This window comes from Stomoxys calcitrans, chromosome 1 (assembly GCF_963082655.1).
Source record: "Stomoxys calcitrans chromosome 1, idStoCalc2.1, whole genome shotgun sequence".
Lineage (NCBI taxonomy): Eukaryota > Metazoa > Arthropoda > Insecta > Diptera > Muscidae > Stomoxys > Stomoxys calcitrans.
This window is the reverse complement of record NC_081552.1, coordinates 110,739,820-110,811,908: the sequence shown is the minus strand read 5'-3', so window position 1 is coordinate 110,811,908 and position 72,089 is coordinate 110,739,820. Positions and strand designations below refer to the sequence as shown.

Sequence of the window (72,089 nt, the reverse complement as noted above, 5' to 3'; positions counted from 1 at the left end):
ACATGACGATCAAGAATATATATACTTCATGGGGTCTTAGACGCATATTTCGAGGTGTTACAATCAGAATGACGAAATCAGTATACCCCATCCTATGGTGGAGGGTATAACAAGTAAAAGCATTCTTAGTTCAGACGAGCCGAATCTTATATACCCTCCATAATAAATCGCATTTGTCGAGTTCTTTTCCCGACGTCTCTTCTTAGGCAAACAAAGGAAAGGATAAAAGAAAATAATTGCAACGATATTGGAGCAATATCAAGTTATGGTCCGATTAGAACCATAATGGAATGAATGTTTGGAGACCACAGTAGAAGCCATTGTGTAAAACTTCAGTCAAATCGAATAAGCCCATTAGGGGCTCAAAAAGTAAAATAGGGAGATCGTTTTATAGAGGAGCCAGACAATATTTAACACGTATGTTGAAGGTCGTTGGAGAAGCCGTTGTACAAAATTTCACCCAAATCAGATAATAATTGCGCCCTATAGAGGCTTAAGAAGTCAAGATCCCAGGTTATGGACCGATTTGAACCATACTTTGCACAGATGTTGAAAGTCATAACGAAACACGTCGTACAAAATTTCAGCCAAATCGGATAATAATTGCGCCCTGTAGTGGCACAAGAGTTCCAGATCCAAGATCGGGTTATGTGGCAGCTATATTAAAACATGGACCGATATGGACCATTTACAATCCCAATCGACCTACACCTATAAGAAGAAGACATTTCAAGCGGCTAGCTTTACTCCTTCGATAGTTAGCGTGCTTTCGACAGACAGACGGACGGACAGACCGATTGTAACACTTCAAAATATTGATCTGCGACCCCATAATGTATTGTATATATTGTATTATATATGTATATATATGTATTATATATATTCTGGATCGTTTCGACATTCTGATTCGATCTAGCCATGTCCGCCGCTGTTAGCCGCTTGAAATTTTGCACAGATACTTAATATCAATGTATGTTGTTGGGGATCAGAAACGGGCCATATCGGTTCAGATTTCGATATAGCTCCCATATAAAACGATCTCCCGATTTGACTTCTTGAGCCGCTAGAAGCCGCAATTTTTGTCCGATATAGCTTAAATGATGTATGTGGTGTTCTATTTTGACCCTCAACAACTGTGATAAGTATAGTCCGAATCGGTCTATAACCTTATATAGCTTCCATATAAACAGATCTCCTGATTTGACTTTTTGAACTACTGGAGGCCACAATTTTTGTCCGATTTGGCTGAAATTTTGCACATGATGTTTTCTGATGATGACCGACCATGGCAGAATGGATCTTAAATGAAAGGACTTTGGGAGTAGAGCACGAAATTGAATTTCACTTTGGGACCAAGTCTCTGGGGCTCCACCACATCCCCTAACAGGATTTTTACAGCATTTTTTCTGGTATAAATAAGAGGTATTTGAGAGTAAAAAAAGTAAGAGCGTGCTAAGTTCGGTCGGGCCGAATCTTATATACCCTCCACCATGGATGATCGCATTTGTCGAGCTCTTGCCACGGTATCTCTTTTTAGGCAAACAAAGGATAAAAGAAAAGAATTGCTATGTTATTGGAACTATATCAAGTTATAGTTCATTTCGGACCATAATTGACCTGAATATTAGAGTCCGTAGTAGAAGTCATTGTGTAAAATTTCAGCCAAATCTTGTAAGAATTGCGCACTTTAGGGGCTGAAGAAGTAAACTAAGGAGATTGGTTTATAAGGGAACTGTATTAGGCTATAAGCAGATTCATGCCAAGGTCATGAGAGAAGCCGTTGTACAAAATTTCAGCCAAATCGGATAATTCTTGCGCTTTTTAGAGGTTCAAGAAATCTAGTTCCAAAATCGGTTTATATGGCAGCTATATCTAAACGTGGACAGATATAGCCCATTTACAATCCCAACCGACCTACACTAACAACAAGTATTTGTGCAAAATTTCAGGTGGCTAGCTTTACTCCTTCGAGAGTTAGCATGCATTCGACAGACAGACGGACGGACAGACGGACGGATATGGCTAGTTCGACTTAAAATTTCATTACGATCAAGAATACATATACTTTATGGGGTCTTAGACGAATATTTCGAGGAGTTACAAACAGAATGACGAAATTAGTATAGCCCCATCCTATGGTGGAGGGTATAAAAATCCACAGGGAAATTGGAATACATTTTCAACCGAAATTAGGCAGAAAATTCCAAATTTAGATTAATTTGTCCAACATGATATTATCTTTGTTGTTTATTTGCTTGTGGGTTTGCAAAGTTGTTTGTTCCGTACCCTACGGCAAATGCGAAAGGTCCCAAACATGTCACGGGATAGGTTCTATGGCGATAGGGACCGGTCCAGTTCTCGTCACCTTTCATGGAAAAAACCTATCAACATTAAAATGGTTTGTAAATCGAGGTGACAAATTGTCACCATTCTAGCACAGTAGGATAGGACCTGGAATAGTTCGAAAGATTATATTTGTATTTTGTATTTGTATTTGTATTTTTATTATGATAAAACCCATACAAAAGACAGTGTCTTATATAAAGCATGGGTTAGTAAATTGATAAATACAATGAGTTCAACAAGTTTTCATTTAAATAGAACAATAATTGGTACAAAATATTTAACAATTTAAGCAAAGTTACTGATACAATATTTAAGTTAAAAAAAGGTTTAAACAAAACAAAACAAGTAAAAGCGTGCTAAGTTCGGCCGGGCCGAATCTTATATACCCTCCACCATGGATCGCATTTGTCGAGTTCTTTTCCCGGCATCTCTTCTTAGGCAAAAAAGGATATAAGAAAAGAGTTGCTCTGCTATTAAAACGATATCAAGATATGGTCCGGTTCGGACCACAATTAAATTATATGTTGGAGACCTGTTTAAAATTTCAGCCAATTCGTATAAGAATTGCGCCCATTGGGGCTCACGAAGTAAAATAGAGAGAACGATTTATATGGGATCTGTATCGGGCTATAGAACGATTCAGACCATTATAAACACGTTTGTTGATGGTCATGAGAGGATCCATCGTACAAAATTTCAGGCATATCGGATAATAATTGCGACATCTAGGGGTCAAGAAGTCAAGTTCCAGATCGGTTTATATGGCAGCTATATCAGGTTATGAACCGATTTGAACCTTATTTGACACAGTTGTTGAAAGTAACAAGTAAAAGCGTGCTAAGTTCGGCCGGGCCGAATCTTATATACCCTCCACCATGGATCGCATTTGTCGAGTTCTTTTCCCGGCATCTCTTCTTAGGCAAAAAAGGATATAAGAAAAGAGTTGCTCTGCTATTAAAACGATATCAAGATATGGTCCGGTTCGGACCACAATTAAATTATATGTTGGAGACCTGTGTAAAATTTCAGCCAATTCGTATAAGAATTGCGCCCATTGGGGCTCACGAAGTAAAATAGAGAGAACGATTTACATGGGATCTGTATCGGGCTATAGACCGATTCAGACCATAATAAACACGTTTGTTGATGGTCATGAGAGGATCCATCGTATAAAATTTCAGGCATATCGGATAATAATTGCGACCTCTAGGGGTCAAGAAGTCAAGATCCCAGATCGGTTTATATGGTAGCTATATCAGGTTATGAACCGATTTGAACCTGTTTTGACATAGTTGTTGAAAGTAAAAATAAAATACGTCATGCAAAATTTTAGCCAAATCGGATAGGAATTGCGCCCTCTAGAAGCTCAAGAAGTCAAATCCCCAGATCTGTTTATATGACAGCAATATCAGGTTATGGACCGATTTCAACCATACTTGGCACAGTTGTTGGATATCATAACGAGATACTTCGTGCAAAAATTCATTCAAATCGGATAAGAATTGCGCACTCTAGAGGCTCAAGAAGTCAAGACCCGAGATCGGTTTATATGGCAGCTATATCAGGTTATGGACCGATTTGAACCATACTTGGCACAGTTGTTGGATATCATAACAAAACACGTCGTGCAAAAACTCATTCTGATCGGGAAAGAATTGCGCACGCTAGAGGCTCAAGAAGTCAAGACCCAAGATCGGTTTATATGGCAGCTATATCAGGTTAAAGACCGATTTGAACTATACTTGGCACAGTTGTTGGATATTATAACAAAACACGTCGTGCAAAATTTCATTCCAATCGGATAAGAATTGCGCTCTCTAGAGGCTCAAGAAGTCAAGACCCAAGATCGGTTTATATGGCAGCTATATCAGGTTAAAGACCGATTTGAACCATACTTGGCATAGTTGTTGGATATCATAACAAAACACGTCGTGCAAAATTTCATTCCAATCGGATAAGAATTGCGGTCTCTAGAGGCTCAAGAAGTCAAGACCCAAGATCGGTTTATATGGCAGCTATATCGAAACATGGACCGATATGGCCCATTTACAATACCAACTGACCTACACTAATAAGAAGTATTTGTGCAAAATTTCAAGCGCCTACCTTTACTCCTTCGGAAGTTAGCGTGCTTTCGACAGACGGACGGACGGACGGACGGACAGACGGACGGACATGGCTAGATCGACATAAAATTTCACGACGATCAAGAATATATATACTTTATGGGGTCTCAGACGAATATTTCGAGTAGTTACAAACAGAATGACGAAATTAGTATACCCCCCATCTTATGGTGGAGGGTATAAAAAAAAAGAAAAAGAAACTTTAAAGAAAATTTAACAATTTAATCAAAGTTACTAATAAACTAAATTAAAACAAGTAAAAGCGTGCTAAGTTCGGCCGGGCCGAATCTTATATACCCTCCACCATGGATCGCATTTGTCGAGTTCTTTTCCCGGCATCTCTTCTTAGGCAAAAACGGATATAAGAAAAGAGTTGCTCTGCTATTAAAACGATATCAAGATATGGTCCGGTTCGGACCACAATTAAATTATATGTTGGAGACCTGTGTAAAATTTCAGCCAATTCGTATAAGAATTGCGCCCATTGGGGCTCACGAAGTAAAATAGAGAGAACGATTTATATGGGATCTGTATCGGGCTATAGACCGATTCAGACCATAATAAACACGTTTGTTGATGGTCATGAGAGGATCCGTCGTACAAAATTTCAGGCATATCGGATAATAATTGAGACTTCTAGGGGTCAAGATGTCAAGATCCCAGATCGGTTTATATGGCAGCTATATCAGGTTATGAACCGATTTGAACCTTATTTGACACAGTTGTTAAAAGTAAAAATAAAATACGTCGTACAAAATTTCAGCCAAATCGGATAGAAATTGCGCCCTCTAGAAGCTCAAGAAGTCAAATCCCCAGATCTGTTTATATGACAGCTATATCAGGTTATGGACCGATTTCAACCATACTTGGCACAGTTGTTGGATATCATAACAAAACACGTCGTGCGAAATTCCATTCCATTCGGATCAGAATTGCGCCCTCTAGAGGCTCAAGAAGTCAAAACCCAAGATCGGTTTATATGGCAGCTATATCAGGTTATGGACCGATTTGAACCATACTTGGCACAGTTGCTGGATATCATAACAAAACACGTCGTGCAAAATTTCATTCTGATCGGATACGAATTGCGCACGCTAGAGGCTCAAGAAGTCAAGACCCAAGATCGGTTTATATGGCACCTATATCAGGTTATGGACCGATTTGAACTATACTTGGCACAGTTGTTGGATATCATAGCAAAACACGTCGTGCAAAATTTCATTCCAATCCGATAAGAATTGCGCACTCTAGAGGCTCAAGAAGTCAAGACCCAAGATCGGTTTATATGACAGCTATATCAAAACATGGACCGATATGGCCCATTTACAATACCAACCGACCTACACTAATAAGAAGTATTTGTGCAAAATTTCAAGCGGCTAGCTTTACTCCTTCGGAAGTTAGCGTGCTTTCGACAGACAGACGGACGGACGGACGGACGGACGGACGGACAGACGGACGGACATGGCTAGATCGACATAAAATGTCACGACGATCAAGAATATATATACTTTATGGGGTCTCAGACGAATAATTCGAGTAGTTACAAACAGAATGACGAAATTAGTATACCCCCCATCTTATGGTGGAGGGTATAAAAATAGTTATAAAAAAAAAAAAAAAACAAAACAAATAATTAATTAAAATGATTATAAATCAAAGATTTGAACTGTCGTTCATTACTTATAATTTGAATACTATTGGGAAGATTATTCCAGAGACGTATAGCATTAACAAAGAACTGTTGTTCAGATACACGATATTGATGACGTATTTGTATTACTTGTTTACCTCTTGTAGAGTTAGCAAAACGCAAAACAGAAGCCAGATATGACGGTTCATTGGTATAAATTATCTTGTGGATCATTTGCAACAAGCGTATCTTAAGGAACGAGTTAAAAGAGACACCATATACTTGTCTGGCAAAGTCAGATACCCGGTCTCTTCTACGCAAACCAAAAATGTATCTAACGACATCGTTAAAGGCCACGTGCAATTTATTCCTATGAGTTACATCACTACCGTAAAAATATTAGTTAGCAAATATATATAATGGATAAGCAATTTTTAAAAATTATTAAGCGACATTTGAAACAAGTAAAAGCGTGCTAAGTTCGGCCGGGCCGAATCTTATATACCCTCCACCATGGATCGCATTTGTCGAGTCCTTTTTCCGGCATCTCTTTTTAGGCAAAAAAGGATATAAGAAAAGAGTTGCTCTGCTATTAAAACGATATCAAGATATGGTCCGGTTATCAGGTTATGAACCGATTTGAACCATACTTATCACAGTTGTTGGATGTCATAACAAAACACGTCGTTCAAAATTTCATCCCAATCGGATAAGAATTGCGCACTCTAGAGGCTCAAGAAGTCAAGACCCAAGATCGGTTTATATGGCAGCTATATCAAAACATGGACCGATATGGCCCATTTACAATACCAACTGACCTACACTAATAAGAAGTATTTGTGCAAAATTTCAAGCGGCTAGCTTTACTCCTTCGGAAGTTAGCGTGCTTTCGACAGACAGACGGACGGACGGACGGACAGACGGACGGACATGGCTAGATCGACATAAAATTTCACGACGATCAAGAATATATATACTTTATGGGGTCTCAGACGAATATTTCGGGTAGTTACAAACAGAATGACGAAATTAGTATACCCCCCATCTTATGGTGGAGGGTATAAAAATGATTAAAATTCATAAGTTATGACAATTGAAAACTTTCATTCCCTCTAGGACATGTCCTGAGACAGGTAACTAATTCTCCAGTTTAGGACCGATATCTTTGACCAATTGACTAGACATTTCCCGTAAAGTATAGACTCAAAAATAGCCAAACCGATTTCTATGAAATTTTCACAGATTGTGGAGAGTGGTCTGGAAGGAGCAATAGGCTATATATAATTTATTGATATCGCAAGGGGGCGGACCCTCCCCCTCTCACCAAAAGTACAACCCAAAAACAAAAGTGGACCGATCGGGACAATATAGGACTCAAATGAAAGCTATTCAACAGTAGACCACGAATTTTATACTAAACAAGTAAGAGCGTGCTAAGTTCGGCCGGGCCGAATCTTAAATATACCTTCCCCATGGATCGCATCTGTCGAGTTCTTTGCGCAGTATTTCTTTTTAGGCAAACAAAGAATAATGAAAAGGACGGAGGAGGAGGTGGAGCTATATCAAGTTATAGTCCGATTCGGGGCTCAAGAAGCAAAATCGGGTAATCGGTTTATATGAGAGCTGTGTCAAGCTATAGATCGATTCAGACCATATTGAACACGTATGAGAAGCCGTGGTACAAAATCTGTGCCAAATCGGATCAGAATTGCGCTCTCTAGAGGCTCAAGAACTCAAGATCCCAGATCGGTTTATATGGCAGCTATATCAGGTTATGAACCGATTTGAACCATACTTCGCATAAATGTTGGAAGTGATACCAAAACACAACGTGCAAAATTACAGCCAATAGGACAGCCAAATTCCGGATAGGAATTGCGCCTTCTAAAAGCTCAAGAAATCAAGACCCAAGATCGGTTTATATAGCAGCTATATCAGATTATGGATCGATTTAAACCATACTTCGCACAGTTGTTGGAAGTGATATCAAAACAATATGTGCAAAATTTCAGTCAAATTGGATGCAAATTGCGCCCTCTAGATGCTCAAGAAGTCAAGACCCAAGATCGGTTTATGTCAGCTATATCAAAACATGGACCGATTTGACCCATTTACAATCCCAACCGACTATCACCAATAAGGAGTATTTATGCAAAATTTCAAGCGGCTAGCTCTACTCCTTCAAACGTTAGCGTGTTTTCGACAGACAGACGGACGGACAGACGGATATGGCTAGTTCGACTTAAAATGTCACGACGATCAGGAATATTTATACTTTATGGGGTCTTAGACGCATATTTAGAGGTGTTACAAACAGAATAACGAAACGAAACGAAAAAGTATACCCCCATCCTATGATGGAGGGTATAAAAATGGGTCCAAGGGACTGGGGCCGCTCCGACCCCAAAATATGTTCAGTGGACGATAATGACTTAATGGGGCTTGAGTGAAAGGTGTTCGGGAGTAGATTACGAGTAGACTACGAATATGACTTAAAATATTAGGTCCAAGTAATTGATGGTCGCCCATCCTCGAAAGCCCCCTAAATGGGAATATTACACGATCATAAGACTGAAACGAAAGGTATTTGGGAGCAGATTACGCATATGACAATAAACTTTGTGAAGAAGAATCCAGGTGGTGCTTTACCTCCTATAATCGTCTCCAATAGGTTATTTGAGCCATTAAAACAATGGGAATTCAAGTGATAGATTTTTTTGATTAGAACCCTCATATAGACCCCCTCCACCACACGGCTGTTTACACCAGTCATGCAATATGGTGTTAAATTAATTGTATAAGGTTGTGGACTGCGAATCTGATATTTTTATTCTGCTCATATGTCTAGCGGACCACCTCACCGCAAAACCGTCGATAACAGAACACTGTGTGATTAAATTAATGTGTTGGGACACAAATAAATACAGGCCGCCATACCCCCAACATTATGACGTTCAGCGTGACAGCACTAATTGCATACCTTAACGTTCAGGTTGCAACCATTTTTAGCTCATCGATAGACTAGTCCAAACGACGTGCTCCTAGGCAACACTTTTTTGTTCAAAAGTTTTACATGGTTTAATAGTAAGAACTATCGGCCCAGCAGCAAATATATAGACTGACAAATAAGTTCTTTACTACAGAAAATCGTTTAATATGGCAATTTGATTTGATTTTAAAAATACTTTATAATGACCATTTAACAGGTAGTCATTAATAGACAACTATCATATGATGATCAATGGAATATGCATTAAGCCACTCCAAGCGAGCAGCACTAACATTGTTTTAAATTGGATTTAGTTGATACAATCAACATCAGCCAGTAGATGGCGCTAATTCGGAGAAGCCAACATAAACGCGGAGAGGGCAGAGCGGTCAAAATTGTTCATACAGCACTTATCTTTGTTACGACAACATACCGGTTGTTTGCGGTATCATTTGTAAACTTTCCAGACGGGCCTTAACAATAGGTGTTTAAGGTAATTTAAGTGTCAATCTTTGCCATAGACATTTTTATCATAATGTAAATTCAACAAATGTCTATAGAAAAAAGAATTTTGGAGAAAAATCTTATTAGGTGAAATGTAGTTCAAATTTTTGAGTAAGAATAAGAAACATAATTTTCGCGTGGTGTAAATGAAGGCGCAGCGAAGCAGACCGGACACAGCTCCCCCTCAACCTAGTTTTCAAAAACACCAGATCGCCGAGATGAGTAGAGCATTAACACTTACAGTAACCTAAAAACAAAAATTTGCCTAGGAGAGCCGCCCACCCCCAAAACCCGCCAAAAGGTTTTATAGACCAATCATTACTATATGGGTATAATATTAAAGGTATTCGAATCTGATATCCTATTGTGGAACTAAGTGTTTCGTGGGTCACCACACACAAAAAAACCCCTCAAATCAAACATTTTTACCGACCCCCATAATATGTATCTTAAAAGAAAGGTTTTCGAGAGTAGAGCACGAAATTGGCTTTCACTTTTGGACCCAAGTTTCTGTGTGGATTAAATATGAGGAAATATCCACATGAAAATTGGAATAGATTTTCAACTGAAATCAGGCAGATATTTCCAAATTGAAAGTACTCCTCTCCAACAAAACATTATCGGGTGCAGCAGAGTGGGTCAGGCTCAGCTAGACTATATATAAATGAATTTGTGTTTGTTTGGTTGCTTGTTTGTTTGTTAATTTGTGGGAATGTAAATTTGTGTGTTCCTTATAGACCTAAAAACGGCTGAACCGATTTTCTTGTAATTTTAACAGATTGGGAGAGTGGTCTGGAAAGAATAATAGGCTTATAATTTTTTGACCCAAAAATAAAAGTGGACCAGTCCGGACAATATGGGACTTAAATGAAAGGTATTCGGGAGTAGAGTATGAATTTCATATTAAAATTTGCGTCAAAGTAACTGGGGGTCCGCCCCGATCCCAAACCCCTCTAAAATAGGCTTATTGGACGATCATGACAATATGGGACTCGAATGAAAGGTATACGGGAGTAGATTACGAATGTAGTCAGGAAGGAGGAATAGGCGTTATAATTTGCCAACATTAGAAGTGGGCGGACCCTCCCCCGTTGCCACAAAAACACCACTTAAAATCAAAAGTGAACTGATATAGACAATATGAGTATAAAATGGAAGGTATTATAGAGTATAATACGAATATGGTATCAAAAATTGGGATCAAGTATCCAAGGGGTCGCCCAATCCCAAAAATTTCCCCAAACATACATATTGGACGTACAAATCAATATGGGATTCAAATGACATAAAAAATGAGGTCCAAGTAATTGGGGGTCGCACTACCCTTAAGAGTCCCCCAAGTGGGCATATTAGCCTATCTTGTCTATGGTGGATGCAAATAAAAGGTATTTGGGAGTAGATTACAAGTATGCCATGAAAATTAGTGTCAAAGTATCCAGGTAGCGCCTTATTTTCTAAAAGCGTTTCCATAGATTAATATTTAGACAAAGGGAGACCAAGCGAAAGATATTTTTGAGTGGAGTGCGATATTCTAATTCAGAAGTGGTTTTTTTATGAACACAACAAAACACAGTATCGTTTTCCACACATTGGACTATCATGTTTTTGATGTAGAATGTCCTTAGAATTTATACAGTTTCGATTTTCACTTCTTTCGGGTATTGGAACATGTTTTTATGCTCTCAATTTGTATTAAAACATTTTATTTATTTCCGTATCCCGGCCGATACGGGATGAGCTCCGACTTGTGTGGTGCCCATCGTTATCACGGGAAGCTTAGCTGAAAGCTAACGGGCGCGTCCACAGGTTGCGGATGGTGGAAAGCTCCGTTTTTATTCGGAGTAGCTGCAAATGCGGCCGCGGGCAGTCAGCGATTTTCGAGAGGAGAGTCTCAGTGAAGAGTCAGGTGGCACTGGCTCTTAATTAAATACTGAGTGCCAATGATACTCGAGATGACAAGGCGAGTTATTGGCGCCTTCAAATAACTAATGGCCAACATCAGCGTCTGTTCTCAGGTTAGGGGCGGCGAGCGTAGGATCTTGGAGCAAGCGGCTCGCCAAAACGAGGGATACGTGTGCAATCCCACAAAACCCATGCGGTTGGGGCGCTGGGCCAGTATCCCGCCCCCGGAAAACTAAGAACTACTATGAGAAACAAAGGAATAGTAACAAGTAAAAAGGCGTTAAGTTCGACCGGGCCGAACTTTGGATACCCACCACCTCGGATATATATGTGAACCACCTTTCCTCAAAATCCGCTGCAAAATTCATACCTTATGCCCCATAGCAGCTATATCAACATATGTTCCGATTTGGATCAGATACTAATAAGTAAAAGTTATTGTTCAATTGTATATAACAAAATATTGGTCTTTTTAGTAGTTATATCTAAAAATAAACCGATCTGAATTATATACGACACGGATGTCGAAAAGCATAACATAAGTCAGTGTGTCAAATTTCAGTGCAATCGGATTAAAAATGCGCTTTTTATGGGGCCAAGACTTTAAATCGAGAGATCGGTTTTTATGGCAGCTATATGCAAATCTTGATCGATCTAGACCACATTGCAGAAATATGTGGAGGGGCTTAACCTAACTCTTTGTCCCAAATTTCGGCAACATCGGACAATAAATGCGCTTTTTATGCCACCAAAACCTAAACCGAGAGATCGGTCTATATGGCAGCTATATCCAAATGTGGACCGATCTGAGCCAAATTGACGAAGGATGTTGAAGGGCCTAATACAACTCACTGTCCTAAAATTTTCGCAAAATCGGATAATAAATAAATGTGGCTTTTATGGGCCTAAGACCCTGAATTGGAGAATCGGTCTATATGGCAGCTACATTCAAATGTGGACCGATCTGGGCCAAATTGACGGAAGATGTCGAAGGTCCTAAGACAGCTCACTGTCCCGAATTTCAGCAAAATCGGATAATAAATGTGGCTTTTATGGGCCTAAGACCCTAAATCGGAGGATCGGTCTATATGGCAGCTATATTCAAATATGGACCGATCTGGGCCAAATTGACGGAGGATGTCGAAGGTCCTAACACAACTTACTGTCCTGAAGTTTAGCAAAATCGGATAATAAATGTGGCTTTTATTGGCCTAAGACCCTAAATCGGAGGATCGGTCTATATGGGGGCTATATCAAGATATAGTCCGATATAGCCCATCTTCGAACTTAACCTGCTTATGGACAAAAAAAGAATCTGTGCAAAATTTCAGCTCAATATCTCTATTTTTGAAGACTGTAGCGTGATTTCAACAGACAGACGAACAGACGTACGGACATGTCTAGATCGTCTTAGATTTTTACGCTGATCAAGAATATATATACTTTATAGGGTCGGAAATGGATATTTCGATGTGTTGCAAACGGAATGACAAAATGAATATACCCCCATCCGTCGGTGGTGGGTATAAAAACGGACCCCCCAACGTTGACGACCCACGCAAATGAAAAAAGGACCATGATTTGCGGATCTGCACCTGGAATGTTCGCACTCTTTAAAGAGAAGGTGCAGTATACGCGCTGGCGGATGTATTAGAGAAGTACATGGCAGATATTAGACAAAGACGAGCAGACCAAGGATATTTTCTACAGGGAAGGAAGACATCTTTGGTGCAACAGTCGGAAAATTTAGCCTCCACGAGATAACGTCCAGTAATGGGTTGAGGCTGATAGATTTCGCCGCGGCAAAAAACATGGCAGATAGTAGCACCAGATTTCAACATAAAAATATTCATAAAGCTACATGGCTGTCACCCGATCAAAACACGAGAAACCAAATTGATCACGTTGTGATAGATGGAAGGCATTCATCCAGCTAGATTCGGATCATTACCTCGTTGCAGCAAAGGTTCGCACCCATTTGAACATGGCGAGGAAAGTACGATCTGACACTGCACGGAAGCTGGACATTGAAAAGCTGCAAACACAACAAATGACAGCGGCATACTCCACTCGACTGACCCAACTGCTTCATGAAAGCACTCCTTGTTCCGATGATATAATATCGCAGTGGCAAACTATTGCCCACTCCATGGAAAATGCCGCGAAATGCGTACTTGGGTACCGGAAGCCTCCTCCAAGAAACATATAGAGCAACACTGCAAACAGTAGCAACGCGCCAGATGAAGGAGAGGTATCGGGAGAAAAGTAGAGAGGAGAAACGTCTATTCCGCAGAAAGAAAAAGGAAATGGAAAGACGTGAGTGCGAGATAATTGAGATGTACAGGAGTCAGAATGAAGTCCGGAAATTCTACCAAAGAATTAAACATCAAACCGATGGCTTTGGTTCAGGCAAATCCTCCTGCAGAGACAAAGAAGGAAATCTAGTAACTGACACAGATAACATGCTGAGGATACGGAAAGAACATTTTACCCAACTGCTAGTGTCCGATGTTGGCGGCGAAGAAAATACCGCAGAACTAATCCCTGATGATGGTACAGAATGTTTACCTCCTAGTCAGAATGAGGTCCAAGTAGCAGTGACCCGACTAAAGAACAACAAAGCAGCAGAAGCCGACGGGTTACCCGCTGAACTATTTAAGACCGGAGGCGCCACGCTGATAAGGCGTATGCATCAGCTTATCTGCGCAATCCGGCTAGAAGAAAGCATTCCCGATGATTGGAACCTCAGCATACTATGTCCCGTACACAAGAAAGGAGACAAGACGGAATGTGCCAACTACAGAGGAATAAGTCTCCTCTCCATCGCATACAAGATACTCTCGAGCGTACTGTGTGACAGATTGAAACCTAAAGTCAGTGAGGTAATTGGGCTCTATCAATGCGGCTTTAGACTTGGTAAATCCGCCCTAGACCAGATATTCACACTGCGCCAAATCCTGGAAAAGACCCGAGAAGAACAAGAGAATGGAGAATATAGGCGACGTATGAACCACGAGCTGTATGATAGCATAGTTACACGCATCAAAACACAACGGCTGCGTTGGCTAGGTCATGTCAGGTCATTGTCAGAATGGATGAAAAAGCTCCAGCAAATAAGTCTTTTGAAGGCAAACACTGTGGTACACGCAAACCGGGAAGACCAAAAGCCCGATGGAAAGATCAAGTTGTGGGAGACACCTCGAAACTTGGTGTCAGAGATTTTAGAATGAGCGCAGAAGATCGAGGTGCTTGGAACGCTATTGTACGTTCGGCTAGTGGAACAAATATTCTATCGTAGCCAAATAAAGAAAGGTAAGTATTAGTTTATTTATTAAGTTCTGCACAACAAGACAAATTTCTTTAAAAATTATATAAAACTAATAAAAATGCACATTAAAAAAGTAAATTTGACAACATGTTAAAATAATTTTTTTTTAAGAATCAGTTACATATTATTTATATATATATATATATATATATATATATATATATATATATATATATATATATATATATATAAAGGGTGATTTTTTTGAGGTTAGGATTTTCATGCATTAGTATTTGACAGATCACGTGGGATTTCAGACATGGTGTCAAAGAGAAAGATGCTCAGTATGCTTTGACATTTCATCATGAATAGACTTACTAACGAGCAACGCTTGCAAATCATTGAATTTTATTACCAAAATCAGTGTTCGGTTCGAAATGTGTTCAAATTTTGACAAATTTTGTTCAGCGATGAGGCTCATTTCTGGTTGAATGGCTACGTAAATAAGCAAAATTGCCGCATTTGGAGTGAAGAGCAACCAGAAGCCGTTCAAGAACTGCCCATGCATCCCGAAAAATGCACTGTTTGGTGTGGTTTGTACGCTGGTGGAATCATTGGACCGTATTTTTTCAAAGATGCTGTTGGACGCAACGTTACGGTGAATGAACACATTTCGAACCGAACACTGATTTTGGTAATAAAATTCAATGATTTGCAAGCGTTGCTCGTTAGTAAGTCTATTCATGATGAAATGTCAAAGCATACTGAGCATCTTTCTCTTTGACACCATGTCTGAAATCCCACGTGATCTGTCAAATACTAATGCATGAAAATCCTAACCTCAAAAAAATCACCCGCTGCGCCTTCTTTAACTCTCTAATATCTTTTAAGGGTGGTAAGGGTGGTGACACTTCGCGCTGAATGCGGATATCGAATTCATGCCATTGTAGCCTATGATACTGAACGTGTTCCAATCACATTCGCGAGGTACAATGCCATGCATGGTGTCGCACTGCCGGACGCCGTTGGGATTCGGCTATAAAAAAAGGTCCCTTACCATTGAGTTTTAACTTCAATCCGAAAGCAATTGATGTGTGAGAATTTGCCCCTTCTCGGTTCCTGATGGTAATGTTCTTCCTTAGGGTAATGTTATGATTAGGGGAGGGATGTTCACCTCAGACATTTCGACTCAAATATGGATATCAAATTCGTGCTGCACTTCCAAATCCCTTTAATTTGAGCCCATATATGAACCGTTTGGAGGGTGTTTTGAGGCTGGGGCGGCCACCGGCACTTTTTACTGAGAATAGATATCAAATTCGTTCTTTATTCGGAAATGAAGTTCAGTTTAGGGGGTGCTTTAGGGCGTACCCCAAAACACTTGGCTCCAAAATTGGATATCAAAGTCGTTTTCTCTCTCAAATACTGCCTATTTGAGAAGAAAAGCACCACCTAGACTTGAACGCAAACTTTAATGTCATATTCGTAATCTACTCCCTAATACCTTTCATTTGAGTCCCATATAACCATGGTCGGGTAATATGCCTATTTGGGGGTATTTATGGGTAGGTCACCTCCCATTTCTTGGACTTAATGTTTTATGCCATATTTGTAATCTACTGCCAAATACTTTTCATTTGAGTACCTCTCATTTGATACGCTTATTCTGCCCATCGGACCACTTTCGGATATGGGTGGCGTTTTTCCGGAAAAGGGGAGGGTCCGCCTCCATCCGATATCTAAAAATAGTATAGCCTATGTTTCCTTCCCGACAAACGTACACAATCTATGAAAATTTAAGAAAATCGGTTCAGCCAGGTATCATATAGTCATAATGGGTCTAATGGCGTTTTTGAGGGGTGGTATGACCCCCTATACTTCGATCTGATTTTGAATGCCAGATTCGAAATCTACTCCCGAATACCTTTCATTTAAGCCCCAATTTTGGGGTTGGGCGGCCCGAGGGGTACTTAGACTTAAAGTTTTATACCATATTCGTTTTCCACTCTCCAATACCTTTCATTTGATGCCTATATTGTCCCTAGTCCCTATATTGTGCTTGTATATATATTTATAATAGCTAGACTGGGACCGACGATTAAATCTTGGTGGTGGATTGGAGTTGCCAAATTCTTTGCCCCAAAAGTGGATTGCAGACTCTACTCCCAAAAAACTAATTTGAGCTACATATTGCTATAGTCGTTATATGTGTGCTTCAGGGGGAGTTTATGAGATGAGTTGTCCCTGAAACACTTCCCCATAAAACCGGATATCAGATTTGAGCCCATTTTTGCCATAATCCACAAATATGTCAAGTTTGAGGGATATGTAGGGTGGGGCGGCCAACCACACACTTAAAGCTGAAAAGTGCTAGAGCACGATTTTGTTTGAGCCCTATAATGTGAAGTATTTCGAAAGTACACTCAACAAAATTTGTTATTCAAAACAGCAAAAATGTCTGCTATTTTAAGTACAAAAATCTGCTGTAAAAATAAATATTCTGTTTTGTATGTTTGCCTGATACTTGTTTTAATTACTTTAGGAATTTTTTCAGAAACTTTATTGAAAGTAATGATTTTAATTGGTGGAATACTACCGTCAAGAAACATGCTTCCATATCTTGTTATCGCTCTACTTATATGTACAAGACTGGAATGGCCTTTTGTGTCTAAATGTAAAGAAAAAAGATTATGGAAAGTATACATTCAGTGGTGATTATAAACATTCACTGAGACACACATTCATATTTGTATTTAATTTTTTTCTAGCATCCCCTTCATAGTTAAGCAGCAGTCATTTTCAGCAAACTACAGACTTTTCAGCAGTAAGCCAGCTGCTCTGAAATTATAGAACTATCGATCTAATAGCAGAACTACTGCTATAACAGCAGTAAACTTAACAACTGATATTCAGCAGACAGTGTTTGCTATTATCAGCACACTTTTTGCTATAGGCATAGCTATCAAGTTATTCACGGCAACGGGTCTCGTTCAGATTCACACTAATAAATATTTCCTCCCGACACTAAGACCTAAAAGACAATTTATTTGAGTCCTTTAATGCCGAGATCTACATGTCCTGCTGAACGACAGGACGGCTGGACGTGACCCATATACTTGAATACATATATAAACATTAGATTCGAACTATAATACACTTTTTTTTTAATTCCCATAATATTCCGATCAAACGAAACGACCTATTTAATAGTATTTAGTGAATAAGCCGGTCTCAAACTCTGCGAAATGTGTATACCAGATTCGTAGTCAACTCCCAAAGACCCTTCATTTGATAACCATTTTGTGACGTCGGACATTCTTGGCCGTTTGAGGGTTTGTAAGGTTGGGGAGGCCCCATAGACACCTTGGATCGAATTTGTAATGTACTTAGCTTCCAAATACCCTTTATTTGATACCCATATTGTTCCAATCGGTAAATATGTCCTGTTGAGGATGGGAAGGCCCCTCAAACACCACGGAATATATTTTCATGTCAGATTTGTACTCAACTTTTAAATACCTTTCATTTGATACCCATATTGCCCAAAGCGGTGAAAGAGTCCTGTTGGGGGAGTACTCTACTCTTAAATACTCTACTCTTAAATACTTTTCATTTCATGCTCATATTGTCCCAATCGGTTAACTAGTCCGTTCGGGTGGGTTTTGAGATGAGGCGTCCAAAGGTTATTTGGACCCACGATTTCATACCTATTGAGGTTCCTCAGATCTCCGAGATCTGTCGTTTTTGAAAAATGGGGTAAGGGGGAGAGTCCTGTATGGGAGTGCTGGTACGGCGTCTCCGATATTTCGCGCCAATGCGGATATTATCTTGGTGCTCTTTTTCCAAATACCTTTCATTGGAGCCGTATAATGCTATTGTCGGTAAATATGCCCGGTATGAGAATGTTTTTGAGAGTAAGGCGGATCCCCATATATCGAATTCGTGCTCTGGTCTCTAATACCTTTCATTTGATTCCCATATTGGTTTATATTCCATTTGGCTGGTGGCTTCAGAGATGGGGCGGCCCCCTATATATCCCACCCATCTCCGAGATCTGGCGTTTTTGAAAATTGGGGTATGGGGGAGGGCCCGCCGGCTATCAAAAAATGTTGTACCTTATTTTCGCCGGGGGCCCAATCTCTACCATCTGTGAAAATTTCATGAAAATAGGTTCAGTCGCTTTTGAGTCTATACGGAACAGACAAACAAACTAGCAAACAAACAAACAAAGCGCTACAATTTCATTTTTATATAATAGAAGTAGATATATGCACAAAAAGCTCACATACGTACAACAGACCTGGAACCAATAGAGACTTCGCTGGAAGACAGCGTATGCTCAGGGGTGTTTAGCTATGAGTCATCCACAGTACTCGCAGCTTCGCGTATGTCTGACTAACGATACCATTGATATGGTCTGACCAGCTTAGCGAACTATTCAAAACTACACCAAGATTTTTGGCACTGGAAGCCAGAGCCACTTTCTCGCAATTTACCAGTATCTCTATATCCTGCAGGGCAAATCTCTTATTCCTATGTATTACTTATCATTTAGACTTGAGGGGATTGAGGCATAAACCGTTCGGCTTGGCCCATACACATACACTGGATAGATCCTTTTTATTAAGTTCTAATACGCGCTGGTCTATGTCATTCATGATTGTGATCTACCAGACAAATAAGACATTATCAGGTTTGTGGAGGCAGCAGAGAAATTGAAGAACCGTTTAAGTTTAAAGGTCATGTTGCGGTGATACACAGTGTCAAAGGCCTTTGAATGGTCATGGAGGACAAGAAAGCTGATTTGGTTGTAGTTAATGTCGCTCCTAATTGACTCTGAGACCTCCAATAATGCCGTAGTACAGCTATGCTTAGCCCTGAACCCAGACTGCTTATCACTCAGCAACGATTCGCGTCGTAAATGCTCTACCATTTGTCCGTGTATGATATTTTCGAATACCTTAGATAGGTAGCACTATATGGATATGGGACGAAACTCTTTGTTTGTCTTAGGGACTGGATTAACTTTAGAAGTGGGATAGGTACTGGATGTGATTATGAAATTAAAGAAGAACATAAGGTATGGAAATAATCGAGGAAGGATTATGCGAATAAATCTCGGAACCAAACCGTCACCACGTGTTGAGCCATCGTCACAACCATAGAAAGACAGATCTCTCCCAACTGTTGGTATATTGATGAACATTTTATTCAGTTCATCTACATCGTCAGTACCCATACACTTTCCAATACCCAAATCACTAACAAATATTTTAATAATGGCGACAATATTTTAAGTACAAAGCTCAACAACACTTCTGGCACAATGACAAGAATATATATGTGACACCGTCATTTCTTAATAGCCTCCTTTGTTTGGTATTGAATTTATTTATCAAATAATATCACAAATCTTTGCCAATGACACGAACAAAATAATACCTGGCGGTACTGGCAAAGAACAGACATTTTTCCATCAGTGTGTTGTCACCATAGTAACAGCAGGGATATAACTCACATATCAATCAGTTTTTTCGAATCAAATGTTAGCTCATGGATAAGGGACCTTTCTTTTCTAGGCAAATCCAAACGACGTACCACTGGGCAAAACTATTTGTTTCAACAGTATTATATGGCTTAATTACCAAGAAGTATCGCCAACAATAATGTGGTTATATGCGTTAAGCCACTTCAAGCGAGTAGCAATAATATTTAATTTAACGCCCACTATTGGCCTTTTACAATTGGATCTGAATGGAAACGCCAACACGAACAAAGAGAGGGCAGAGTGGTCAAAGCTAATAACAACACATCGGTCCTTTGAATAATGAAAAACGAAATATATATATATACTTTAATATAGTACGAACTTGATGTATAAATTTTGCCCAAATTGTTGGGTGGGGGGGGGGTCCCACCCCAAAAAACCCCCCAACAGGGCTCTTTCACAGCTTTGGGCAATATGGGTACAAACGAAAGGTATTTTAAAGTAGAGTACAAACCTGACATAAAAATGTATCCCTTGGTGTCTGAGGGGCCTCCCCACTCTCCTAAACCATCCGCACGGATATGTTTACCGATTGGAACAATATGGGTATCAAACGAAAGTTATTTAAAAGTAGAGTTCGAACTTGATACACACATCTCGTCCAAGTATTCGGCGGTCCCCCAACCCCAAAAAACACCCCAATAGGACTCTTTCACCGCTGTTGGCAATATGAGTATCAAATGAAAGGTATTTAAAAGTAGAGTACAAATCTGGCATAAAAATGTATTCATTGGTGTCTGAGAGGCCTCCTACCCCTCAAAACCCCCCCGGAGGGCATATTAACCAATTGCGACATTATGGACATCAAATGAAAGCTTTTTTAAAGTAGAGTAAAGATCTGATGTAAAAGTATATATTCCCCTGTACCTGAGACGAGTCCCCATCCCCAAAAATCCGCCAGCAGGTCTTATTTACCAATTGGGACAGTATGGATATCAAATGAAAGGTCTTTGCGAATTGAGTACGAATCTGGTATACATATTTGGGATAGAGTCGAGGACCGGCCCACCCACCAAATACCCTTCAATAGGTCTATGTCAGTAGAGGCCACCATAGCGCAGACGTTAGCATGCCCGCCAATGACTCTGAAGACCTGGGTTCGAATCTTGGCGAGACCACCAGAAAAAAATGTTGGCGGTGGTTTCCCCCTCCTAATATTGGCAACATTTGTGAGGTACTATGCCATGTAATACTTCTGTCTAAAGAGGTGTCGCACTGCGGCACGCCGTTCGGACTCGGCTATAAAAAGCGAGCCCCTTATCATTGAGCTTAAACTTGAATCGGACTGCACTCATTGAAATGTGAGAAGTTTGCCCCTGTCCCTTAATGGAATGTTCATTGGCAAGATTTGCATGTCAGTAGAGTTCGAATCTAATGTTGATATAAGTATTCAAGAATCTGGGTCACGTCCAGCCGTCCTGCCGTTCAGCAGGATCGTGACAATAAAGGACTCAAATAAATTGTCTTTTGGGTCTTTTTATCGGGACGAGCGACCCTCTTCTCCCAATAAAAACAACACCAAACTGTCATGTAGGACAACCGAGAATATATTGTACTCAAATGAAAGGATGCGTCTGAGGGCAATCCACCTCTCCCTAACCTACCCAAAAAAGGAATTAAAAATAATATATGAAGGTCGATCACGATAGAATAGGACACCAATTAAAGGTCTTTGGACACCAATCAAAGGTCTTTAGACACCAATCAAAGGTATTTTTACCCTCAAATTGGATCTTTAAAAAAGTGGCATACTAAGTGGTGGCTTTGAAATATGATTTTTAATTTAGATAACAAAAACTACAACAAAATAATAATCTAGTGTAGATCTGTACGAGACCCGTAGCCCTGAATATCTTGATAGCTACCTTCAAAATACATGACATTATGGGGTCAAACAAAATCGTGCTCTAACACGATGCTGATATTATTTCAGTATCCCCCTTAAAAACTCCCTTCAAACCGGCCATGTTTGCCTACTATAGCAATAAGGGCCACAAATAATAAGTATTTGATAGTAGAAAACGAGTTTGACATCCAATTTTGAGGCCAAGTGTTTGGGGATCGTCTAACCCCATAAACTTCCCCTAAACCAATAGCAATTGGGGCTCAAAAAAAAATTAAATATGAGAGAAGCTTACGATGCTGATATTTTTTCAGGGCTAAGTGCGTGGGTGGTCGCCTCACCCTATATACCCCTCAAACCCTCAAACTGGACATATTTGTGATTATGGCAAAAGGGACTCAAATCTGGTATTTGTTTTATAGCCATGTGTTTCAGGGACATCTCTCTTCATAAACGCCCCCTAAACCACACATATATACAGACTTTTGAAATATGTAGCTCCAATGTGATTTTCGGGAGTAGAGTATGAATCTGATATCCACTTTTGGGGCAAAGAGGTTGGCTACTCCAAATCCAAGAGAATGAAGTAGATCTAACATCCAAACTTTAATAGGCGGACTCTCTCCTTGCCATATTTCCAAAAACGCCAGATATCGGAGATGGTTGGGATATATAGGGGGCCGCCCCACCTCCAAAGCCACCAACCAAATTGAATATAAACCAATAATGACAATATGGGAATCAAATGAAAGGTATTTGAGACCAGAGCACGTATATGATATATGGGGATCCGCCTCACTCTCAAAAACACTCCCATACCGCAAATATTTAGCGACCATAGCAATATAAGGCTCAAATAAAAGGAATTTGGCAGTGGAGCACGAAAATAATATCCACATTGGGGCGAAATATCTGAAAGGCCGTACCAGCACCCCCAAACAGGACTTATTTCCTGCCGGTGTATAAGGCTCAGATAAAATAAGAGAGTGAAAGAAGGCGCAGCGGAGCGGGCCCTGTCCAGCTAGTATATATATAACAAGTAAAAGCGTGCTAAGTTCGGCCGGGCCGAATCTTATATACCCTCCACCATGGATCGCATTTGTCGAGTTCTTTTCCCGGCATCTCTTCTTTGGCAAAACAGGATATAAGAAAGGCTTTGCTCTGCTATTAGAGCGATATCAAGATATGGTCCGGTTTGGACTACAATTAAATTATATGTTGGAGACCTGTGTAAAATGTCAGCCAATTCGAATAAGAATTGCGCTCTTTGTGAGCTCAAAAAGTAAAATAGAGAGATCGATTTATATGGGAGCTGTATCGGGCTATGGACCGATTCAGACCATAATAAACACGTATGCTGATGGTCATGAAAGAATCCGTCGTACAAAATTTCAGGCAAATCGGATAATAATTGCGACCTCTAGAGGCTCAAGAAGTCAAGATCCCAGATCGGTTTATATGGCAGCTATATCAGGTTATGAACCGACATGTAATTTATTTGACATAGTTGTTGAAAGTAACAATAAAAAACGTCTTGCGAAATTTCAGCCAAATCGGATAGGAATTGCGACCTCTAGAAGGTCAAGAAGTCAAGTCCCCAGATCTGTTTATATGACAGCTATATCAGGTTATGAACCGATTTGAACCATATTTGGCACAGTTGTTGGATATCATAACAAAATACTACGTGTCAAAATTCATTCAAATCGGATAGGAATTGCGCCCTCTAGAGGCTCAAGAAGTCAAGACCCAAGATCGATTTATATGACAGCTATATAAGGTTATGGACCGATTTGAACCATACTTGGCACAGTTGTTGGGTATCGTAACAAAACACGTCGTGCAAAATTTCATTCCAATCGGATAAGAATTGCGCACTCTAGAGACTCAAGACCCCAGATCGGTTTATATGGCAGCTATATCCAGTTATGGACCGATTTGAACCATACATGGCACAGTTGTTGGATATAATAACAAAACACGTCGTGCAAAATTTCATTCCAATCGGATAAGAATTGCGCACTGTAGCGGCTCAAGAAGTCAAGACCCAAGATCGGTTTATATGTCAGCTATATCAGGTTATGAACCGATTTGAACCATACTTGGCACAGTTGTTGTATACCATAACAAAACACGTCGTGCAAAATTTCATCCCAATCGGATAAGAAATGCGCACTCTAGAGGCTCAAGAAGTCAAGACCCAAGATCGGTTTATATGGCAGCTATATCAAAACATGGACCGATATGGCCCATTTACAATACCAACCGACCTACACTAATAAGAAGTATTTGTGCAAAATTTCAAGCGACTAGCTTTACTCCTTCTGAAGTTAGCGTGCTTTCGACAGACAGACGGACAGACGGACGGACGGACCGACGGACGGACGGACGGACGGACAGACAGACGGACGGACGGACGGACGGACAGACGGACGGACATGGCTAGATCGACATAAAATTTCACGACGATCAAGAATATATATACTTTATGGGGTCTCAGACGAATATTTCGAGTAGTTACAATCAGAATGACGAAATTAGTATACCCCCCATCTTATGGTGGAGGGTATAAAAACAAGTTGCGTGATAGACCGATGGCTGACTGACTGACTGATCATCGTTAGAATCATGAAATTTTGCTCGAATGTTGGTCGTGGGTCATAGGAATAAGGCTGAAGTTAAGGTATTAAAATGTATCAAAAAGTACGAAATGGTACATACTTCCTGATTTAAATTTAAGAGAGTGCAGAAAAAAGAAACTTTAGTGAAAAACAAGTGAAAGCGTGCTAAGTTCGGCCTGGCCGAATCTTATATACCCTCCACCATGGATCTCATATGTCGAGTTCTTTTCCCGGCATATCTTCTTAAGCAAAAAAGGAAATAAGAAAAGATTTGCTCTGCTTTTAGAGCGATATCAAGATATGGTCCGGTTTGGATCACAATTAAATTATATGTTGGAGACCTGTGTAAAATGTCAACCAATTCGAATAAGAATTGCGCCCTTTGTGGGCTCAAGAAGTAAAATAGAGAGATCGATTTATATGGGAGCTGTATCGGGCTATAGACCGATTCAGACCATAATAAACAGGTACGTTGATGGTCATGGTCCGACGTACAAATTTCAGGCAAATCGGATAATAATTACGACCTGTAGAGTCTCAAGAAGTCAAGATCCCATATCGGTTTATATGGCAGCTATATCAGGTTATGAACCGATTTGAACCTTATTTGACACAGTTGTTGAAAGTAAGAATAAAATACGTCATGCAAAATTTCAGCCAAATCAGATAGGAATTGCGCCCTCTAGAAGTTCAAGAAATCAAGTCCCAAGATCTGTTTATATGGCAGCTATATCAGGTTATGAACCGATTTGAACCATACTTGGCACAGTTGTTGGATATAATAATAACAAAACACGTCGTGCAAAATTTCATTCCAATCGGATAAGAATTGCGCATTCTAGAGGCTCAAGAAATCAAGACCCAAGATCGGTTTATATGGCAGCTATATCAAAACATGGACCGATATGGGCCATTTACAATACCAACTGACCTACACTAATAAGAAGTATTTGTGCAAAATTTCAAGCGGCTAGCTTTACTCCTTCGGAAGTTAGCGTGCTTTCGACAGACAGACGGACGGACGGACAGACGGACGGACATGGCTAGATCGACATAAAATGTCGCGACGATCAAGAATTTATATACTTTATGGGTCTCAGACGAATATTTCGAGTAGTTACAAACAGAATGACGAAATTAATATACCCCCCATCTTATGGTGGAGGGTATAAAAAAGAATCTGCTCAAAGTTTCAGCTCAATATCTCTATTTTTAAAGACTGTAGGGTGATTTCAACAGACAGACGGACGGATGGACATGGCTGGATCGTCTTAGATATTTACACTGATCAAGAATACTTTAGAGGGTCGGAATGGATATTTCGATGTGTTGCAAACGGAATGACAAAATGAATATACCCCCATTCTTCGGTGATGGGTATAAAAACATGTTATCTGGCACGAAAGTTGTGTCTATGATTGAATGTATTTCGTAATGAGAAGGATGCCCCCGAATAGCTGATGAGTAGCCGGCTCTGCCACCGTTCCAATTTAGCACCTGAAGAGATACTTACCGTACACCAGGCAATCATAACATACAGCAATGAAATGAACAATTTTAAGGACTCGGAAACACAATTTGAAAGCCCCTAAATGATCACGCAGTCTATTGTACATTTTAAAATAATTATTTCAAATGAAATTTTGCTTATTTTTTTTTTCTTGGAATTCCATGATTCACAATATATATATGGTTAAGGAGTGAAATCTATCAGTCAATAGAAAGCGTTGATTCAAGTAGAAATTTGTTAGTTCTGTTGGCTTTGAAGGTAGATTTCGGCACAATGAAACATTACGTAAAAAATTTTAAAATTTACTTTTTGAATTTTTTACAATGGAAAGATTTTGCGAATAATGATTTCTTAAGTGTTATGTACTAAAATTGCACGTTGACAAAAATTCCATGCTTCCTAATGGTGCATATTTAGTTCATAGTTCGTGTTTTACAGCGAAAAAAACATGTTTTTCAAAACTGCAAATATATCACCGAAAACATAACACATTTATTGAAATTTTATCATAAATAATAGGAATGCCATAATAGATAAAATCAGAAAGTAATTTTGCTTCAAAACCTATTATCTACAAAAAGTAATCGTGAAATACATTAGCAGACTATGAGAGGAAGTGGTATATTACACATACGTTAGGTTAGGTCAGTCTGAAAAGAGGGTGCAGATGTTAATCCGCCCCATGCCACTATGGACCTACACCTAAGCCAGTAATCGGCTTGGCGTAGGTCCTGCTATAACAGAAATCTGTTGGTGTTTCTGATTTTAAGTTCTACCACCTTTTCATATTTTATCGCCAATAAATTTGAGTAGAAACTTCGTAAAAATTGGTCGAACAATTATAATTTAGTTGCTTAATGTTTTTAGTTTGTTTGCGTAAAATTTAATGGAAACAATAACCTGTTGAAATCATAAAACTATTTTGAGAACAAAAATAAGCGCAAGTGAAAAAATTTCATCGAAATGCTGAAGCTGATTGGGAGAAACTTTCATTATTAAACTGATATATTCGCAAAGACAACCAAACTTGAAGACTTTGAAAGATAAGGATTGGCCTACGAAAAATATCTCTATTTTTGAAGACTGTAGCGTGATTTCAACAGACAGACGAACAGACGTACGGACATGTCTAGATCGTCTTAGATTTTTACGCTGATCAAGAATATATATACTTTATAGGGTCGGAAATGGATATTTCGATGTGTTGCAAACGGAATGACAAAATGAATATACCCCCATCCGTCGGTGGTGGGTATAAAAACGGACCCCCCAACGTTGACGACCCACGCAAATGAAAAAAGGACCATGATTTGCGGATCTGCACCTGGAATGTTCGCACTCTTTAAAGAGAAGGTGCAGTATACGCGCTGGCGGATGTATTAGAGAAGTACATGGCAGATATTAGACAAAGACGAGCAGACCAAGGATATTTTCTACAGGGAAGGAAGACATCTTTGGTGCAACAGTCGGAAAATTTAGCCTCCACGAGATAACGTCCAGTAATGGGTTGAGGCTGATAGATTTCGCCGCGGCAAAAAACATGGCAGATAGTAGCACCAGATTTCAACATAAAAATATTCATAAAGCTACATGGCTGTCACCCGATCAAAACACGAGAAACCAAATTGATCACGTTGTGATAGATGGAAGGCATTCATCCAGCTAGATTCGGATCATTACCTCGTTGCAGCAAAGGTTCGCACCCATTTGAACATGGCGAGGAAAGTACGATCTGACACTGCACGGAAGCTGGACATTGAAAAGCTGCAAACACAACAAATGACAGCGGCATACTCCACTCGACTGACCCAACTGCTTCATGAAAGCACTCCTTGTTCCGATGATATAATATCGCAGTGGCAAACTATTGCCCACTCCATGGAAAATGCCGCGAAATGCGTACTTGGGTACCGGAAGCCTCCTCCAAGAAACATATAGAGCAACACTGCAAACAGTAGCAACGCGCCAGATGAAGGAGAGGTATCGGGAGAAAAGTAGAGAGGAGAAACGTCTATTCCGCAGAAAGACAAAGGAAATGGAAAGACGTGAGTGCGAGATAATTGAGATGTACAGGAGTCAGAATGAAGTCCGGAAATTCTACCAAAGAATTAAACATCAAACCGATGGCTTTGGTTCAGGCAAATCCTCCTGCAGAGACAAAGAAGGAAATCTAGTAACTGACACAGATAACATGCTGAGGATACGGAAAGAACATTTTACCCAACTGCTAGTGTCCGATGTTGGCGGCGAAGAAAATACCGCAGAACTAATCCCTGATGATGGTACAGAATGTTTACCTCCTAGTCAGAATGAGGTCCAAGTAGCAGTGACCCGACTAAAGAACAACAAAGCAGCAGAAGCCGACGGGTTACCCGCTGAACTATTTAAGACCGGAGGCGCCACGCTGATAAGGCGTATGCATCAGCTTATCTGCGCAATCCGGCTAGAAGAAAGCATTCCCGATGATTGGAACCTCAGCATACTATGTCCCGTACACAAGAAAGGAGACAAGACGGAATGTGCCAACTACAGAGGAATAAGTCTCCTCTCCATCGCATACAAGATACTCTCGAGCGTACTGTGTGACAGATTGAAACCTAAAGTCAGTGAGGTAATTGGGCTCTATCAATGCGGCTTTAGACTTGGTAAATCCGCCCTAGACCAGATATTCACACTGCGCCAAATCCTGGAAAAGACCCGAGAAGAACAAGAGAATGGAGAATATAGGCGACGTATGAACCACGAGCTGTATGATAGCATAGTTACACGCATCAAAACACAACGGCTGCGTTGGCTAGGTCATGTCAGGTCATTGTCAGAATGGATGAAAAAGCTCCAGCAAATAAGTCTTTTGAAGGCAAACACGGTGGTACACGCAAACCGGGAAGACCAAAAGCCCGATGGAAAGATCAAGTTGTGGGAGACACCTCGAAACTTGGTGTCAGAGATTTTAGAATGAGCGCAGAAGATCGAGGTGCTTGGAACGCTATTGTACGTTCGGCTAGTGGAACAAATATTCTATCGTAGCCAAATAAAGAAAGGTAAGTATTAGTTTATTTATTAAGTTCTGCACAACAAGACAAATTTCTTTAAAAATTATATAAAACTAATAAAAATGCACATTAAAAAAGTAAATTTGACAACATGTTAAAATAATTTTTTTTTAAGAATCAGTTACATATTATTTATATATATATATATATATATATATATATATATATATATATATATATATATATATATATATATATATATATATATATATAAAGGGTGATTTTTTTGAGGTTAGGATTTTCATGCATTAGTATTTGACAGATCACGTGGGATTTCAGACATGGTGTCAAAGAGAAAGATGCTCAGTATGCTTTGACATTTCATCATGAATAGACTTACTAACGAGCAACGCTTGCAAATCATTGAATTTTATTACCAAAATCAGTGTTCGGTTCGAAATGTGTTCAAATTTTGACAAATTTTGTTCAGCGATGAGGCTCATTTCTGGTTGAATGGCTACGTAAATAAGCAAAATTGCCGCATTTGGAGTGAAGAGCAACCAGAAGCCGTTCAAGAACTGCCCATGCATCCCGAAAAATGCACTGTTTGGTGTGGTTTGTACGCTGGTGGAATCATTGGACCGTATTTTTTCAAAGATGCTGTTGGACGCAACGTTACGGTGAATGAACACATTTCGAACCGAACACTGATTTTGGTAATAAAATTCAATGATTTGCAAGCGTTGCTCGTTAGTAAGTCTATTCATGATGAAATGTCAAAGCATACTGAGCATCTTTCTCTTTGACACCATGTCTGAAATCCCACGTGATCTGTCAAATACTAATGCATGAAAATCCTAACCTCAAAAAAATCACCCGCTGCGCCTTCTTTAACTCTCTAATATCTTTTAAGGGTGGTAAGGGTGGTGACACTTCGCGCTGAATGCGGATATCGAATTCATGCCATTGTAGCCTATGATACTGAACGTGTTCCAATCACATTCGCGAGGTACAATGCCATGCATGGTGTCGCACTGCCGGACGCCGTTGGGATTCGGCTATAAAAAAAGGTCCCTTACCATTGAGTTTTAACTTCAATCCGAAAGCAATTGATGTGTGAGAATTTGCCCCTTCTCGGTTCCTGATGGTAATGTTCTTCCTTAGGGTAATGTTATGATTAGGGGAGGGATGTTCACCTCAGACATTTCGACTCAAATATGGATATCAAATTCGTGCTGCACTTCCAAATCCCTTTAATTTGAGCCCATATATGAACCGTTTGGAGGGTGTTTTGAGGCTGGGGCGGCCACCGGCACTTTTTACTGAGAATAGATATCAAATTCGTTCTTTATTCGGAAATGAAGTTCAGTTTAGGGGGTGCTTTAGGGCGTACCCCAAAACACTTGGCTCCAAAATTGGATATCAAAGTCGTTTTCTCTCTCAAATACTGCCTATTTGAGAAGAAAAGCACCACCTAGACTTGAACGCAAACTTTAATGTCATATTCGTAATCTACTCCCTAATACCTTTCATTTGAGTCCCATATAACCATGGTCGGGTAATATGCCTATTTGGGGGTATTTATGGGTAGGTCACCTCCCATTTCTTGGACTTAATGTTTTATGCCATATTTGTAATCTACTGCCAAATACTTTTCATTTGAGTACCTCTCATTTGATACGCTTATTCTGCCCATCGGACCACTTTCGGATATGGGTGGCGTTTTTCCGGAAAAGGGGAGGGTCCGCCTCCATCCGATATCTAAAAATAGTATAGCCTATGTTTCCTTCCCGACAAACGTACACAATCTATGAAAATTTAAGAAAATCGGTTCAGCCAGGTATCATATAGTCATAATGGGTCTAATGGCGTTTTTGAGGGGTGGTATGACCCCCTATACTTCGATCTGATTTTGAATGCCAGATTCGAAATCTACTCCCGAATACCTTTCATTTAAGCCCCAATTTTGGGGTTGGGCGGCCCGAGGGGTACTTAGACTTAAAGTTTTATACCATATTCGTTTTCCACTCTCCAATACCTTTCATTTGATGCCTATATTGTCCCTAGTCCCTATATTGTGCTTGTATATATATTTATAATAGCTAGACTGGGACCGACGATTAAATCTTGGTGGTGGATTGGAGTTGCCAAATTCTTTGCCCCAAAAGTGGATTGCAGACTCTACTCCCAAAAAACTAATTTGAGCTACATATTGCTATAGTCGTTATATGTGTGCTTCAGGGGGAGTTTATGAGATGAGTTGTCCCTGAAACACTTCCCCATAAAACCGGATATCAGATTTGAGCCCATTTTTGCCATAATCCACAAATATGTCAAGTTTGAGGGATATGTAGGGTGGGGCGGCCAACCACACACTTAAAGCTGAAAAGTGCTAGAGCACGATTTTGTTTGAGCCCTATAATGTGAAGTATTTCGAAAGTACACTCAACAAAATTTGTTATTCAAAACAGCAAAAATGTCTGCTATTTTAAGTACAAAAATCTGCTGTAAAAATAAATATTCTGTTTTGTATGTTTGCCTGATACTTGTTTTAATTACTTTAGGAATTTTTTCAGAAACTTTATTGAAAGTAATGATTTTAATTGGTGGAATACTACCGTCAAGAAACATGCTTCCATATCTTGTTATCGCTCTACTTATATGTACAAGACTGGAATGGCCTTTTGTGTCTAAATGTAAAGAAAAAAGATTATGGAAAGTATACATTCAGTGGTGATTATAAACATTCACTGAGACACACATTCATATTTGTATTTAATTTTTTTCTAGCATCCCCTTCATAGTTAAGCAGCAGTCATTTTCAGCAAACTACAGACTTTTCAGCAGTAAGCCAGCTGCTCTGAAATTATAGAACTATCGATCTAATAGCAGAACTACTGCTATAACAGCAGTAAACTTAACAACTGATATTCAGCAGACAGTGTTTGCTATTATCAGCACACTTTTTGCTATAGGCATAGCTATCAAGTTATTCACGGCAACGGGTCTCGTTCAGATTCACACTAATAAATATTTCCTCCCGACACTAAGACCTAAAAGACAATTTATTTGAGTCCTTTAATGCCGAGATCTACATGTCCTGCTGAACGACAGGACGGCTGGACGTGACCTATATACTTGAATACATATATAAACATTAGATTCGAACTATAATACACTTTTTTTTTAATTCCCATAATATTCCGATCAAACGAAACGACCTATTTAATAGTATTTAGTGAATAAGCCGGTCTCAAACTCTGCGAAATGTGTATACCAGATTCGTAGTCAACTCCCAAAGACCCTTCATTTGATAACCATTTTGTGACGTCGGACATTCTTGGCCGTTTGAGGGTTTGTAAGGTTGGGGAGGCCCCATAGACACCTTGGATCGAATTTGTAATGTACTTAGCTTCCAAATACCCTTTATTTGATACCCATATTGTTCCAATCGGTAAATATGTCCTGTTGAGGATGGGAAGGCCCCTCAAACACCACGGAATATATTTTCATGTCAGATTTGTACTCAACTTTTAAATACCTTTCATTTGATACCCATATTGCCCAAAGCGGTGAAAGAGTCCTGTTGGGGGAGTACTCTACTCTTAAATACTCTACTCTTAAATACTTTTCATTTCATGCTCATATTGTCCCAATCGGTTAACTAGTCCGTTCGGGTGGGTTTTGAGATGAGGCGTCCAAAGGTTATTTGGACCCACGATTTCATACCTATTGAGGTTCCTCAGATCTCCGAGATCTGTCGTTTTTGAAAAATGGGGTAAGGGGGAGAGTCCTGTATGGGAGTGCTGGTACGGCGTCTCCGATATTTCGCGCCAATGCGGATATTATCTTGGTGCTCTTTTTCCAAATACCTTTCATTGGAGCCGTATAATGCTATTGTCGGTAAATATGCCCGGTATGAGAATGTTTTTGAGAGTAAGGCGGATCCCCATATATCGGATTCGTGCTCTGGTCTCTAATACCTTTCATTTGATTCCCATATTGGTTTATATTCCATTTGGCTGGTGGCTTCAGAGATGGGGCGGCCCCCTATATATCCCACCCATCTCCGAGATCTGGCGTTTTTGAAAATTGGGGTATGGGGGAGGGCCCGCCGGCTATCAAAAAATGTTGTACCTTATTTTCGCCGGGGGCCCAATCTCTACCATCTGTGAAAATTTCATGAAAATAGGTTCAGTCGCTTTTGAGTCTATACGGAACAGACAAACAAACTAGCAAACAAACAAACAAAGCGCTACAATTTCATTTTTATATAATAGAAGTAGATATATGCACAAAAAGCTCACATACGTACAACAGACCTGGAACCAATAGAGACTTCGCTGGAAGACAGCGTATGCTCAGGGGTGTTTAGCTATGAGTCATCCACAGTACTCGCAGCTTCGCGTATGTCTGACTAACGATACCATTGATATGGTCTGACCAGCTTAGCGAACTATTCAAAACTACACCAAGATTTTTGGCACTGGAAGCCAGAGCCACTTTCTCGCAATTTACCAGTATCTCTATATCCTGCAGGGCAAATCTCTTATTCCTATGTATTACTTATCATTTAGACTTGAGGGGATTGAGGCATAAACCGTTCGGCTTGGCCCATACACATACACTGGATAGATCCTTTTTATTAAGTTCTAATACGCGCTGGTCTATGTCATTCATGATTGTGATCTACCAGACAAATAAGACATTATCAGGTTTGTGGAGGCAGCAGAGAAATTGAAGAACCGTTTAAGTTTAAAGGTCATGTTGCGGTGATACACAGTGTCAAAGGCCTTTGAATGGTCATGGAGGACAAGAAAGCTGATTTGGTTGTAGTTAATGTCGCTCCTAATTGACTCTGAGACCTCCAATAATGCCGTAGTACAGCTATGCTTAGCCCTGAACCCAGACTGCTTATCACTCAGCAACGATTCGCGTCGTAAATGCTCTACCATTTGTCCGTGTATGATATTTTCGAATACCTTAGATAGGTAGCACTATATGGATATGGGACGAAACTCTTTGTTTGTCTTAGGGACTGGATTAACTTTAGAAGTGGGATAGGTACTGGATGTGATTATGAAATTAAAGAAGAACATAAGGTATGGAAATAATCGAGGAAGGATTATGCGAATAAATCTCGGAACCAAACCGTCACCACGTGTTGAGCCATCGTCACAACCATAGAAAGACAGATCTCTCCCAACTGTTGGTATATTGATGAACATTTTATTCAGTTCATCTACATCGTCAGTACCCATACACTTTCCAATACCCAAATCACTAACAAATATTTTAATAATGGCGACAATATTTTAAGTACAAAGCTCAACAACACTTCTGGCACAATGACAAGAATATATATGTGACACCGTCATTTCTTAATAGCCTCCTTTGTTTGGTATTGAATTTATTTATCAAATAATATCACAAATCTTTGCCAATGACACGAACAAAATAATACCTGGCGGTACTGGCAAAGAACAGACATTTTTCCATCAGTGTGTTGTCACCATAGTAACAGCAGGGATATAACTCACATATCAATCAGTTTTTTCGAATCAAATGTTAGCTCATGGATAAGGGACCTTTCTTTTCTAGGCAAATCCAAACGACGTACCACTGGGCAAAACTATTTGTTTCAACAGTATTATATGGCTTAATTACCAAGAAGTATCGCCAACAATAATGTGGTTATATGCGTTAAGCCACTTCAAGCGAGTAGCAATAATATTTAATTTAACGCCCACTATTGGCCTTTTACAATTGGATCTGAATGGAAACGCCAACACGAACAAAGAGAGGGCAGAGTGGTCAAAGCTAATAACAACACATCGGTCCTTTGAATAATGAAAAACGAAATATATATATATACTTTAATATAGTACGAACTTGATGTATAAATTTTGCCCAAATTGTTGGGTGGGGGGGGGGTCCCACCCCAAAAAACCCCCCAACAGGGCTCTTTCACAGCTTTGGGCAATATGGGTACAAACGAAAGGTATTTTAAAGTAGAGTACAAACCTGACATAAAAATGTATCCCTTGGTGTCTGAGGGGCCTCCCCACTCTCCTAAACCATCCGCACGGATATGTTTACCGATTGGAACAATATGGGTATCAAACGAAAGTTATTTAAAAGTAGAGTTCGAACTTGATACACACATCTCGTCCAAGTATTCGGCGGTCCCCCAACCCCAAAAAACACCCCAATAGGACTCTTTCACCGCTGTTGGCAATATGAGTATCAAATGAAAGGTATTTAAAGTAGTAGAGTACAAATCTGGCATAAAAATGTATTCATTGGTGTCTGAGAGGCCTCCTACCCCTCAAAACCCCCCCGGAGGGCATATTAACCAATTGCGACATTATGGACATCAAATGAAAGCTTTTTTAAAGTAGAGTAAAGATCTGATGTAAAAGTATATATTCCCCTGTACCTGAGACGAGTCCCCATCCCCAAAAATCCGCCAGCAGGTCTTATTTACCAATTGGGACAGTATGGATATCAAATGAAAGGTCTTTGCGAATTGAGTACGAATCTGGTATACATATTTGGGATAGAGTCGAGGACCGGCCCACCCACCAAATACCCTTCAATAGGTCTATGTCAGTAGAGGCCACCATAGCGCAGACGTTAGCATGCCCGCCAATGACTCTGAAGACCTGGGTTCGAATCTTGGCGAGACCACCAGAAAAAAATGTTGGCGGTGGTTTCCCCCTCCTAATATTGGCAACATTTGTGAGGTACTATGCCATGTAATACTTCTGTCTAAAGAGGTGTCGCACTGCGGCACGCCGTTCGGACTCGGCTATAAAAAGCGAGCCCCTTATCATTGAGCTTAAACTTGAATCGGACTGCACTCATTGAAATGTGAGAAGTTTGCCCCTGTCCCTTAATGGAATGTTCATTGGCAAGATTTGCATGTCAGTAGAGTTCGAATCTAATGTTGATATAAGTATTCAAGAATCTGGGTCACGTCCAGCCGTCCTGCCGTTCAGCAGGATCGTGACAATAAAGGACTCAAATAAATTGTCTTTTGGGTCTTTTTATCGGGACGAGCGACCCTCTTCTCCCAATAAAAACAACACCAAACTGTCATGTAGGACAACCGAGAATATATTGTACTCAAATGAAAGGATGCGTCTGAGGGCAATCCACCTCTCCCTAACCTACCCAAAAAAGGAATTAAAAATAATATATGAAGGTCGATCACGATAGAATAGGACACCAATTAAAGGTCTTTGGACACCAATCAAAGGTCTTTAGACACCAATCAAAGGTATTTTTACCCTCAAATTGGATCTTTAAAAAAGTGGCATACTAAGTGGTGGCTTTGAAATATGATTTTTAATTTAGATAACAAAAACTACAACAAAATAATAATCTAGTGTAGATCTGTACGAGACCCGTAGCCCTGAATATCTTGATAGCTACCTTCAAAATACATGACATTATGGGGTCAAACAAAATCGTGCTCTAACACGATGCTGATATTATTTCAGTATCCCCCTTAAAAACTCCCTTCAAACCGGCCATGTTTGCCTACTATAGCAATAAGGGCCACAAATAATAAGTATTTGATAGTAGAAAACGAGTTTGACATCCAATTTTGAGGCCAAGTGTTTGGGGATCGTCTAACCCCATAAACTTCCCCTAAACCAATAGCAATTGGGGCTCAAAAAAAAATTAAATATGAGAGAAGCTTACGATGCTGATATTTTTTCAGGGCTAAGTGCGTGGGTGGTCGCCTCACCCTATATACCCCTCAAACCCTCAAACTGGACATATTTGTGATTATGGCAAAAGGGACTCAAATCTGGTATTTGTTTTATAGCCATGTGTTTCAGGGACATCTCTCTTCATAAACGCCCCCTAAACCACACATATATACAGACTTTTGAAATATGTAGCTCCAATGTGATTTTCGGGAGTAGAGTATGAATCTGATATCCACTTTTGGGGCAAAGAGGTTGGCTACTCCAAATCCAAGAGAATGAAGTAGATCTAACATCCAAACTTTAATAGGCGGACTCTCTCCTTGCCATATTTCCAAAAACGCCAGATATCGGAGATGGTTGGGATATATAGGGGGCCGCCCCACCTCCAAAGCCACCAACCAAATTGAATATAAACCAATAATGACAATATGGGAATCAAATGAAAGGTATTTGAGACCAGAGCACGTATATGATATATGGGGATCCGCCTCACTCTCAAAAACACTCCCATACCGCAAATATTTAGCGACCATAGCAATATAAGGCTCAAATAAAAGGAATTTGGCAGTGGAGCACGAAAATAATATCCACATTGGGGCGAAATATCTGAAAGGCCGTACCAGCACCCCCAAACAGGACTTATTTCCTGCCGGTGTATAAGGCTCAGATAAAATAAGAGAGTGAAAGAAGGCGCAGCGGAGCGGGCCCTGTCCAGCTAGTATATATATAACAAGTAAAAGCGTGCTAAGTTCGGCCGGGCCGAATCTTATATACCCTCCACCATGGATCGCATTTGTCGAGTTCTTTTCCCGGCATCTCTTCTTTGGCAAAACAGGATATAAGAAAGGCTTTGCTCTGCTATTAGAGCGATATCAAGATATGGTCCGGTTTGGACTACAATTAAATTATATGTTGGAGACCTGTGTAAAATGTCAGCCAATTCGAATAAGAATTGCGCTCTTTGTGAGCTCAAAAAGTAAAATAGAGAGATCGATTTATATGGGAGCTGTATCGGGCTATGGACCGATTCAGACAATAATAAACACGTATGCTGATGGTCATGAAAGAATCCGTCGTACAAAATTTCAGGCAAATCGGATAATAATTGCGACCTCTAGAGGCTCAAGAAGTCAAGATCCCAGATCGGTTTATATGGCAGCTATATCAGGTTATGAACCGACATGTAATTTATTTGACATAGTTGTTGAAAGTAACAATAAAAAACGTCTTGCGAAATTTCAGCCAAATCGGATAGGAATTGCGACCTCTAGAAGGTCAAGAAGTCAAGTCCCCAGATCTGTTTATATGACAGCTATATCAGGTTATGAACCGATTTGAACCATATTTGGCACAGTTGTTGGATATCATAACAAAATACTACGTGTCAAAATTCATTCAAATCGGATAGGAATTGCGCCCTCTAGAGGCTCAAGAAGTCAAGACCCAAGATCGATTTATATGACAGCTATATAAGGTTATGGACCGATTTGAACCATACTTGGCACAGTTGTTGGGTATCGTAACAAAACACGTCGTGCAAAATTTCATTCCAATCGGATAAGAATTGCGCACTCTAGAGACTCAAGACCCCAGATCGGTTTATATGGCAGCTATATCCAGTTATGGACCGATTTGAACCATACATGGCACAGTTGTTGGATATAATAACGAAACACGTCGTGCAAAATTTCATTCCAATCGGATAAGAATTGCGCACTGTAGCGGCTCAAGAAGTCAAGACCCAAGATCGGTTTATATGTCAGCTATATCAGGTTATGAACCGATTTGAACCATACTTGGCACAGTTGTTGTATACCATAACAAAACACGTCGTGCAAAATTTCATCCCAATCGGATAAGAAATGCGCACTCTAGAGGCTCAAGAAGTCAAGACCCAAGATCGGTTTATATGGCAGCTATATCAAAACATGGACCGATATGGCCCATTTACAATACCAACCGACCTACACTAATAAGAAGTATTTGTGCAAAATTTCAAGCGACTAGCTTTACTCCTTCTGAAGTTAGCGTGCTTTCGACAGACAGACGGACAGACGGACGGACGGACCGACGGACGGACGGACAGACAGACGGACGGACGGACGGACGGACAGACGGACGGACATGGCTAGATCGACATAAAATTTCACGACGATCAAGAATATATATACTTTATGGGGTCTCAGACGAATATTTCGAGTAGTTACAATCAGAATGACGAAATTAGTATACCCCCCATCTTATGGTGGAGGGTATAAAAACAAGTTGCGTGATAGACCGATGGCTGACTGACTGACTGATCATCGTTAGAATCATGAAATTTTGCTCGAATGTTGGTCGTGGGTCATAGGAATAAGGCTGAAGTTAAGGTATTAAAATGTGTTTAGGATAGTCCTAAACTTTTGCTGTCGACTGTAGTCATAATCTAATTTTCAGCACTGTAGCTAGCGGACCATCCATTATATGCACTTACACACACGCACATATGCATGTGCGGGCGGCCACTGGCTACAGGTGCTTTGTTGTTATTTTTCGCTGAATTCCAATGGCAAGCAGAGGCTGCTGGTGTCATCAATTGCAATCATGTTTTTAATGTTTTTCTGTTCATCTAATCGTTCGCCTCGATAGCTCCCCCGTGACAATAACATACGTACATACATACATGCATATATAAAAAAAAGTTAAAGTGCAGTGAACCCAAGAAAAGTAAATAGAAATGAACATAAGGAAAAGTAGAAGTACATAAGTTAAAATAAAACACATAAAGAACTAGACAAAGTGAAAAATATTTAATCAACCAAAATAATTGCTACAAATTTGAACTATTTAAAGCTATATTGCACATTGTTAATAAACCTAAATTTGTGAATTTTTTGTACTTATCTAAAGTTATTTACCTAAAATTATCTACCTAAAATTACATGCTTAAAATACTTACCTTAACCTAAAAATAAAAGGAAACATACATACGAGAAATTAAATACTTACCGAAATCAAGTTAAATATGTGAAGCCTAAAACCTACCTTAAAATTAGTATTGCACAAATTGTTACTTAACCTAAGTGAAATTTCTTTTGAATTTCTGGCAACAATAAAACTGGAAGGTGAAGTTTAAATCTACCTCTTGTCAATCTAGAAGGCAACATAAATACAAGGAGCAAAAGGTTTGTCACAGAACATTATGGTCCTTCGAACCGTATAAGTGAATTTGTTGGTAAAACGAATGTACGGAGTCCAAAGTGATTTAGTCCAGAAGTGATTTTTTTGGTAAATTTTTAAATAAATTTTAAACAATTCAAACAAAAGGAAAAATACATATGTACTTGGTGAAAATCGGTGCTACTTACCTACTACACGGAAAAAAAGAGAAATATATAAATTTACTTACCTATTAAACCTGTGATACTTACCCTATCAAGAACCGTGAGCTTACCTGGTGAAATTCAATACTTAATAATTAACCCTAACAAAGTTTCATTTTGTGCTAAAAAAAAAAAAAAAAAAAAACAACAAAAAATCAATTATACTTACCAAAGAAAATTTCAAACTGAATGAGTGCTAAATAGAGAAAATTTATGTACATATATTTGAATGTGGGTTCAAATTAAACATACAAAAATATTAACAATAAAATAATAACAAAGCTAGAGCGAAAAACATTGTGAGCAAAAATTTAGTGCAAAACCAATTAAACACGCGTCCGGTGTCGGTACAAAAAAAAGAAACACACACAAAAGCAATAACTCGCAGTTCTACATAAGGAACTCTAAAGACTTTGCCAGAAATAAAATTCCGTTACAACGGTAAGGAAGCAGGCACATAAGCCCCAACAAGTGGACAGACAGAGCGTCACCTTACACACACGCAGGCGTATACCCTCACATAATACACACACACATAACAAAATTACAACGTGAGTACAAGATTGTTTTTTCGTTTTTGGCGCGACAAGCCAACGAAATATATTGGGTGCTGCAAGAGAAATCTCCATTTTGGCCTGACCCTGTGTATTTTGTATGTTTGACCCGTGCAAATTTGATTTTTATGAAAATTTGTTTGACCCGCGTATATAAAGTTATTGGGAAAGAATCGTTTGAAACCGGAAATTTTACATTTCTGACCCAGCTCCAGATCTCAAGACTCGTCCAATCAGAAATATTTTTTAGCTTTTCGTACACAATCTTTGGAACCGCCTTATAATTACATTGTCCAAACCCTTAAAAGAAAAAAATTGTTTTAAGACGCCTACATTTGCCGAAAAATCTTTTAGTATTCAAGCACTAAGTTATCGGTTTTGAGTGTGTTTTGCGAATCGGACCTCATTGTTTAGAAGGTTCTCGTTTGTATATGGATTATTTTACAAAAAGCACCCACGAGACCCGGGCTTAAGAAATTGGTGTTGTGATTGATATTTTTGACTCGCTGGCCTCATATCCCTCGTTCTTCTGGATTTACAGAAAGAATTACCTGTTTGTTTTTCAATCCGCCACTACTAAACGAGCAAGACGTTTTTGCGTATATTTGTCATTCTTGTGCCTGAAATCGGTATCTGACCCTTCAAAAAGTACATTTCTGAAAGGTGGTCATACACTGACTGAGATTACCATTTTGTTTTATCTTCTCTGACTTTGTGTAGTAAAGAATAAAGTTTGAAGCAAGAAACTTGTAGGCAAAATGGACAAGGCAAAAAGGGAGCAATTTGCAAATAGCATAAATGATTTGGTAGATTTCGACAGCACATACTCTGCTGCGAAATATGAGGATAACGTACATGTACTTGAGGCTATGAGAGTAGAACTAAATTCTCTGTGGAGCAATGTCAAGAGAACGTACATGGATTGTCGGGATCATATGCCAGCGACCTCAGAGGAGGCACCCATAGACAAGACTAAGCTTCGGACACATTATAAGGAAGGTCGGGAATGCTACATGAGAGTCATAAGTTCATTAAACGCCGAAATTAACGCACTCAATGATCAGGCTGCCCAGGAGATGGTGGAACGAAACTCTCAGCCGCCACCAGGACCCCAAGATATGGATTTCATGCCAGTTTCAAGACTCCCTCCGTGCGATACAGACACATTTAAGGGAGGATACACAGACTGGCCGACATTTAGAGATCTCTTCACAGCCATATATATTAAAAATTCAAGACTAAGCAACGTTGAGAAGCTTTTTCATCTCACTCAGAAGACTGCAGGGGAAGCAAGGGAAATCATCAGTCACGTTCCTCTGACTAACGACGGGTTTCTACGAGCTTGGTCAAATTTGACTGACCGCTATGAAAATAAACGGATGCAAGTCAATGAGCAGCTAAAAATTCTTTTCAATCTGCCAAATGTTAGCACAGACTCTAGCAACTCAATTCAGAAATTGCAACGCACAGTAAATAGTTGTATTCAGACCCTAGACACACTTAGCGTAGAGGTTAAGGGATGGGACCCAATCCTAATATACCTCTGTTCAATAAAGTTACCAAGATCGTTTTTGGAAGACTTTGAGAATTCATTGGAAGATTGTAAAGTTCTTCCGACGTGGTCTAATTTCGATAAGTTTTTGACAAATAAATTCAAGACTCTCGAGTCTGTGGGCAATATTAGGCCAACCTTTTCCAGGCAGCCACAAAATAAATATGAAAATCAGAAAAAAGACAGATTTGTGAACAATTTTCAAACAAATGTGTCACATAAAGCACAAAGTTCAAGGGTAAGAGACAACAATACGATGACACAATCAGCGACAACTCGAACTGATCAGAGCTGTCAAATTTGCAAGGCCGCACATTTCATTCGAGATTGTCCCAAGTTTATAGAAAAGAATGTGAACGACAGGATTCACGTTGTAAAAATTTCTCACTTGTGTTATAATTGCCTATCATCCAATCATGGGGTAAAGGATTGTAAAAGTAGATTCACTTGTAGAGAATGTAACTCGCGACACCACACAATGTTACATAAAGGCACTCAGACCCAATCTAGCAGTCAAGACCCAGCGAGAGATGCAGTACGTCCTAGTACCAGTGCTGCAGCTCTAACAACAATTATACAGTCCACTTCGAACTTAGAAAATGACAACTTTACTACCTTGACCCTCCAGAATAACCAAATTTGCCAGCGTCATCCTAGGGGGACCCTATTGTTCACTGCCATGGTTCAAATAGAATCGCGAGGACAGTTATACGATGCCAGGGCAATCATTGACTCTGGGTCGCAATCTACATTTATTTCGGAGAAATTGAAAAACAAGTTGAGTCTGTCGACAAGGCGAAATTTAGTTCATGTCACGGGGCTTAGCCAAATGGTAGCGGAGACCTCAACGAAAACTTGTCTTTTTACATTACGTTCACGATTAGACCCCTGTTACGAATTAGAGGTGTGGGCACCCGTTTTGAAGACCCTGCCTTCTAATCTGCCTCCACAGAATTTAGACCTTGCACAACTTCGAGATGTTGCCAACCTTGATTTGGCGGATCCGAAATTTTACATTAGCCAACCGGTTGACCTTCTAATAGGAATGGATATAGGACCCTTAATCTTCGATATTGGATCCCCTATGAAATCAATCGGGTCGCTCTTAGCGCAAAATACTGTTTTTGGATGGATCATTGGAGGACCCATCATACAAGAGACTTCGGACGCTAGCCGAGTCTCATTACACAACACAATCTCAATAGAAAAGATTTTGACACGTTTTTGGGAGGTGGAGGAGACCCCAAAAAAGATTTTAAGGTCAGAAGAAGACCTGTTTTGTGAGCAAAACTTCAGAAAAACGACTCGACGCGACTCAAATGGAAGGTACATTGTGACCCTCCCCTTTAAAAGTTGTGAAGTGGTAGGAAATTCTAGGAATATTGCAATGGCACAATTCTATAGAATGGAAAGGAAGCTTCAAAAGACCCAAGAAATCAAGGAGCAATATGATAACGCCATTCTCGAATACCTAGAACTTGGGCATATGAGGAAGATTTCTGCAAATGAAATATCCAAGACACCAAATTTCTATTTGCCACATCATGCGGTCATCAAACCAGACCGACTCACAACGAAACTTAGGGTTGTTTTCAACGCGTCAAGTCCTTCGTCAAATAAAAAAAGCCTCAATGATAACTTGTTTTCTGGACCCATTTTGCAACAAGACCTTGTTTTACAAATCTTGAAGTGGAGATTCTTCAAATATGTTTTTAATGCGGATGTCACAAAAATGTATAGACAGATCCTTCTCGACCCTAGTCAGACCCGGTTTCAAAGAATACTCTTTAGAAAATCTCCAACAGACCCAGTTGAGGATTTTGAGCTCTTGACGGTCACATTTGGAGTAAATTGCGCACCATTCCTTGCAATCCGGACACTTCTTCAACTTGCGGAAGATGTGACGGACACATATCCACTGGCGTCAAAAATTATACGAGAACATCTGTATGTTGACGACGTATTAGCCGGGGCCCACACACTCGAAGAAGCCATTGCATCTAGAAAAGAGTTAATCGTTGCTTTGGAATCGGCTGGATTTAAACTCATGAAATGGACGTCGAATAATCACAAAGTCATTCAGGATCTACCGGCAGAACAACTGTTTCCCGTAAATTGGCTGGAGCTATCTGAAGACTCCTCAACAAAGACCCTTGGCATAAGATGGCATATTTCTGGGGATTACTTCACTCTTACTCAACCTTCACGAGAATTTAGACAATCTTACACAAAAAGAGAAGTTCTATCGGCAATAGCGAAACTGTTTGACCCCTGCGGGTGGTTGGCCCCAATTGTTGTCGTAGCTAAGCTGGTTATGCAGCAAGTATGGCTAGACAAAATCGACTGGGATGACGCGCTTAAGTCAATAACTCTGATAAATTGGCAGAACTTTGTTAAAAACTCAGGGGCTATAGAATCGGTTAAGATTCCAAGGTGGATACGTTTCACACCTGGATCCAAGGTCGAGGTACACGGTTTCTGTGATGCTTCGGAGAGCGCATATGGAGCCGCCTTATATATAAGGGTGGAGCATGACAACCACCAAACCGACACCTTTCTCTTAGCCGCAAAGACCCGCGTGGCCCCGATCAAAAAGATTTCTTTGCCGAGACTCGAACTATGTGGAGCAGTACTGCTCTCGAAGTTAGCTTCAGCAACCATAACAAACCTTCAGATTTCGAAATTTACGACACAATTTTGGACAGATTCCACAATTGTTTTATCGTGGCTTAGGAAACCGCCGTGCGCTTGGAGCACATTCGTGGGAAACCGCGTTTCAGAAATTCTGGAAAATGTTGGCAATGAGAACTGGCGCCATGTAGACTCTGAGAGTAACCCTGCGGATATTGCGAGTAGAGGCTGCACACCTTCCGACTTGCAAGACCATAGTTTATGGTGGCACGGTCCGCAGTGGTTGATTTTGCCTAAAGATCGGTGGCCAGCCTTTCAAGTTCCTGAAGACACAAACCTGGAAGAGAAGACGGTTAAAGTCTTGGCTACATCATCCTTTGAAGACCCATTAATTAGATTTTCATCATTGTCTCGTGCATACAGGGTGATAGCCTACACTTTGCGTATTTGGCGAAATACGGGTTCTAATCGATCACATCTTAGGGTTTCATCTTTGGAGATTACAGCTGAGGAAATTCAGGATGCAAAACGTCGTCTACTCATTATGACTCAACAGAACTATTTCTCACCCGAATATCATGATTTACGACAAAACACTAGAATTTCCTCCAGCAGTAGCCTTCTGACCCTAAACCCATTCATAGACTCTAATGGATTAATGCGGGCTAATGGGCGCCTTGTACAGTCTCCCGTTTTAACGTACGATGAGAGACACCCTATTCTTTTACCATATGAAGCCAGACTCACACAGCTTTTAGTAGAGTTCACTCATCGAATAACTCTTCACGGAGGAAACCAACTTATGACCCGAGTTTTGCGATCTGAATTCTGGATATTCAGATTAAAGCCTTTGGTAAAAAAGGTTATCCATAACTGCAAAACTTGTATTTTGTATCGAAAACATTCGCAGTCTCAGATCATGGCTTCCTTGCCACCTGAGCGAACTACACTGTCTAGACCCTTCAATAACACTGGGGTTGATTTCGCAGGACCCTTCAATATAAAGAACTATTCGGGACGTGCATGCGTTATAACGAAAGGTTACATTTGTATTTTCGTCTGTTTTGCTACCAAGGCCGTTCACTTGGAAGCTACAAGTGACTTGTCCTCACAATCTTTTCTAGCCGCATTTTCACGATTTATAGGCCGACGGGGCTGCCCTTCATGTATATACTCCGACAATGGGAAGAATTTCGTGGGAGCCTCAGACATTTTGAAAAAAGGTCGCCTTGAGCTTTTTAAGACTCTTCGGAATCAAGTCTCACAGCTAAACGCATATCAAAATCTTACGTGGAGGTTCATACCTCCGGGCGCCCCTCATATGGGTGGCCTGTGGGAGGCGGGAGTCAAATCTCTCAAAACCCACCTTCGTAAACTTATTCCAAAGATGAATTTTACATTTGAGGAACTTTCTACAATATTAGCTCGTATAGAAGCTTGTTTGAATTCACGACCCTTGAGTGCAGCTAGTGACGACCCCAACGACTTTTCACCGCTTACTCCTGGTCACTTTCTTATCGGAACACCCATTCTTGCGCCAGCTGAGCCCAACGTCTCTGACCAAGACTTGACCCTTGCAAATAGATGGAAACGGCTCAAGATTGTTTCTCAACATTTTTGCATGCGCTGGAAGTCAGAATACCTCAAAGAACTTCACCGTAGAACAAAATGGAAATACCAGCAGGATAATCTTAGAGAAAATGACTTAGTCGTTATCAGGGACGATAGGTTTCCTCCCACTGAATGGGTTATGGGCCGCGTTGAAAAAACTTATCCAGGAACCGACCAAAATACACGAGTCGTCGACGTTAGAACCCCTCACGGTACCCTGAGTAGACCCATAACTAAACTGGTCAAACTTTTTTCCGCCTGACTAGGCTGTTGCGCCTCTAACCAAAAACAAAGTACTCCTCCAAACCTTCTCTTTTCAGATATGGCAGCCTACTTACCACGGCCGGAAGAAGAGCGCTCGAGAGGGAGGGAACGTCGGCAAGGAAGGAATGGTGAAAGAGCAGCAGCCTCACCAGTGCGGCAACATTCGGGCAATCGACGACATGTTGATAGGCATGGAAGACCCACCACTTGGCAGTATTCCTGTGGGCTGTGCCAACAGGATCATGCGCTCAGCTCCTGCGCAAGGTTTCGGGGCCTGACCCCGTTCCATCGTTATGAGACCGTTGAACGTCGTGGTTACTGTCGCAACTGCCTAGCACGGAGCCACTTAGCGCCCGATTGTCCGTCTATCACCGGGTGCCGACACTGCAACTACAGACACCATTCCCTTCTACATGGAGCGTCCCAATTAGACAACAGTCTAGAACCAGCTATTCGGGATGATGGATCGCTCAAGCTGGACATCGTACTCGTCCCCACAGCTACGGTACGGGTATCGGAGGACGGCGTCGACAGGTGGTCTTCTATTCGGGCCCTAGTTAACCAAGGATCCACCATGTCGCGCATTGCCTACTCCACTTATCGGCGTCTTGGTCTGCGTTCATTCACGTATCGTGGCAATCGGTTTGCGCATTTCAGGCTGATGCCCCGAAATGTCAACAGTACCTGGGCGTTAAGAGTGAACGCCTTAATAACTGACAATTTGCCGACCCGACCCTACTCCGATCCAATCATCGATGACCCGACCCAGGACTTCACCAATAACACCCTTGCAGATATGGACCCACGCTCTAATACGCCAATCGATCTGGAGCTTGGCGCTGATGTGTACCCAGCTCTCCAAAGGGAAGGCAAGGTGGCTACTGGACTAGGCGATGTTTATGCCTATCCAACCACTCTTGGCTACATTCTTACTGGCCCCATCAGAAACCTACCTCGAGAGTAATGTTAAACCTAAGTCTTGATATACATATACACTTGTCACGGGGGGTGAGAATGTTTAGGATAGTCCTAAACTTTTGCTGTCGACTGTAGTCATAATCTAATTTTCAGCACTGTAGCTAGCGGACCATCCATTATATGCACTTACACACACGCACATATGCATGTGCGGGCGGCCACTGGCTACAGGTGCTTTGTTGTTATTTTTCGCTGAATTCCAATGGCAAGCAGAGGCTGCTGGTGTCATCAATTGCAATCATGTTTTTAATGTTTTTCTGTTCATCTAATCGTTCGCCTCGATAGCTCCCCCGTGACAATAACATACGTACATACATACATGCATATATAAAAAAAAGTTAAAGTGCAGTGAACCCAAGAAAAGTAAATAGAAATGAACATAAGGAAAAGTAGAAGTACATAAGTTAAAATAAAACACATAAAGAACTAGACAAAGTGAAAAATATTTAATCAACCAAAATAATTGCTACAAATTTGAACTATTTAAAGCTATATTGCACATTGTTAATAAACCTAAATTTGTGAATTTTTTGTACTTATCTAAAGTTATTTACCTAAAATTATCTACCTAAAATTACATGCTTAAAATACTTACCTTAACCTAAAAATAAAAGGAAACATACATACGAGAAATTAAATACTTACCGAAATCAAGTTAAATATGTGAAGCCTAAAACCTACCTTAAAATTAGTATTGCACAAATTGTTACTTAACCTAAGTGAAATTTCTTTTGAATTTCTGGCAACAATAAAACTGGAAGGTGAAGTTTAAATCTACCTCTTGTCAATCTAGAAGGCAACATAAATACAAGGAGCAAAAGGTTTGTCACAGAACAAAATGTATCAAAAAGTACGAAATGGTACATACTTCCTGATTTAAATTTAAGAGAGTGCAGAAAAAAGAAACTTTAGTGAAAAACAAGTGAAAGCGTGCTAAGTTCGGCCTGGCCGAATCTTATATACCCTCCACCATGGATCTCATATGTCGAGTTCTTTTCCCGGCATATCTTCTTAAGCAAAAAAGGAAATAAGAAAAGATTTGCTCTGCTTTTAGAGCGATATCAAGATATGGTCCGGTTTGGATCACAATTAAATTATATGTTGGAGACCTGTGTAAAATGTCAACCAATTCGAATAAGAATTGCGCCCTTTGTGGGCTCAAGAAGTAAAATAGAGAGATCGATTTATATGGGAGCTGTATCGGGCTATAGACCGATTCAGACCATAATAAACAGGTACGTTGATGGTCATGGTCCGACGTACAAATTTCAGGCAAATCGGATAATAATTACGACCTGTAGAGTCTCAAGAAGTCAAGATCCCATATCGGTTTATATGGCAGCTATATCAGGTTATGAACCGATTTGAACCTTATTTGACACAGTTGTTGAAAGTAAGAATAAAATACGTCATGCAAAATTTCAGCCAAATCAGATAGGAATTGCGCCCTCTAGAAGTTCAAGAAATCAAGTCCCAAGATCTGTTTATATGGCAGCTATATCAGGTTATGAACCGATTTGAACCATACTTGGCACAGTTGTTGGATATAATAATAACAAAACACGTCGTGCAAAATTTCATTCCAATCGGATAAGAATTGCGCATTCTAGAGGCTCAAGAAATCAAGACCCAAGATCGGTTTATATGGCAGCTATATCAAAACATGGACCGATATGGGCCATTTACAATACCAACTGACCTACACTAATAAGAAGTATTTGTGCAAAATTTCAAGCGGCTAGCTTTACTCCTTCGGAAGTTAGCGTGCTTTCGACAGACAGACGGACGGACGGACAGACGGACGGACATGGCTAGATCGACATAAAATGTCGCGACGATCAAGAATTTATATACTTTATGGGTCTCAGACGAATATTTCGAGTAGTTACAAACAGAATGACGAAATTAATATACCCCCCATCTTATGGTGGAGGGTATAAAAAAGAATCTGCTCAAAGTTTCAGCTCAATATCTCTATTTTTAAAGACTGTAGGGTGATTTCAACAGACAGACGGACGGATGGACATGGCTGGATCGTCTTAGATATTTACACTGATCAAGAATACTTTAGAGGGTCGGAATGGATATTTCGATGTGTTGCAAACGGAATGACAAAATGAATATACCCCCATTCTTCGGTGATGGGTATAAAAACATGTTATCTGGCACGAAAGTTGTGTCTATGATTGAATGTATTTCGTAATGAGAAGGATGCCCCCGAATAGCTGATGAGTAGCCGGCTCTGCCACCGTTCCAATTTAGCACCTGAAGAGATACTTACCGTACACCAGGCAATCATAACATACAGCAATGAAATGAACAATTTTAAGGACTCGGAAACACAATTTGAAAGCCCCTAAATGATCACGCAGTCTATTGTACATTTTAAAATAATTATTTCAAATGAAATTTTGCTTATTTTTTTTTTCTTGGAATTCCATGATTCACAATATATATATGGTTAAGGAGTGAAATCTATCAGTCAATAGAAAGCGTTGATTCAAGTAGAAATTTGTTAGTTCTGTTGGCTTTGAAGGTAGATTTCGGCACAATGAAACATTACGTAAAAAATTTTAAAATTTACTTTTTGAATTTTTTACAATGGAAAGATTTTGCGAATAATGATTTCTTAAGTGTTATGTACTAAAATTGCACGTTGACAAAAATTCCATGCTTCCTAATGGTGCATATTTAGTTCATAGTTCGTGTTTTACAGCGAAAAAAACATGTTTTTCAAAACTGCAAATATATCACCGAAAACATAACACATTTATTGAAATTTTATCATAAATAATAGGAATGCCATAATAGATAAAATCAGAAAGTAATTTTGCTTCAAAACCTATTATCTACAAAAAGTAATCGTGAAATACATTAGCAGACTATGAGAGGAAGTGGTATATTACACATACGTTAGGTTAGGTCAGTCTGAAAAGAGGGTGCAGATGTTAATCCGCCCCATGCCACTATGGACCTACACCTAAGCCAGTAATCGGCTTGGCGTAGGTCCTGCTATAACAGAAATCTGTTGGTGTTTCTGATTTTAAGTTCTACCACCTTTTCATATTTTATCGCCAATAAATTTGAGTAGAAACTTCGTAAAAATTGGTCGAACAATTATAATTTAGTTGCTTAATGTTTTTAGTTTGTTTGCGTAAAATTTAATGGAAACAATAACCTGTTGAAATCATAAAACTATTTTGAGAACAAAAATAAGCGCAAGTGAAAAAATTTCATCGAAATGCTGAAGCTGATTGGGAGAAACTTTCATTATTAAACTGATATATTCGCAAAGACAACCAAACTTGAAGACTTTGAAAGATAAGGATTGGCCTACGAATAGTGTGTTGGCGATGAGTATGAAATTCAGCTCTAACTCTGACCAAATGTCTGCGCAGGTGGGTTAGCATTAGAATCATCTTAACCAAAAACTTGTATGCTCAAAATAAGAAAATAATTTTTATTTCAATCAATATTTCAAAGGAAAATAAGATTTCAAATGTTACTCAATGATTTATGCCGACACTTTACTCTATTTGCGAAATAGGCACAAACTCTTACACTTGTAAAACTGCATAACCAAATTTGCCACAAGAAAAGGTAAGGTATTCATGCTTTTTTACATATCGAAGCAAAAATTCATTGTATTGGACTTAGTTGTATTGAACTAAAAGATAAAGATAATTCTGATAAGGGTTCAGGAAAATCCCTTGCATTATTTTCAATTTCTTGGCATCTTAAGAAGTTTTATTTTTCTAGTTGCAAAGTAGGAAAGTAACTTCAGATAGAAATGTATTTTATCAATACATCTATTTACTTGAGATTTCGCTATAAAACATTTCCTTTTTGAGGATTTGTGCAAAAAAACTGACGGTAGGTAAAATGCCAATGTGCCAAACGATTTCCATATCCTTGAACAATATGAAAGAAAGAAGGATTAAAAATAAGACATGACTAAGTTCAAAAGATGAATGGCCTCAGAATTCTACGGTACACAATACAACTTATTAGGCAATGGGAAATTCCATCAAGAAAATCTAAAATTCAAAACTTCTTCTGTAGATCTCAAATGTGCCTTTGCCTCCTTTGTATTTATTCAGATTGGAGAAAACTCTTAAGGAGAATTTTTAATGATTATGGATTTACGCAGTAACTATTACCAAAGAAAACATTTAGCAATGATATGCACATCCAAGCAACACTTATGCCTTTACTTCCGGCGAACTTACTTGAGTAGGAATCTTTCAACATTTTATTTGATAGATCTCAACAAGTTTCACTAGCACCATTGAAATGAAACAGGCGAACGATGCCACGAATGGATAAAAGAAAAGGCTGAGGCAACCCTCTGGCATGGCAGAATGCCTGAAACAATGACATTGATGCAAATCTTTTCTAAAACTATACATTGACAAAAAAGGAAGCTACAAGGATTACTAGAACGAGCACAATACAACGGCTATAGGGAAGGGGAATTAGTCACAACAAAAGAACTCATCGACCCTCTACTTTACTCTCAACATGGGCCGCTGTCTTCTCCTGTATCTATTACTCGTTTTGTGTGAATTGCGTAAGATGTAATAAAAGCAAATTGTAAGAAGAGTTGATGAAACGAAGTACAAGAGCAGCGATGTAGTGAATTTAAAGAGGAATAACAGAAGAATTATAATAATTGTTCACTTTGTCTTGCTCTGGCCATTAAGAGTGTAAAAAAAACTTCAAAGTAATTTACAACAGCAATTTGCATACGAACAACAACGCAGTTTCGTACTTCACCACAACTACAATTGCAATGGGACCACAAGTACCATAAGGACAATTACTAGTTTCGTACACATATATGGCTACCAATTCATTCAACCTCACTTTCGCTCACACACTCACACGAAAATACATCTAACTAAAAGAAAATCTCTTTTTACAGCTCGAAAAAAAATTAAATAAAGGAAAAACTCAACGACTGTCTCTGCTTCTATTTTATGGACCAATTGCGTTGTTTTGTATTTATGGTTGAATTTTTGTGAATGAATTTAATTTTATTTGTTCCCCTGAGTTCCCTTACAGTTTTCAGATGTTCATCCGGCTACACAGGTATAAGGTATTGAGAGGATTTGAGAGTGGACACAGTGGATGAATTAAGAGTAAATTTCACAAATCTGTAGAAACAATGTGTAAAGCAAAATAACAATATCTCATGGAAATTTTGGCACAAGAATCCTTGCATGAGTATTATATGGCACGCAAAATATATTAAGAATGGCCATCCAAGGTATTTTGGATGGATTCTCAGTTCAAGTACTCAGAGATAAAACGATTGATTTTCATAGCGATCTGAACAAACCACCACAAACTCTATAGCAACTCCCATGAAATCTATAAAAATAAAATTGGAGTAACAATCTTGGTTCAAATACAATATAGAGTGTGATTATTGAAAGAATCGTTGCTGACGTTTTGAAATTCCTTTCTATACCATCAATTAAAAATGGCTATTGGTTATTTTAAGGCGTCAATAACTCACATTGTTGTTTCGAGTTCATAGGCACTCAGTATTTAATAAAGGGTTACACAAGCCGAATTGAATAAACCCATGACAGCTTTGGGTTATGCCGTCCAAATAAAATAACAGACACAGACCATCGCAATTACATACCACACAAAAACAAATGCGTTCGCCAAAGCCCAAGAACGGATATGTTCTTTGTGAATAATACTTCTAATATTTCGCTCTATGGCTAAATATCTGTCCCCTGTTTCTCAAGACATTATTTGATTTATCTGGCTTACAATTTCGCTGTGTGAAAGACAATGAAGAATTCTTCGTACCGCGACTTCAAAAATTTTGACTTTTCTGCTTTAGATAAAAAGATTCAGGAAGTCTATTGGTACAATGATAACATTGGACGTTATCATGATAACATTGAACGTATCTATGATGCAAAAGTCTCCATCCGGACTAAGGTGAAGAAATCGGATACTATGCCTTGGTTTAATTCCACTATAAGGAATTTTATTCGTAATAGGGACCTAGCGTACTCCAGGTGTAAATGTTTTAAAACGCCTGAACTTCATGAGGTATACCGCACGGTAAGAAATAAAGTTAATGCACTCATTAGTGATGCAAAAGTACGATATTATTCACCCAAATATTATTCGCCGTTAGACACGAAATGCAAGTGGAGGGTTATAAACCACATCGGGATTGGAAAATCCAAAGCAATTTCTAATTACCATGGTGATATAAAAGAATTGAATGAAACTTTTGTTAATATTCCGACTTAGATATAGACTCGACTTTTTGCCAAGACACTAATAGGCTTTCGGAAAGCGCAAATGTTGATTGTAGTTTTGAGTTAAGATGTGTGTCGCACGACGAAGTTTTACATTGTCTTAGATCAGTCAAGTCTAATGCTATTGGTCTTGATAACATTGACCCAAGATTCATTAGAATATTAGTTCCATACCTTCTATCTTATTTTGCTCATCTCTTTAATTTAATTCTAATCACCAGTGCATATCCAACTATTTGGAAAATATGAAAGACAATCCCAATCCCTAAATCGAATAATGATTTCCGTCCGATTTCTATATAAAGTTACCTCTTGAAAGTTTTCGAGAATTTTTTGCATAAACATATGTCCGAATATCTCCATCATGAATCTTTGTTGTCTGATAGACAATCCAGGTTTGGTGCCCATCATAGATGCAACTATAAATCAACAGAAAATTTAAATTGTGTCTAGTGCTAAGAATTTAGGTGTGATTTTTAATAGTTCTTTAACTTTGTCAAATCATATAAATTTTATTGCCGGGCAGACATATGCAGAGCTGCGTGCACTGTGGATAACATACTCGTATACACCAATCGAAATACAAATTCTGTTAGAAAAGACATATCAAACTGCGATTCACTAAGCCAAAGAAAATTAAATATAGTATTCAACAGCTATTAGGTATGTCTATGGTATAAGAAGGACTCAACATGTTTCTCACTTGGCTACTTCCCTTTATGGCTGTAGCTTCGACAATGATCCCGTGGTGAAAATAGGGTACAACATTTTTTGATACCTAAGGGGGGGGGGCGGACCCTCCCCCTTACCCTAATTTTCAGAAACGCCAAATCTCGGATATGGGTGGTGCGATTTTAGAGAAATTTTGTATACTCTCATATAGTACCCTAAAAATAAAAATTTGGTATCCAAATTACGGATGGGGTACCTAGGGGGGCCGCCCCACCCTAAAACCTACCAAACATATATTTTGACCAATCACGACAATATGGGACTCAAATGAAAGGTATTTAGGATAAGAAAACGTATCTAATATCCATTTGTCCAACCAAGTGTTAGGGGGCCACCCCAACCCCCAAAACACCCCTAAATCGGACATATTTACCGAACATGGCAATATGGGACTCAAATAAATGGTATTTGCGAGTAGAATACGAATCGGATATCCAAATGGGGGACCACGTTCCTGGGGTTCCACCCCTTCCCCAAAACACCCCCCAAACAGGACTTATTTACTGACCATGGGAATATGGGGCTTAAATAAAAGGTATTTTAGTGTAGAATACGAATCTGATATCCAAATATGAGACCAAGTGTTTGGGGGGCCGCCTTTCCTCAAAAACCTCCCCCAAAGGGGACACATTTTCAACCATAGCCACATGGGGGTCAAATGAAAGGTCTTTGGGAGTAAAGCACAAATCTGATATCAATATTCGGAACAAGTGTCTATGAGGCCGCCCATCCCCCAAAACACCCCCCAAGCCGGTCATGTTTGCCAACTATGGGGCTATGGAAATATGGGGCTCAAATTAAAAGTATTTGGGAGTAGACCACGTATCTGATATCAACATTAGGGACCAACTGTCTAGGGGACGTCCCACCACCATAGCAACCCCCAAATAGGACGTATTTGCTCACCAAGACAATTAGGGTCTTAAAGAGAGTGGAACTAAATATTCATAGTTTTTTGGGCCAATACCCCAAACCGGACATATTTGCTGACTTTTGCAATAAGGAGTTTAAATGAGATTAGCAAAAGGAATTATCCAATTTTGGGGCCAATGGCGATATGGGGTAAAAAAATAATATATAGATATATGAGAGTAGAGCATGTTGCTGATATATTTTCCGGGCTTAGTGTTTGGGGGACCACTCCAATCCCCAAAACACCCCTAAATCGGGCATATTTACAGACCATATCAATGTGGAGCTTAAATGAAAGGTATTGGGTGGTAGAGCAAGAATTGATACCCACTTTCGGAACCAATTTTCTGGGGGCCTACCCCTTTCCCAAAATACCCCACAAACAGCAATTTTTTAGTGACTATCACAATATGGGGCTCAAATAAAGGTATTTGGGAAGAGAATACGAATTTCATATCCAAATGTAGGATCTATATTTAAGGCATGAAAAGGTGTTTGAGATTAGAAAACGAATTTGATAACCCATTTTGGGCCATGTGTTTGGGGGACGCCTCATCGTGTAAACTCCCCTAAACCAATGGCAATATGGGGTTTAAATAAATGGTTTTTGAAAGAAGACCACGATGCTGACATTTTTTCACGGCCAAGTACCTGGGGGACCACCTCAACCCCGAAAACACCCCTAAATCAGATATCATGAGAGTAGCGGGCTGAAATAAAGTATTTTAAGAATGGATGCTGATATTTTTTCACGGCCAAGTGCCTGGGGGACCACCTTACCCCCGAAAACACCCCTAAATCAGATATCATGAGAGTAGCGGGCTGAAATAAAGTATTTTAAGAATGGAGTACACCTTACATCCAAACTTAAATTCGTAGACCAATAAAGATCATATGGGATTCGGACAAATTCACTTATATTGTTAAATTGTTAGTTAAGCGATATACTATTTTCGTAGCATGGTATTTCACTAAAAGCTCTTTAATTGTCGAAAATAAATATTCCAAGGAAACTTGTGTTCCATATAAAGTAAAAGAAGGCGCAGCGGAGCGGGCCCTGTCCAGCTAGGACATTTGTACCGATTAGGACAATATGGGTGTCAAATTTTAATTTATAGGGGGTCCCCTACCCCCAAAAAAGACACTTTCACCTCTTTGGGCAAACACCACCCAACAGGACACTTTTACCGCCTTGGGCAATATGGGTTTCAAATGAGAGGTATTCAAGAGTAGAATACAAATCTTATACAAAATTATTTTTTGGGGTCTGAGGGCTCTAAACCCCCCAGCAGGAACAATTTTTCTGATTGGGACAATATGGACATCAAATGAAAGCTATTTAAATGTGGAGTCCAATGCTGATATAAAGATGTATTCCTTGGCGTCTGAGGCGCCTCCCACCCCCAAAACCCCTTCAACAGGACATACTTACCGATTGGGACAATATGGATATGAAATGAAAGCTATTTTGAAGCTGCTATGAGAATTTGGTCACAGGTGTCTACAGGACCTCCCCAACCCCAAAAACCTTCAAAACGGGCATTTTTGGGTTTGGGGTCCAACGGAACAAAAAGGGTATCGAATGAAAGGTCTTTGAGATGTGACTACGAATCTGGTCTACACATTTAGGACAGAGTCTGGGACCGGTCCACCCACGAAATACCCTTCAATAGGACGTGAAGTTCGATCGGGATAATATGTCAATTAAAATAAAGGTTTACGACAGTATATTTCGAATCTAATGCTGGTATTAGGATTCAAGTATCTGGGTCACGTCGTACCGTTCCGCAGGACAAGTAGATCGGAACAATAAAAGACTCAAATAAATTGTCGTTTAGTTCTTAGCGTCGGGGAGACCGACCCTCTCCTCCCAATAAATATAACGACAGTATATGTAAGATGACCAGGAATATATTGTACTTAAATTAAAGGACGTATCAGAGGACAATCCCCGTCCCCCAATCCTAACACAAAAAAAGGAATTAAGAATAATATATGAAGGATAGATTAGTATAGAATGGGACAGAAATAAAAGGTCTTTGGTAGTAGAGTACAATGTTTACCCTCAAATTGGGATGGAGGCATGAGGACCTGTTGATCTTTAAGAATGTGGTATCCCAAGTGGTCGCTTTGAAATATGATTTTGAATGTAGATAACCAATACAAAAGAATAAATAAGTGTGAATCCGAACGAGACCCGTAGCCCAAATATCTTGATAGCGACCTTCAAAATGCTTGACATTATGGGGCTCAAACAGAATCGTGACCCAGCGCAATGCTGATATAACTTCAAGGTCCGCCTCTAAACTCTCTTCAAGCCGATCATGATTGCCTGTGGTGATAAATAATAGGTATTTGATAGTAGAAAACGAATTTGATATCCAATTTTGAGACCAAATGTTTGGGGTCGTGTTACCCCATAAACTCCTCCTAAACCAATAGCAATTGGGGCTGAAACAAAAGAAATTTGAGAGTAAAACACTGTGTTGATATTCTTTCCGGGCTAAATACATGGGTGGCCGCTCACCCTACATACACCTCAAACTGGACATATTTGTGGACTATGGCAAAAAGGGGCTCAAATCTGTATCTGTTTCGTGGCCAAGTGTTTCAGGGACACCTCACCTCATAAACTCCCCCTAAACCACACATATATATCGACTATTGGAATATGTGGCTCCAATGTGATTTTCGAGAGTGGAATATGAATCTGATATCCACTTTCGGGAAAAGAGTTTGGCTACTACAGTCCACCACTAAATTCAAGAGAATGATTAGATCCAACATCCAAAATTTAATGAGCAGACCCTTCCCTTACCATATTTTCAAAAACGTCAGATCTTGGAGATGGGTGGGACGATTCAAGCGAAATTTAGTTTGTTTAAATAACTTAAATACTTAAATTTGTATCCTTATTTAGAGTGGGATATCTAGAGCGTCGCCCCACCGCCAAAGCCAGCCAAATGGAATATAAACCAACAATGACAATATGGAACTCAAGTGAAAGGTACTTAAGACCAGAGCACGAATCTGATACATGGGGATCCGCGTTACCACCAAAAACACCCCAAAACCGAACATATTTATTAATTTATTTTAAGACTCCAATTTTGGGAGAATAGCACCAATATAATATCCACATTGGCGCGAAATATCTGAAAGGCCGTACCAGCACCCCCAAACAGGAATTATTTCCTGACGTGACTGTGTAGGGCTCAGATAAAATAAGAGAGTGAAAGAAGGCGCAGCGGAGTGGGCACTGTCCATCTAGTATATATTGCGTTGCCCAAAAAGTAATTGCGGATTTTTCATATAGTCGGCGTTGACAAATTTTTTCACAGCTTGTGACTCTGTAATTGCATTCTTTCTTCTGTTAGTTATCAGCTGTTACTTTTAGCTTGCTTTAGAAAAAAAGTGTAAAAAAAGTATATTTGATTAAAGTTCATTCTAAGTTTTATAAAAATGCATTTACTTTCTTTTAAAAAATCCGCAATTACTTTTTGGGCAACACAATATATAAAATTAAATTTGTGTTTGTTTGTTCGTTTATCGGCTTGTTTGTTTGTTCCGGAGAGACTCAAAAACGGCTGAACTGATTAACTTTTTTTATTTTTACAGAGTGTGTAGGTTGGTCTAGAAGGAAACATAGTCTATATTATTTATTGATATCGCGAGGAGGGCGGATGAAGTCAATGAGCTCTTTTACACTTATAAAACTCTTTCTTAAAAAACTAATTTTGTTTACCTTTAAAGGATTCCAGATTGAAATTGTATATTTGTCCAAAATTTAAAGTTATACTCTACAACCATAACCACTTTCATTTATTTATTTCTGATTTGGGACTGGTAATTAATTTAATACCAATAGATACATATAATTGGAGCATTATAGTACTCATGTTTAGTATCATCAAATCAGCACTTTACAAAATTGCCACTTACAAAATTTTAATGCAATATTTCATGCCGTTTAGTAAAAATAAATCGTCTTACAAGAACGTTGCATGAAAATAATAGGTTTTACAAATGTGACATTTTATGTGCCAAATTGAACTTTTTGAGGCCAAATAGTACATTTTGGTGGCAAATAGTACTATTTGATTTCGAAGAACGATTTTTGCACAAAATTCTAAATTTTTCAGATGTACCATATTTCAAATTTAGGATTTTCTGCTCTATTCGTCAAGTGGTGCGGTAAAAAGAATATTTCGTGTAAATGTACCAAAAAAGGTAAATTTCGCGAATTTTTGTACAAATGTGTTCCAATCCAAACCTTCATGTGCCCTTTGATTTTTCTCTGTAACATTCGTGCATTAATTAAACCTTTAGCCGTTTCGTCCAGACGTTTTCTATTACTCCACACTAAAAAATAAACAATACATCTATACTATAAAGTAGATGAAACATGTCCGATCATTTAGAATTTTACCTTTGTACTAATGACGCTTCCCTATAAATGAGAAGTCGATAGCCCAACTAAATCTATTTTTGCCGCACCCCCTAAAACGAATGGAACCAATGTGGCGGGGGCAGTGAAGCGACCGGGCATATATACCGATCTCCCGATTTAATGTTTTAGGCCCATAAAAGGTGAGCTTATAAAGCGATTTCGTTGAAATTTAGCACAATGTGTTCTTATAGGCCTTTCGACATTCGTACCTAGTATGGTCAAGATCGGACAATATTTGGATATAGCTGCTTTACAGACCTATCTCCCAATTTAAGTTCCTGGAACAATAATAGCACATTTATTACTCGATTTCGTTGAAATTTTGACACAGTAGGCTGTATTAGGCTCTTCGATATTCGTGTTCAATATGGCTTAGATCGGCCAATATTTGGATTTAGCTGGAATATACATATACCGGTCTCTCCATTTAAGTTTTTGGGCCCATAAGTGATGCATTTTCTAACCGAAGCATTGGGTACAATGAGTGTTGTTAGAACCTTACATAACCTTCCTAAATATGGTTAATATCGAACTATATTTAGATATAGCTGCTATTGGTTGATAAATCATGAATTTTTCACCATATTATGACGAAAGGCCATAAAGCTTTGGCCCGGCTGAACTTAATGCCTTTTTACTCGTTGTTTAATTTTTTGTGTTCATCTACAACATCTAACCACATTATTATACCCACCACCATAGGATGGAGGTATACTAATCTAGTCATTCCGTTTGCAACACCTCAAAATATTCATCTAAGATCCCGTAAAGTACATATTCTTGATCGCTTCGACGTTCTGAGTCGATCTAGTCATGTCAAACGTCCGTCTGTCAAAATAACGATAGAGGTCGAACGTGTTAAACTAGCAGCTTGAAATTTTGCACAGATACTTAATACAAATGTAGGTCATTTGGGATTGCAAATGGGTCATATCGGTTCAGATTTAGATATAGCTCTCATATAAACCGATATCCCGATTTGATTTTTCGAACCCCTGGATGCCGCAATTTATTTCCGATTTAGCTGAAATTTTGCAGAGAGTGTTGCGTTATGACTTTCAATAATTGTGTCAAGTACAGTCCTAATCGGTCTATAAACTAATATAGCTCCCATATAAACCGACCTCCCAATTTGACTTCTTGAGCCCCAGAAAGCCGCAATTTCTTTCCGATTTGGCTAAAATGTTCAGTGTAGTTTTCTGTTAAGACTTCTAATAACTGTGCTACGTATGGTTCAAGTCGCCCTATAACCTGATATACCTCGCATATAAACCGATTTGATTTGACTTCTTAAGCCCTAGAAGCCGCAATTTTTGTCCGATTTGGCTGGAATTTTGTACGTTGTGTTCCGTTATGACTTCCAGTATCTGTGTTAAGTACGGTCTGAATAGATTTATAACCAGATATAGCTCCCGTATAAACCGATCTCCCGATTTGATATCTTGAGCCGTTGCAAGCCGCAATTTTTGTCCGATTTGACTGAAAGTTTGCATATGGTGTTTTGTTAGAATTTTCAACAACTGTGCAAGTACGTTCCGAATCGGTCTATTACCACGCTTTTACTTGTTTTGCGTTGCTCTCTTCCTAACCTCATTCCTTCAAATAACAAACCAAACAGTCTGCCACATAACGAAACAAACTGCCATTAATCGACACTATACACGCATGCTTGTCCAACAACAAAAACACAAACAAAAAAATTCTTCACCTTCCATTACAATGATTGTGTGGGCACAACAAGCGCTCATACATAGGAAATTTAATTTTGGGGAAAACCACGAACCGCGGCTGCTGCCGAAATACATAAACACATACAATGGCACCCAAAACATATCCCCACATTCACATTCAAAGAAATACACAATTTATTTGACAAGAAATTGTCATCTTTTTTTGCTTAAATCCTGGTCAAAAATATTAAATTAGAATTATTATGATCACCATTTAGGAAAAATATGAATTTAATCATAAGCAATTGACTACACACAAATGAATTTCGTGTTAAATGTGAGTAAGGAATTCCAAAAAATTAAATTAGTTTCAGTAATGAAAATTTATGAAAAAAGTAATAACAAAACATTCTGACTCTTTTGTAAAGAAGTATATCTTCCACAAGATATTGATGAAAATGTATTAAAAGTGCATTTACATATTTTTAGGATCATGTATACCATATATCATTCACCACTAAAAAATCGTAAAGCGTGATTTTTTAAGAGCTTTAGGAAAGTTTTTCAAAAAAAAAAAAAAAAAAACAACACAATTGAAAATGACGAAAATGCATGAAATCTTTATTTGAATCGATAGTACGGTCCATATAATTTAATTTTTGGAGCCTATTTGGTACAAATGTCGACCGTGACTGCGCCTCAAATGGTCCATCCCCTTACTCTTACTCTTACCGCTTACTCTATCCAACATTTTTGCCGGTATCCTACGAATTAATGCCTCAATGTTGTCTTCCAATGCGTCAATTAATGTGGGCTTGTTTGTATAGTCATAAGCTTTAAAATAGCTATTCACAGTTACGTTACGATTCCCATCATCCTTGAAGATGTGCGGTTCAATGATGCCACCAGCCCATAAACCGCCCGAACTGTGACTTTTTCTGAATGCATTGGTAGCTCTTGCAATGCTTCTGGCTGATCCTCACTGCAAAATCGACAATTCTACTTATTTACGTACCCGTTGAACCAAAAATTTGCTTCGTCGTAAAATGAAAGAAGCGCGCGATGAATTTTCTTAACAGAGCTCGCATTTTAATAATAAATATCAATAATTTGCAAGCGTTGTTCGTTTGTAAGGCCATTCATTGTTAAATTATAGACCAAACTGAAGATGTTTGACAGTGAAAGAAAACACGGATCATGCATGAGCTGTTTGAACCAGTGTAGCCAAAAAATATTAGCTGAAAAAAGCCCTTTATATTAAACTTGCTCTTACAACGTAGTGGACTTCATACTGACATGTCCCAAAAATTAATGGTAATAAGCTTAAGTAAAAATTTGCTACAAAAATTTGCAAAAAAAAAAAATTGCTAAAAAAATTTCCCCATAAAACGTTAAACATTTTTGAACAATATGTGGGTAAATTTTTTGCTGCATAATATGAAACTCTGGTTTCAGTGAAGACAAAATGTTCTCTGAACCTGTTGTATTATCCTTATGTTGCACTTTTTCCCCATCCCATTCCACCAAACTATTGAGGCGTAAGTAAGTATTGGTCTAATCATGCTTCTGTAGCCAGTAAACTATCCTCGGATTCAAGCCCCATTTTAAGCCTACGACCCGTCTACATTGCGCCCAACATCTGAGAGCCTTCTAAGTACGCTCCTGAATGTGACACTTTCAATTCAGTTTCCTGTCCAAGATCACACTTAAGTATTTGACCTTGTCAGATATCGAAATCGTTTAATTGAGTAGAGAACAGGCATATTTCAATCTTCTCTGGGTTAACATTGAGACCTCTGGGTCTAGTCCATCGTCTGCGTCTAACAACCGACGGTATAACGAAATATGCAGATCTTCAAAACATCAATATCATATTTAAATAGAGGCAAAAATAGGAAACGTTAAAGACTCAAAAGATTGGTGGATGATTGTTAAAGAAATCTGAAATGATGAAACTCCAAATAATATATGTGTAACATCGGCAGAATTTAAATCCCATTTTCAACAGTTGCTTAATCAGCCGCAGCTATCCCCAGATGTACACTATGCGCATATGTACTGGACTTGGATAAGGATATATGTAACTATACTTGAGGTTAAAGAAGCTCTGGCAAAAGCGAAGTCGAATAAAGCACCCGGAGAGGACCGTATAACATACGAATTTTATAAATTCGCTCCAGAGAACCTTTTAGAAGAAATAACCAAGTCCTGCAATGTGATCTATGACAAAGGTGAACTTGACCCATCGTTTTTCAAAAGCATTATTTAATCAATTCACAAAAAGGGAGATATGTCACAGCCAGGAAATTACATAGGCGTATCCTTCATGAATTGCCTACCAAAGATAATGATGGGAATAATTACAGAGGTTAATCGCTAACAACTGACTGAAAATTTAACGAATACCAAGCAGGTTTTCGGAAAAACTATTCCACGTCAGATAACATCTTTTCATTATCCTCAATTATCCACTTGAACTGGGACAAAAACAAAAAAACATATGCATTTTTCGTTGATTTTAGAGCTGCTTTGGATAGGATATCACGAAAGGCAATGATTTATAAGCTACAATACATACCATTGGTGTATCATCGAAGATGGTAAAATTTATTGAAAATGTGTATGAAAAGACTAATTTCGCAGTATGGACAGGAGAAGAGCTCTCGCATGATTTTTGTACTAATACAGGTGTCAAACAAGGTTGTCTCCTTTCACCGCTTTTATTTGCACTTTCCTTAAATGATCTGAATGACTTCATTGGCGGTGGGACAAACTTAGAAGGCTTGAATATTCGTCTGTTACTCTATGCGGATGATATTATTATTTTGGCAAACGATGTAAATGTATTACAACGGATGATAAATAAATTAGAAACTTACTGTAAACTATGGAATGTAGAGGTGAACCTGAACAAGTCCCAAATAGTGATTTTTAGAAAAGGAGTAAGAATTTCAAAAAATGAAAAATGGTTTTATAAAGACGAACCAATCATTGTTTTTTAGGCATGATTTTGACACCAAAACTTTGTTTCACCAAGCATATCCAAAAACGAAATCAAGCAGCCAAAAATAGCATAAATTCAACATGGAAAAACTTTCTATGTAAGCAGAATGTATCAGTCACCGCGAAATGGAAACTTTTTCTTGCAGTTTGTAGAGCAATTCAAACATATGGGTCCCAGGTATAGGGGTTCTCTAATTTTGAAGAAGTGGACAAACTCTGTTTATATTTCCTCATGAAAATACTTAAATTTTCAACATTTACACCCACTTATATTCTTATGCTCGGAACCGGTGTAGAAAATGGACACGTATATACCCTTGGTACACACCTAAAATATTTGCCTCGAGCCATGTTTGAATACAACGAAGAAAGGCTTCCACATAAACTTGCAAAACTCATTCATCGGCGTCAACTCTTCTGGGCTAAGAAAATAAATGAACTTATGTTGGAAAACAATATGGAGCGTCTTGACTACAACTCAAGTCATACTTGGATTCAAAATAGTGAGCGTTTGCTAAAAAAACTGCGATCAAAATACATTGATGGCTATAGGGCGAAAGCAAATGAAACGAGAAGGTTCTGTGGTAAACTTGATGCATCTGTAGGTCAGTTATACCTGAACAACTGTTATACTCAAGACGAAATAACGTGGATATTTTAGGCCAGAAGCAACATGATAAAACTTAATGAAACCCCTTTCCCTCAGAGCTCAAATCCTCGATGCTCAATGTGTAATACAAACGAAAATTAAAGTTTGCAACACTTTTATGTAAATGTCCCGCTTTAAGGGAATTTCGAATTCAATACTTCCAAAAGGTTTCGCTTGATGAGAATGATCTAATTTGCATTTTAAATGGTCTCAGAATAGATTGGAAATCCTTAGCTAAGTTTATAACAAGTAAAAGCGTGTTAAGTTCGGCCGGGCCGAATCTTATATACCCTCCACCATGGATCGCATTTGTCGAGTTCTTTTCCCGGCATCTCTTCTTAGGCAAAAAAGGATATAAGAAAAGAGTTGCTCTGCTATTAAAACGATATCAAGATATGGTCCGGTTCGGACCACAATTAAATTATATGTTGGAGACCTGTGTAAAATTTCAGCCAATTCGTATAAGAATTGCGCCCATTGGGGCTCACGAAGTAAAATAGAGAGAACGATTTACATGGGATCTGTATCGGGCTATAGACCGATTCAGACCATAATAAACACGTTTGTTGATGGTCATGAGAGGATCCATCGTATAAAATTTCAGGCATATCGGATAATAATTGCGACCTCTAGGGGTCAAGAAGTCAAGATCCCAGATCGGTTTATATGGTAGCTATATCAGGTTATGAACCGATTTGAACCTGTTTTGACATAGTTGTTGAAAGTAAAAATAAAATACGTCATGCAAAATTTTAGCCAAATCGGATAGGAATTGCGCCCTCTAGAAGCTCAAGAAGTCAAATCCCCAGATCTGTTTATATGACAGCAATATCAGGTTATGGACCGATTTCAACCATACTTGGCACAGTTGTTGGATATCATAACGAAATACTTCGTGCAAAAATTCATTCAAATCGGATAAGAATTGCGCACTCTAGAGGCTCAAGAAGTCAAGACCCGAGATCGGTTTATATGGCAGCTATATCAGGTTATGGACCGATTTGAACCATACTTGGCACAGTTGTTGGATATCATAACAAAACACGTCGTGCAAAAACTCATTCTGATCGGGAAAGAATTGCGCACGCTAGAGGCTCAAGAAGTCAAGACCCAAGATCGGTTTATATGGCAGCTATATCAGGTTATGGACCGATTTGAACTATACTTGGCACAGTTGTTGGATATCATAACAAAACACGTCGTGCAAAATTTCATTCCAATCGGATAAGAATTGCGCTCTCTAGAGGCTCAAGAAGTCAAGACCCAAGATCGGTTTATATGGCAGCTATATCAGGTTAAAGACCGATTTGAACCATACTTGGCACAGTTGTTGGATATCATAACAAAACACGTCGTGCAAAATTTCATTCCAATCGGATAAGAATTGCGGTCTCTAGCGGCTCAAGAAGTCAAGACCCAAGATCGGTTTATATGGCAGCTATATCGAAACATGGACCGATATGGCCCATTTACAATACCAAGCAGTTACATCAAAATATGTTCCGATTTGGACCAAATACTAATAACTACAATTCAATTGTTCAATTGTGCATAGCAAAATAGTGATCATTTTAGTAGCTATATCTAAAAATAAACCGATCTGAACCATATACGACACGGATGTCGAAAATCCTAACATAAGACACTGAGTCAAATTTCAGTGAAATCGGATTATAAATGTGCCTTTTATGGGGCCAAGACTTTAAATCGAGTTATCGGTCGACATGCAAGCTATATCCAAATCTGATTTGGGCCAAGTTGCAGAAAAATGTCGAAGAGCCTAATACAAAGCACTGTCCCAAATTTGGGAGAAATCGGATAATAAATGCTCCGCTTATGAGCCCAAAACTTTAAATCCAGAGATCAAACTATATGGCAGCTACATTCAAATATGGACCGTTCTGGGCCAAATTAAAGAAGGACGTCGAAGGGTCTAACTAAACTCACTATCTCACATTTCAGCGACATCGGACAATAAATGCACCTTTTATGGACCCAAAACCTAAAACCGCGATACCGCCTATATGGCAGCTATATCCAAATCTGGACCGATCTGTGCAAATTGCAGAAGTATGTCAAGGGGCTTAACTTAACTCACTGTCCCAAATTTCAGCGACTTCGGACAATAAATCCGCCTTTTTTGGGCCCAAAACCTTAAATCAAGAAATCGGTCTATATGGAAGCTATATCCAAATCAGAACCGATCAGGGCCAAATTAAAAAAAATGTCGAAGGGCCTAAGACAAATCACTGTCCCAAATTTCATCAAAAGCGGATAATAAATGTGGCTTTTATGGGCATAAGACCCTAAATAGGAGGATCGGTCTATATAGCAGCTATAACCAAATCTGAACCAATCTAGCCCTAATTAAAGAAGAAACTCGAAAGGCTTAACACAACTCACTGTCCCAAATTTCAGCAAAATCGGATAATAAATGTGGCTTTTATGGGCCTAAGATCCTTAACCGGAGGATGGGTCTATATGGCAGCTATATCCAAATCTGGACCGATCTGGGCCAATTGACGAAGGATGTCGAAGGGCCTAACACAACTCACTGTCCCAAATTTCAGCACAATCGGATAATAAATGTGGCCTTTATGGGCCTAAGACCCTAAATCGGCCGATCGGTCTGTGCAATGTTTCAGCACAATATCTCTATTTTTAAAGACTGTAGCGTGATTTCAACAGACAGACGGACGGACATGTCTAGATCGTCGTAGATTTTTACGCTGATCAAGAATATATATACTTTATAGGGTCGGAAATGGCTATTTCCATGTGTTGCAAACGGAATGACAAAATGAATATACCCGTATCCTTCGGTGGTGGGTATAAAAATATATAGTTAATATCGGCCGACTTATGAATTGGTAGGTGTTTTTTGGGTAACGGGGAAGGGTCCGCCCCCTTCCAATATCAATAAATTATATAGCCTATACCTCCCCCCTGACCATATTCGCAATCTACTCCGTAATATTCTTCATTCGAGTCCCATATTGTCATTACGTCCTATTAATCTATTTTAGGGCGTTTTGGGGTCGGGGCGGCCCCCAGTTACTTGGACCCAAGTTTTAATACGAAATTTAAAGTCTACTCCTGAATACCTTTTATTTGAGTCAAATATTGTCCCGCTCCGTTCACTTTTATTTTATGAAGAATATATATAGCCTATTGCTCCTTCCTTCCACAATCTGTGAAAATTTCAAGACAATCGGTTCAACCATTTTAGAGTCTAAGCGGAACAAACAAATCTACAAACCCACAAACAGAGATACAAACAAACATAAATTTATTTTGTATATATAGAAGAATAGATAGATAGACCCAAAACAGGTGAATTTTAAACTGTTAAGCCATCTCGTTGAGAGATCAGCGACAGTCGAGGGCGGCTATTGTGTTCAGAAATATGTTTTTCAGGGATTTAATGGTTACCTGGCTGTCTGAGAAAATATTGATGCCAATCGTCGTTATGACATTATATCGTAGCCATTCTACCACTTCCTTATTTGCAAGGATCTCCACTTCCTTAATTGCAAGGATCTCACTGCAGTGGACGGGTAACCTCTTCGATATGACCAGTTCTAGATCCTTACAGTACACCCCAAAGCCCACCTGGTCGTTTAGTTTGGAACCATCCGTATAGAAGTCTATGTAACTTCTGTTACCAGGGATATCGTAGTTCCAATCGGTTCTATCAGGAATAGTGGTACATTACTTTTTTAAAAAAGCGGCTCAGGCAGGGTGTAATCCACACTGCCTGGAACAACGGACCTTGTCTCAAGGATAACACAGTGTCCGTAGCCGCCACATGACCAATGAGAAGGCTCCCTTAACCTCACGGCAGTGGTCGCTGCAATTTGGGTAGCCACAATGTTCAGGGGAATAAGACAGCATTAAATTCAGTGCATCAGACGGTGTCGTCCTCAGTGCGGCTGTGATGCACAAACAAGCCATCCTTTGAATCGGGTTGAGTATTGATCAGTAGGTGGACTTTTGATGCGCCGTCCGCCAGGCCACAACACCATATAGCATCATAGGTCTGACAACTGCATTATATATCTAATGCATGACACGTGGTCTAAACCCCAACTTTTGCCAATGGCTCTCTTGCAGGTGTATGGGGCAAGAGTGGCCTTTTTTTGCACATTCCAAAATGTTGGATTTGAAGTTCAATTTCCTGTCCAGCAAAACACACATGTATTTTGCGCTTTCTGTAAATGGAACATTCTCTCCGCCCAAGGAGAAACAAGTTGCAGGAGATACAAGTTGCCACTGTAGGCAATTTGTATCTCCTGCCGAAAAGAACTAATTCTGCCTTGCACGAATTTATACATTGACGACTTTCGGTAGCCCACTTTGCTGCTGCACGTAGGCCTTCCAGAAGTATATCTTTTAGAGTGTTGGAAAACTTTCCCCTAACCACAATTGCCACGTCATCAGCATACTCGACCACTTTTACGCCTTTTCTCTCCATAATATATAATATATTGTTTATGGCTATATTCCACAGATCCCAAGCCTGCCGTAGTGCATCTTTTAGTAAGCAAGCTATTAATAAATTTTCTTACAGTAGATTTGATGCCTAGAAACTTCAAACCCATAATGATTGACGTCGGTTTTACATTATTGAAACCACCTTCAATGTCAAGAAATGCTACCATTGCATATTCCTTGCCAGCGAGAGAACCCTCTATGTAGTCGACTAGGTCGTAAAGGGTATTTCAGTGGATTTGCCTTTACTATATGCATGCTGCTGCTGCGACAGGCGATCTCTAGGGATCTTTGTCCTAAGATATATTTCTATCTGCCTCTCAAGAGTCTTCAGCAAAAAGAATGACAGACTAATAGGACGAAAATATTTCCTTTCTAAGCTCGACCTTATATTTTCTTAGCTTAGCCTTATAGATGTTCCAATCGTGTGGTGCTCTGGTGGCTTTTGCTCTGTTGAAGAGTTTTCTGCAGTCCTTCTATAGATCGCTGTTTGCCCCTTGGCTTGGCCCTATTGCATGCTGACACAAGCGAGCCATTCAAGGCCTTCGTGATCCGCTTGACCACTATGCCTATATCCTCCGTAGTTTCCACATCCTTTTCTAGTCTAGAAGGGATAGTGGTGCAGAATTTGTGCCGAAATTTATCCCAATCTGCCCTTCTTCTGTTTAGCCGAGGGACCCCTACTCCAGTATTTTCTCCAAGGCTAAAACTAATATAATGATGATCAGAGAATCTGTGGTCATCCAACACTTCCCAGTCGCATATTCTTCCACTTATATCTTCCAAAACAAAAGTAATATCTATCTATCTCCTGCCTGTTTCTGATAATAAAGGTCGGTTTATCCCCTTTATTTCAAATCGCCAGATTGCAACTTATAATATATTCAATAAGCAGCTCACCCCTTTCGTTGACATCCGAACTTCCCCATATCTGGTGATGTGCATTAGCATTACTTCCTACAATGAGGCTTTTCTTCCCTACAGAAGCAGTTTCAACCAGCGACTATAGGCTTGAAGGCGGCATCTCTGAATCGTGTGCCATATATAGGAAAGCTAGCTAGTAATGTGACCTGTTTATTTCAAGGCTGGCTACTACTAAATATTCCGTGCTTAGCGACGGAAGAAGAAAAATATTTAGACTACCCTTTGCAAGAATACAGGCTCTGTGTCTCCCATTCTCCGTACCGTTGAGAAGTTTAAATCCCGGAATTCTTAGTCCACGTACCATTCCTCCACACACCCATTGTTTCTGGATAAGAGCCACGTCAAATCCCCCAGCCATCAGGCCTAACGCTCTGAAACGGCCTAATAATGGTTGAGATTTATCTGTAGAAACCGGACCATAGTCAGGATTCAGAACTTTCAGCACTGTTGTATTAGCCTCGTCTTCTGACTCCACCAGTAGTTCATCCTCACAAGATTCGTTAGAACTTGTAATGATGAGCTTCCGTACGCATCAAGGGGCAAGTAAGAAAGCTGTGGAACCACTCTTCCTCAGGACACTGGGCACTTGCGATGTGGACGATTTCTCCTTAGATTCTTCACCAGCTGCTGCTGTCGAAGTACTTTTAGAGTTCCGTGCTTCCCCGCTGGCGCACACTTTGAGCCCAGTCTAACTTTGTGACCCACCCACACAAGGCTTGTCGGGTCCCGTTTCGATGACATCCCCTCCTGTCTCGATTGTGGCAGGGGGATTTTCAATCACCTGCAATCCGCCAGACTTTAGCGATGTGGTCGATAGTTCCGCAGGCGTCTCCTTATTCCCCAACCCCACCGCTCCTATAAACCTTCAGTTTTAACTTGTTGGATCTGTAGGACACAACCCCTTCAGACTTGGAGAGGTTTGCGAGACAGCCGGAGTCTAGTACGAATACTGCATATCTCCGGTCACCATCTACTAATCTTCCAGTCGGTGGTTGAAAGATTGGTATTACAT

General features: G+C 39.4%; 2 protein-coding genes across 2 annotated transcripts; both read left to right on the top strand.

Annotated features, from left to right (window-relative positions):
- The first annotated feature begins 40,567 nt into the window (after nt 1-40,567).
- On the top strand, nt 40,568-48,441 carry LOC131994175 (uncharacterized). The gene is made up of 2 exons (XM_059360643.1): nt 40,568-40,917; nt 47,035-48,441. Exon 2 carries the CDS (start codon nt 47,037-47,039, stop codon nt 47,940-47,942), a length of 906 nt encoding a protein of 301 aa, XP_059216626.1. The 5' UTR covers nt 40,568-40,917; nt 47,035-47,036; the 3' UTR covers nt 47,943-48,441.
- Nucleotides 42,951-46,976, top strand: LOC131996772 (uncharacterized). The gene has a single exon (XM_059366682.1). It carries the CDS (start codon nt 42,951-42,953, stop codon nt 46,974-46,976), a length of 4,026 nt encoding a protein of 1,341 aa, XP_059222665.1.
- Nucleotides 48,442-72,089: the final 23,648 nt, after the last annotated feature.

Excerpts from the sequence above, each read along its gene's own strand:
- LOC131996772 (XM_059366682.1), top strand. The coding sequence starts at position 42,951 with ATGTTACATAAAGGCACTCAGACCCAATCTAGCAGTCAAGACCCAGCG.
- LOC131994175 (XM_059360643.1), top strand. The coding sequence starts at position 47,037 with ATGGCAGCCTACTTACCACGGCCGGAAGAAGAGCGCTCGAGAGGGAGG.